General features: G+C 44.5%; 1 protein-coding gene across 2 annotated transcripts; it reads right to left on the bottom strand.

Annotated features, from left to right (window-relative positions):
• Window positions 1-41,873: 41,873 nt before the first annotated feature.
• On the bottom strand, window positions 41,874-45,520 carry LOC100284839 (uncharacterized). 2 transcript variants are annotated; one of them, XM_008663808.4, is made up of 9 exons: window positions 44,958-45,520; window positions 44,709-44,862; window positions 44,546-44,628; window positions 44,378-44,437; window positions 43,786-43,894; window positions 43,176-43,228; window positions 42,715-42,795; window positions 42,512-42,624; window positions 41,874-42,196 (listed from the first exon to the last, which is right to left on the bottom strand). In XM_008663808.4, the coding sequence occupies exons 2-9, from the start codon at window positions 44,821-44,823 to the stop codon at window positions 42,139-42,141; spliced, it is 672 nt and encodes a 223-aa protein (XP_008662030.1). In that variant the 5' UTR covers window positions 44,824-44,862; window positions 44,958-45,520; the 3' UTR covers window positions 41,874-42,138.
• Between the last annotated feature and the right edge of the window lie 26,569 nt (window positions 45,521-72,089).

Consider the following 72,089-nt stretch of genomic DNA (forward strand, 5'->3'; position numbering starts at 1 on the left):
ATCGGCGGGGGACTGCAGTCGGGCTGCATGATGAAAATCCTTGAAGCCAAATGGTGGTGGAAGGATGCCAACTCCCATGGGGTTGCACCCCTCCAACAGCAGTGGAAAGAAGACAAGATCGGCGACACCACCACGAGTGCACGCTCTCCGACGGTGAAGTCGTCGGAAGAGACGGCCTTGACGCGGATCCCTCCAGAGAACATCGGCGCACCCCATCTGGAGGCCCAGAAGGCGAAAGGGCGCGGTGGTCGCAAGAGGAACGAGGCATGACTACTGCCTGGGAGATCGACCCCTTTTTAAAGGCATATCTCCCCGCTCGCGCCCCTGAAGCGTCACAGGTGAAGTCTCCCCCAACGTGCGCCAAGAATCCCACCTTATGACATGGGGGCCAGGCCCCACATGTCATGCAAACTAACCCTAAGAGGGAGCGTGCGACTGCCCTGCAGTTACACGCCCCTTCATTTTCGGGGCAACCAGCGGTCAGGAAGGCGGACCGCCGTGCAAGGGGCATGCAACCGCCCCATGATTAGGTGCCCCTTCATCTTCACCGTATCCAGCGGTCAAAGAGACGAACCGCCATGCAAGAAGCGTACAACCGTCCCACGGTTGTGCGCTCTCTCAGCTCCGCCACAACTGGCGGTCCAATTCAGGGGCCCATGCCCACACGTCATGTAACCGGCGCGTCGGTTACCGTGTGCAAAGAAGCCGCACCGCCGCCTGCGCCAATGCCTTGTCTTCTTGGGACTGTCACAGTTCTGAAAAGGTAAATTTTTCAGAACAAGTGCAGCGAATAGAGGCAGCCCCGCGCATAGCCCAACAGTGCCGTTAAGTACGACGGTCACGGGTCAGTCAGCCGTGGGAATAGGCACGGCAGTTGGCATGGCCATAGGCGGGCCGACAGTTATTGCAGCAACAGACGCGCGGAAGCAGCGGTCCAATCGCCAATCAGACTCTGGTCCCACCTGCAGGCTCGCATCCTCCCCTGAGGCGGGACCGGGGGCCACTGTCGGTACCCTAAATCAGGGGTACCCTCTCCTACAACATAAAGGCATCGCACCCATGCGATGACTCCTGGCCGCACGGAGGACCACGCCTAACTCCACTGGATGGGCGGGCCAAAGGGCGCCACGTGGCGAGGAAAGGCACCATGCCTCAATAAGACCGGACCCCCACAGAGGGTCACCGGGCCCCTATATACATACAGGTCCGGAGCCCTCGGGTAGGTCCAAACCCCGGCAGGGTTCCGGACTGAAAGTCGCCTAGAGGGGGGGTGAATAGGGCGAAACTGAAATTCACAAAATTAATCACAACTACAAACCGGGTTAGCGTTAGAAATATAAACGAGTCCACGAGAGAGGGTGCAAAACAAATCGCAAGCGAATAAGGAGTGTGACACGCGGATTTGTTTTACCGAGGTTCGGTTCTCGCAACCCTACTCCCCGTTGAGGAGGCCACAAAGACCGGGTCTTTTTCAACCCCTTCCCTCTCTCAAACGGTCCCTCGGACCGAGTGAGCTTTCTCTTCTCAACTCAACCGGGAACAAAACTTCCCCGCAAGGACCACCACACAATTGGTGTCTCTTGCCTCGGTTACAAGTGAGTATTGATCTCAAGAAAGAATGAGAAAGAAGAAAGCAATCCAAGCGCAAGAGCTCAAAAGAACACAACAAATCTCTCTCACTTAACACTAAAGCTTTTGTGGAATTGGGAGAGGATTTGATCACTTGGGTGTGTCTTGTATTGAATGCCTAGCTCTTGTAAGTAGTTGGAAGGTGGAAAACTTGGATGACTTGAATGTGGGGTGGTTGGGGGTATTTATAACCCCAACCACCAAACTAGCCGTTTGGTGGAGGCTGCTGTCGTATGGCGCACCGGACAGTCCGGTGCGCCACCGGACACTGTCCGGTGCGCCAGCCACGTCACCAGGCCGTTGGGTTCCGACCGTTGGAGCTCTGACTACTGGGCCCGCCTGGATGTCCAGTGGCACACCGGACATGTACCGTAGAGTGTCCGGTGTGCCACTTCGCGCGTGCCTGACTTCTGCGCGCTCTGGCGCGCATTTATTGCTTCTGCAGGTGACCGTTGGCACGAAGTAGCCGTTGCTCCGCTGGCTCACCTGACAATCCGGTGTGCACCGGACATGTCCGGTGAATTATAGCGGAGCGGATTCCCGAAGCTGGCGAGTTCAGAGTCACTCTCCTCTGGGGCACCGGACACTGTCCGGTGGTACACCGGACAGTCCGGTGAATTATAGCGAAGTGCCTCTGAGAATTCTCGAAGGTGAAGAGTTTGGCTTGGAGTTCCCTGGTGCACCAGACACAGTCCGGTGGCACACCGGACAGTCCGGTGCGCCAGACCAGGGCAGCCTTCGGTTATCCCTTGCTCTCTTTGTTGAACCCATTTCTTGGTCTTTTTATTGGCTCAGTGTGAACCTTTGGCACCTGTATAACTTATAGACTAGAGCAAACTAGTTAGTCCAATTATTTGTGTTGGGCAATTCAACCACCAAAATTAATTAGGAAATAGGTGTAAGCCTAATTCCCTTTCAATCTCCCCCTTTTTGGTGATTGATGCCAACACAAACCAAAGCAAATATAGAAGTGCATAATTGAACTAGTTTGCATAAAGTAAGTGTAAAGGTTACTTGGAATTGAGCCAATATAACTACTCATAAGATATGCATGGATTGTTTCTTTAAATTTTGACATTTTGGACCACGCTTGCACCACATGTTTTGTTTTTGCAAATTCTTTTGTAAATCCTTTTCAAAGTTTTTTTGCAAATAGTCAAAGGTAGACGAATAAGATTTTGCGAAGCATTTTCAAGATTTGAAATTTTCTCCCCCTGTTTCAAATGCTTTTCCTTTGACTAAACAAAACTCCCCCTAAATAAAATCCTTCCTCTTAGTGTTCAAGAGGGTTTTAAGATATCAGTTTTGAAAATACTACTACTTCCCTTTTTGAACACAATGAGGTACCAATTTGAAATTTACCAATTGAAAAGCCTTAGTTTTAAAATTAGGTGGTGGTGCGGTCCTTTTGCTTTGGGCTCATGCTCTCTCCCCCTTTGGCATAAATCGCCAAAAACGGAATCATTAGAGCCCTTTGAATTACTTTCTCCTCCTTTGGTCATAAATAAATGAGTGAAGATTATACCAAAGTCGGAGAGATGCTCGGAGCGACGGCGAAGGATGATGTAACACCCGGCTTTAAGGAACAAAGCCAGGTGCATCTCATACATGCGCCAAGAAGACAACATATATAATAACAGAGTGTATAGAGATAAATGTCATGAAACATCAGAGTATTTATTACATAGCGGAAGACTTATTACAAAATAAAGTAATAAAGATAAAACGAACTAAGGATCGTTGGCGCCAATGTCGACTGGGAAACGCCACCTAGATCAGATCGAACTCCTCAGTGCTAGGCGGCTCCTCCTGAACCACCTGATCTTCTCCTGTGGGAGGGGGGGGTGTGAGACAGCAAGAGTGAGCTCACACATGATCATAGCTCAACAAGTTGTGGGGAACCAGTGGACATAAACTCACAAAGGTGTGAGTTCATGTGATGTGTAAGGCTTAATCAATGACAGGGGTTAAAGCTGAGCATTGCTTTTAAGTAGTTGGTCAAAATTTTATTAGCAATTACTAAGTGTAAGTAAATACCAAACCATAAGTAAAGTAATAGAACAAAATTAATAACAAACCCATGCAATGCAAATGACAAAATTGAATTTAAGTTCCATAATTTAAACATCAGAGAGTCCTGAGCTGCTCATGACCGCGAGCACGGCTAGTATACCAGTTTTACACTCTGCAGAGGTTGTACCCTTTACCCACAAGTCGTGTATCCCATGTCGCCAGGGTTTGCAAGGCCCTTAGACACTACCGAGGTGAATGGCTATGGATCCACTACGAGGCCTTTACAAAGTTCCACTAGCTTCCGAAAACCCGCTACAGTTTATAGGAAGTTCCAATGCAGGGTTCCTGGCTGACTGCCATCCCAGCAAAATCAACCAGGGACCTCCCTACACTGACCACTCCCCTACTGCCCTTGCCCCTTTTGGGTAAGGTAGTCTTCCACTAGCTTTCCTAGTTAATCAGCCAAGGGCGTCCCATTAAACCCTTGTGGTGGCACGTGTTACTCAAGTTAAGCTCTATGTTCCAATTAACATTAATGAACTTGACATGAACATAAACAGAATAACAAGAATAATTGGAACATAGATATAATCAATGATTATCCCAAAACCATGTAAAGCAATAGCAAACTACCTAGTGATTCAGGGGTAAACAAGGTAATGAGATAAACAAATCTAGGGTGACCTATTGGGTCCCATCAAAATTAACCTATGCATGGATAAGTGATATTAAAGAGCATTATTAGGTAAAAAGTGGTCAAGGGCACAACTTGCCTTCAATGAGCTCCTGCTCAGCTACTTCAACCTGCTGCTCACCAGGATCCTCAGCAACGGGTTCTTCTACTCGCCACAATACAAACAAGCACAGTGCATATAGAGAAATTAACATTACACCAAACATATAAATAAAATACACATTAATAATCTACATATTAAAATAAAAACCTAGGAACTGGAATTATAATTTTCTGAGTTATAGATTTTAAGTTATGCATTTTCAAAGGTTTTATGTGTTTAAAGTAGGATTAAATGTGAAATAAATTTCCTTACTGTTTTCATGACATAACAGAGGCTCTAGGTGATAGAGAATTAAATTACAAAAATTTAGAAAGTGGAATGGCTCAATTTGGGGTTAGTATGAATTTTCTATGAATTTATAAAGTTCTAGCAATTATTTTTCTATTAAAAATCTATTTAATAATCATTTTCTCTGGTTTTATTATGTTCTGGACTGGGCCTCAATTTTGTAAAAGGGCAGGGACTCTGGCGCAAATAACTTCCAGACACAGACAACCCTGCCATAGGACTGCGGGTTTTATTTCTAATAAAGCTAGGGTCCCATGTATAAAAAGGCCAGCGAAAGGGTATCGGTGGAGATGAGCCGTTGGATTAGAAACTAGTGGGTGCGATTAGATCTTGCCAGCCATGAAGAGGTATGAGATCTGGTCCGTCGGATCAGCAATCTGGGGTCCCGATTTAATTATCGCGAATCTAACCCACGCCCGCCCGATCACGATCGAACAGGACACCCGCGCCCACGTCGACCCGGTATCAGGATCTAATCCTAAGCGTTGGCAACAGATCCAATGGCCAGAAACCCTTTCCCCCAATCCCGATCAATCCACGGCGGCGCCCAGGCCTCCAGCGGCGGTGTCATTGCCGGCGCACCGCCCACTTCGTGAACAGGTGCACAACTTCGACATATTCTCGGTGCGAAACAATGTGGGGGCAACGAAGAACACGATCGGGGTTTACTTCGCGGGGATTATGGTGACTACCGTGCCCACCGCGACGCGAAGCGGAACTTCGGCGAACCAAAGCTCCGGTGAGAAATTACTGGGCACATGGGCATTATCCTTGGTTCGGGTCGATGCTACACGATGAGCGTATGGAACTAATGCGAGGAGTGTGGTATTTACCGAGGATTCCGCAGTGATGAGCCTCGTCCACGGTGAGTCGATTCCCCGGCGGCCGCAGCTTCTTTGGTAAGGAATTCCCGGCGCGACGTATGCCAATCGAGCTCGGCGAGACCACGAGTATCGTCCCGGGGACGAGCTGGAGCTCCCAGACCCGACTCCGGAACCCCGCCGATGGTGTACGCACGTGACCACCGCGGCGGCGCTCTTACTCTCTCTCTCTTCACGCGCGTAGATGCACATGGCGACGCTACACGGCCACAGGCTTATAGCCTCAACTCGGTGAGCACGAGCCGTAACGGCACCCCGAATCCGCGGGTTAGTTGAGTTCCGGTGCGGATTTGGGGGAGAAGATGAAGACGGAGTCGCGCGCGTCCCAGCCGCTCCGTTCGGGGATGAAGACAGAGACGCCCGCCTCCCTGATGTGTGGGGGCCGCGGTCCAGTGAAGAGATGAGAACGAGCGCGAGGAGAGACTGCCCCGAGGGTCCCACGGGTCAGTGAGAGCGCCCAAAGGTGCAGGCGCGGCAACAGGGAGCAGCTGGTAAGCGGAGCCGACATGTCATACACACGGAGAGGTGCGCAGGCGCGTGGGAGGCCGACGGGCAGGGCCCACATGTCGGCACCACAACCTAGTTGGGCTGTGCGGAAGTTGATCATATGGGCCGATTTGGTGGTTTGAGGCCCACTTCGGTTTCCTTCTCTTTTTCTTTTGTTTTTACTATTTTCTTGTTTTCTTTTCTTTTTCAAATCCAAACTTCAATCCAAATTCAAACTTTGTGGCACTTTATATACTGGCCAATCCTATCAACTGTGATGAAGTAATTTTAATGATAATTTTATTTGTATTGAATAATATTCCTTTCTCTTCTCTATTTTCAAGGATTTCTTTTAGGTTTTAATTTTCCCTTTTTGGTCTTTAATATTTTCTTGTTACAAAATGCACACAAAAATAAAATATTCAACATGATGCATGGATTTAGTAGCATATCTTTTTATTAATTGTTCTCGGACATGGTGTTCACATATGATGATGCATAAAGACCAAACTCACATAAAGAGAAACTGTTTCTCTATTGGTATTATTTCTAGCAATTACAAAGTGGGTGTTACAAATCCTACCCCCCTTAAAAATAATCTCGTCCTCGAGATTAAGAAGATCTAGGGAAAAGGTGGGGAAAATCTATTCGAAGCTCTTCTTCTCTTTCCCAAGTTGCTTCATCTTCACCGTGGTGACTCCATTGGACTTTGCACATCTTTATCACCTTATTTCTCGTAACCCGAGTCAAAGTGTCCAAAATCTTGATCGGGTACTCCGTGTAAGTCAAATCACCTTGAACACTGAGCTCTTCCATTGGTAACTGCTCCTCAGGAACACGGACACACTTCTTTAGTTGAGATACGTGGAACACATTATGCACATCCGATAAACTATCCGGTAACTCAAGTTGATATGCCATCTCTCCAACTCTCCTAAAGATCAAGAATGGTCCAATATAGCGAGGGGACAATTTGCCCTTAACTTTGAATCTCCTCATTCCACGCAGTGGTGACACCTTGAGATACACATAATCTCCTTCTTCGAATTCCAGTGGCCTTCTTCTATTATCAGCATAACTCTTTTGCCTGGTTTGAGCCACCCTCAAATTCTCTCGAATTATACGAACTTGTTCTTCTGCTTCTTGAATCAATTCAGGCCCAAAGAACTGTCTCTCTCCAGTCTGATCCCAATACAAAGGAGTTCTGCACTTCCTTCCATATAAAGCTTCAAAAGGTGACATCTTCAGACTGGCCTGATAACTATTGTTGTATGAGAATTCAGCATAAGGTAGACTTTTATCCCAACTTCCTCCATGCTGAAGGGCACATGCTCTCAACATATCCTCCAATACTTGATTAGTCCTTTCAGTATGTCCATCAGTCTGAGGGTGATAAGCCGTACTAAAATTCAGCTTTGTACTCATGTTCTCATGAAAGCTTCTCCAAAATCTTGAGGTAAACTGCGAACCTCGATCAGACACGATCTTCTTTGGTACTCCATGTAAACACACAATCCGAGCCATATATAACTCTGCTAGCTGAGAACCTTTATAAGTAGTCTTCACAGGAATAAAGTGAGCCACTTTAGTCAATCTATCCACAATCACCCATATAGCATCATATCCTTTCTGGGTGCGAGGCAATCCAGTAATAAAATCCATACCGATCTCTTCCCACTTCCACTCGGGTATCTTCAGTGGGTGCAATAGTCCAGCTGACCTCTGATGTTCAGCCTTAACTCTTTGACATACATCACACATAGCCACATGTGCAGCCACATCTCTTTTCAATCCATACCACCAATACTTCCGTTTCAAATCCTGATACATCTTAGTACTACCAGGATGAATAGAATAATCCGAATCATGGGCCTCTTTCAATATAGTCTCTCGAAGGCTTTTAATATCAGGAACACACATTCTATCCTTGAACCATACAGTGCCTTGCTCATCTTCCGTAAATTCCGGTACTCGACCTTCAGTAATCAGATCCTTAATCTCTTTTATTTTAGCATCACCAATTTGTCCTTTGCGGATCTCTTGCTCCAAAGTAGGTTCCACATCAATAGTAACTCCTTCAGTATGAGCAACTATCCCCAGGTTAAGTCTCCTGAAATCCTCAACAATCTCATCGGGTAGCTGGGCAACAATAGCTGAATGAACATGCTCCTTGCGACTCAAGGCATCTGCAACCAAATTTGCCTTGCCTGGGTGATAGTGAATCTCCAAATCATAATCCTTAATAAGCTCCAACCAACGGCGTTGCCTAAGGTTGAGATCCTTTTGAGTGAATATATAATTCAAACTCTTATGATCCGTATATACTTGGCACTTGGTCCCCATAATGTAATGTCTCCAAATCTTAAGAGCATGCACAACTGCTGCTAGTTCCAAGTCATGAGTGGGGTAGTTCAATTCATGCTTCCGCAACTGACGAGATGCATAGGCAATCACATGTCCTTCTTGCATAAGCACACATCCAAGTCCTTGGCCACATGCATCACAATAAATGTCAAATCCCTTCTGTAGGTCTGGCATAACCAATACCGGTGGCGACATCAACCTCTTCTTCAATAGATCAAAGTTGTCTTGACACTTCTCGTCCCACTTAAATTCTTTTCCCTTCTCCAAAAGCGAGGTCATAGGCTTAGCAATCTTAGAAAATCCTTCAATAAATCTCCGATAATATCCTGCTAATCCCAAGAAACTCCGAATCTCAGTAACTGTAGTGGGTACTCTCCACTCCATTATCTCCTTAACCTTAGCAGGATCCACTGAAATTCCTCCATTAGAAATAATATGACCAAGAAATGGCACCTCGCCAATCCAAAACTCGCACTTGCTGAACTTGGCATAGAGTTGATTATCTCGTAGCTTCTGTAGCACCATCCTTAGATGTTCCTCGTGATCACTATCACTCTTAGAATAGATAAGAATATCGTCGATGAATACCACGACGAATCTGTCCAAATACTCCATAAACACCTTGTTCATTAAGTTCATAAAATAAGCTGGTGCATTGGTTAATCCAAACGACATAACAGTAAACTCATATAATCCATATCGAGTCGAGAAAGCCGTCTTGGGAATATCCGATGGTCTAATCCTCATCTGATGGTATCCCGATCGGAGATCAATCTTCGAAAATACTCTTGCACCTCTCATCTGATCAAATAAATCCTCAATACGGGGCAACGGATACTTGTTCTTCACTGTAACATCATTAAGAGATCTATAATCCACACACATCCGTTGCGATCCATCCTTCTTCTGTACAAACAAGACCGGTGCTCCCCAAGGTGAGGAACTCGGACGAATGTACCCAGCCTCTTGTAACTCAGTTAACTGCTTCTTAAGTTCCTTTAGTTCTTCTACGGACATCCTATATGGTCGTTTAGAAATAGGGGCGGTTCCAGGTAAGAGGTCAATAACAAACTCAACTTCTCTCTCAGGTGGCATCCCTGGTAACTCCTCTGGAAAGACATCCGGAAAATCTCTAACCACCCGGATGTTGTCACCAACAAACTCCTCCGGTATAAAGAACATTGCACGCATGGGTGAGGAGGTTACTGCGACATTAACTTGAAACCTTTCTCCCTTAGTAGTAGTGAGTTCTACGGTACCTCTACCACATGCTATAACGGCCTTTGCCTTCCTTAACCATGACATACCAAGGATCAAATCTATACTGCTTGACTCCAATATTATAGCAGTGGCTCCAAATTCTCTACCCATAATGGTCAATGTCAATCTACGTGTCATTTGATTCGCCTCAACAGGCCCTTTAGGTGTGATTACTATCATTGGTTTTCTCATATTTAGCAGGGGTATCTCATTAGTGTTGGCATATCGAGCAGACATGAATGAATGTGTAGCACCAGAATCAAATAATATTGTTGCAGGAATTGCATTAACATAAAACATACCAATTACGAGGTCCCCTCCATCAGGAGTAGCATCAACGCTGACTTGATTAACCTTGGCAATAGAATATCCCTTGCCAGAACTTGGTGTTTGCTGCCTGTTTTGAAATGGAGTAGTAGCCATCCTCTGTGGGCAGACATTTGCATAATGACCAGTCTTCCCACACTTGAAACAAGTAGTGCCTGGACTCTGTCCTGAAAACTTCGTCGGGGTGCCAGTGGGGGTAGCCTGTCGAGGAGGTGGAGTCCTCAGTGGTGATTGCTGAACTGGGCGTGGTCCTCCTGGTCGAGTCGGTGTACCCTGTGGTGAACTGTAGCGAGGACGAACACTGCTGCTTCCTTGTCCTTGAGATATTGCCTTTCTCTTCAAATCACCCAGCTGAACACGCTTGTGTTCAATAGCAAGAGCCTTATCCAACAGTCTCTGAAATGATGGGAATGTGTGTGCCACTAGAGCATACTGCAGTGGTCCATTAAGTCCTTCAATGAAATGCTCCTGCTTCCTCTCGTCTTCAGCAACTTCTTCAGGGGCATATCTAGATAACTGAATAAACTTGTCGCGGTACTCGCTGACTGACATACTTCCTTGCTTCAGCGACAGAAATTCCTTCTTCTTGATCTTTATCATACCAGCTGGAATATGGTAGTTCCTGAATTGTGTACTGAACTCTGCCCAAGTAATAGTATCCGCAGCATCATGGGCAGCAGTATAAGAATCCCACCAATCAGCAGCAGGACCAGTCAGACGTCCTGAAGCGTATAAAACCTTCTCCCGATCAGTGCATTGTGCAATATTCAGCATCTTCTCAACGGACTTCAGCCAATCATCCGCGTCCAGTGGATCCGGTGAGCTTGCAAATGTAGGTGGCTTATGACTCATGAACTCTCTATGCTTGTCCCGGGGTGGAACTGGTGGTGGTGGTGGAGGCAGTGGCACTTGTTGTTGCTGTTGCTGTTGTTGTTGCTGTTGTTGTGCCCTCCTTTCCTGGCGTATCTCATCCCGCTCCTGGCGCAACTCCTGTCGTATATCTTCTCTTTCCTGACGCACCTCCTGGCGTTCTTGCTGCATCTGGGCACGCATATCAGCCATAGTATCTGCCATTTGCTGCATCACCGCCATCTGAGCAGCAACCAGTGGGTCAACTCCGCCTGGTGGAGGATGAGGAGGATCCATCTCTGCAGGTTGTGGCTGGGGTTGTCTGTATATTCTCCGAGTGTGTCGATTGGGAGGCAAATCAATTCCACCACCCCGCCTGGTATTGACCATCTGAGTTAGATACATATGGTAAGAAAATAGTAGACAAGGCAGGTATTTACAAGCAAGTTACTTTGGGGAATTTTATTAGCTAAGCAGATTAATATTTTACCTACTAAAGCTAATTCAACACCTTATGTTGGTACATGCTAAGATGTCCATCTATAATTCAATCAATCAAAGAAGCAAATCAGGCATTTAGCATCAGCACAATCAAACAACATTTTTAAAGAAAATAGTTTTAAACTTTTGTCTTAGGTTCCCTATCTCTCAAAAGGTCATAGTGGTAGGATTCCAAGGTGTGAAATCCATCTTGTCTTAGAGTAGAAAAGATAAGATTAATCAGAGCAGAGTAGCAAAAGGTGAGACAAGATCAAGATGAGATAAGTATAGAATGAGTCAGAGTAAGGTAAGTAGGAAAGGGGTTTGTCCATTTCTATCTAGGTTTCGTCCTACGGTCAACATTTGCTCTGATACCACTTCTGTAACACCCGGCTTTAAGGAACAAAGCCAGGTGCATCTCATACATGCGCCAAGAAGACAACATATATAATAACAGAGTGTATAGAGATAAATGTCATGAAACATCAGAGTATTTATTACATAGCGGAAGACTTATTACAAAATAAAGTAATAAAGATAAAACGAACTAAGGATCGTTGGCGCCAATGTCGACTGGGAAACGCCACCTAGATCAGATCGAACTCCTCAGTGCTAGGCGGCTCCTCCTGAACCACCTGATCTTCTCCTGTGGGGGGGGTGTGAGACAGCAAGAGTGAGCTCACACATGATCATAGCTCAACAAGTTGTGGGGAACCAGTGGACATAAACTCACAAAGGTGTGAGTTCATGTGATGTGTAAGGCTTAATCAATGACAGGGGTTAAAGCTGAGCATTGCTTTTAAGTAGTTGGTCAAAATTTTATTAGCAATTACTAAGTGTAAGTAAATACCAAACCATAAGTAAAGTAATAGAACAAAATTAATAACAAACCCATGCAATGCAAATGACAAAATTGAATTTAAGTTCCATAATTTAAACATCAGGGAGTCCTGAGCTGCTCATGACCGCGAGCACGGCTAGTATACCAGTTTTACACTCTGCAGAGGTTGTACCCTTTACCCACAAGTCGTGTATCCCATGTCGCCAGGGTTTGCAAGGCCCTTAGACACTACCGAGGTGAATGGCTAGGGATCCACTACGAGGCCTTTACAAAGTTCCACTAGCTTCCGAAAACCCGCTACAGTTTATAGGAAGTTCCAATGCAGGGTTCCTGGCTGACTGCCATCCCAGCAAAATCAACCAGGGACCTCCCTACACTGACCACTCCCCTACTGCCCTTGCCCCTTTCGGGTAAGGTAGTCTTCCACTAGCTTTCCTAGTTAATCAGCCAAGGGCGTCCCATTAAACCCTTGTGGTGGCACGTGTTACTCAAGTTAAGCTCTATGTTCCAATTAACATTAATGAACTTGACATGAACATAAACAGAATAACAAGAATAATTGGAACATAGATATAATCAATGATTATCCCAAAACCATGTAAAGCAATAGCAAACTACCTAGTGATTCAGGGGTAAACAAGGTAATGAGATAAACAAATCTAGGGTGACCTATTGGGTCCCATCAAAATTAACCTATGCATGGATAAGTGATATTAAAGAGCATTATTAGGTAAAAAGTGGTCAAGGGCACAACTTGCCTTCAATGAGCTCCTGCTCAGCTACATCAACCTGCTGCTCACCAGGATCCTCAGCAACGGGTTCTTCTACTCGCCACAATACAAACAAGCACAGTGCATATAGAGAAATTAACATTACACCAAACATATAAATAAAATACACAGTAATAATCTACATATTAAAATAAAAACCTAGGAACTGGAATCATAATTTTCTGAGTTATAGATTTTAAGTTATGCATTTTCAAAGGTTTTATGTGTTTAAAGTAGGATTAAATGTGAAATAAATTTCCTTACTGTTTTCATGACATAACAGAGGCTCTAGGTGATAGAGAATTAAATTACAAAAATTTAGAAAGTGGAATGGCTCAATTTGGGGTTAGTATGAATTTTCTATGAATTTATAAAGTTCTAGCAATTATTTTTCTATTAAAAATCTATTTAATAATCATTTTCTCTGGTTTTATTATGTTCTGGACTGGGCCTCAATTTCGTGAAAGGGCAGGGACTCTGGCGCAAATAACTTCCAGACACAGACAACCCTGCCATAGGACTGCGGGTTTTATTTCTAATAAAGCTAGGGTCCCATGTATAAAAAGGCCAGCGAAAGGGTATCGGTGGAGATGAGCCGTTGGATTAGAAACTAGTGGGTGCGATTAGATCTTGCCAGCCATGAAGAGGTATGAGATCTGGTCCGTCGGATCAGCAATCTGGGGTCCCGATTTAATTATCGCGAATCTAACCCACGCCCGCCCGATCACGATCGAACGGCACACCCGCGCCCACGTCGACCCGGTATCAGGATCTAATCCTAAGCGTTGGCAACAGATCCAATGGCCAGAAACCCTTTCCCCCAATCCCGATCAATCCACGGCGGCGCCCAGGCCTCCAGCGGCGGTGTCATTGCCGGCGCACCGCCCACTTCGTGAACAGGTGCACAACTTCGACATATTCTCGGTGCGAAACAATGTGGGGGCAACGAAGAACACGATCGGGGTTTACTTCGCGGGGATTATGGTGACTACCGTGCCCACCGCGACGCGAAGCGGAACTTCGGCGAACCAAAGCTCCGGTGAGAAATTACTGGGCACATGGGCATTATCCTTGGTTCGGGTCGATGCTACACGATGAGCGTATGGAACTAATGCGAGGAGTGTGGTATTTACCGAGGATTCCGCAGTGATGAGCCTCGTCCACGGTGAGTCGATTCCCCGGCGGCCGCAGCTTCTTTGGTAAGGAATTCCCGGCGCGACGTATGCCAATCGAGCTCGGCGAGACCACGAGTATCGTCCCGGGGACGAGCTGGAGCTCCCAGACCCGACTCCGGAACCCCGCCGATGGTGTACGCACGTGACCACCGCGGCGGCGCTCTTACTCTCTCTCTCTCTTCACGCGGCGTAGATGCACATGGCGACGCTACACGGCCACAGGCTTATAGCCTCAACTCGGTGAGCACTAGCCGTAACGGCACCCCGAATCCGCGGGTTAGTTGAGTTCCGGTGCGGATTTGGGGGAGAAGATGAAGACGGAGTCGCGCGCGTCCCAGCCGCTCCGTTCGGGGATGAAGACAGAGACGCCCGCCTCCCTGATGTGTGGGGGCCGCGGTCCAGTGAAGAGATGAGAACGAGCGCGAGGAGAGACTGCCCCGAGGGTCCCACGGGTCAGTGAGAGTGCCCAAAGGTGCAGGCGCGGCAACAGGGAGCAGCTGGTAAGCGGAGCCGACATGTCATACACACGGAGAGGTGCGCAGGCGCGTGGGAGGCCGACGGGCAGGGCCCACATGTCGGCACCACAACCTAGTTGGGCTGCGCGGAAGTTGATCATATGGGCCGATTTGGTGGTTTGAGGCCCACTTCGGTTTCCTTCTCTTTTTCTTTTGTTTTTACTATTTTCTTGTTTTCTTTTCTTTTTCAAATCCAAACTTCAATCCAAATTCAAACTTTGTGGCACTTTATATACTGGCCAATCCTATCAACTGTGATGAAGTAATTTTAATGATAATTTTATTTGTATTGAATAATATTCCTTTCTCTTCTCTATTTTCAAGGATTTCTTTTAGGTTTTAATTTTCCCTTTTTGGTCTTTAATATTTTCTTGTTACAAAATGCACACAAAAATAAAATATTCAACATGATGCATGGATTTAGTAGCATATCTTTTTATTAATTGTTCTCGGACATGGTGTTCACATATGATGATGCACAAAGACCAAACTCACATAAAGAGAAACTGTTTCTCTATTGGTATTATTTCTAGCAATTACAAAGTGGGTGTTACAGATGAGTTACGGAGTGGAAGCCTTTTGTCTTCGCTGAAGACTCCAATTCCCTTTCAATACACCTATGACTTGGTTTGAAATTCACTTGAGCACATATTAGTCGTAGTATATGAAAGAGACATGATCAAAGGTATATGAATGAGCTATGTGTGCAATTCAACAAAAGAAGTTCCTAGAATCAAGAATATTTAGCTCATGCCTAAGTTTGTTAAAGGTTTGTTCATCAAGAGGCTTGGTAAAGATATCGGCTAATTGATCTTTAGTGTTAATGTAAGCAATCTCGATATCTCCCTTTTGTTGGTGATCCCTTAAAAAGTGATACCGAATGGCTATGTGTTTAGTGCGACTATGTTCAACGGGATTATCCGCCATGCGGATTGCACTCTCATTATCACATAGAAGAGGAACTTTGGTTAATTTGTAACCGTAGTCCCTAAGGGTTTGCCTCATCCAAAGTAGTTGCGCGCAACAGTGGCCTGCGGCAATGTACTCGGCTTCGGCGATAGAAAGAGCTACGAAATTTTGCTTCTTTGAAGCCCAAGACACCAAGGATCTTCCCAAGAACTAGCAAGTCCCCGATGTGCTCTTTCTATTAATCTTACACCCCGCCCAATCGGAATCCGAATAACCAATCAAGTCAAAAGTGGATCCCCTAGGATACCAAAGCCCAAACTTAGGAGTATAAACTAAATATCTCAAGATTCGTTTTACGGCCGTAAGGTGAGCTTCCTTAGGGTTTGCTTGGAATCTTGCACACATACATACGGAAAGCATTATATCCGGTCGAGATGCACATAAATATAGCAAAGAGCCAATCATCGACCGGTATACCTTTTGATCCACGGACTTACCTTCCGTGTCGAGGTCGAGATGCCCATTGGTTCCCATGGGTGTCTTGATGGGTTTGGCATCCTTCATCCCAAACTTGCTTAGAATATCTTGAATATACTTCGTTTGGCTTAGGAAGGTGCCCTCTTGGAGTTGCTTCACTTGAAATCCTAAGAAATACTTCAACTCCCCCATCATAGACATCTCGAATTTTTGTGTCATGATCCTACTAAATTCTTCACATGTAGACTCGTTAGTAGACCCAAATATAATATCATCAACATAAATTTGGCATACAAACAAGTCATTTTCAAGAGTTCTAGTGAACAAAGTAGGATCGACCTTTCCGACTTCGAATCCATTAGTGATAAGGAAATCTCTTAGGCATTCATACCATGCTCTTGGGGCTTGCTTGAGCCCATAAAGCGCCTTAGAGAGTTTATACACATGGTTAGGGTACTCACTATCTTCAAAGCCGGGAGGTTGCTCAACATAGACCTCTTTCTTGATTGGTCCATTGAGGAAGGCACACTTCACGTCCATTTGATAAAGCTTGAAGCCATGGTAAGTAGCATAGGCCAATAATATACGAATTGACTCAAGCCTAGCTACGAGCTACGGGTGCTTAGGTTTCACCGAAATCCAAACCTTCGACTTGAGAGTATCCTTTGGCCACAAGTCGAGCTGTGTTCCTTGTCACCACACCATGCTCGTCTTGCTTGTTGCGGAAAACTCACTTGGTTCCTACAACATTTTGGTTAGGACGTGGAACCAAATGCCATACCTCGTTCCTAGTGAAGTTGTTGAGCTCCTCTTGCATCGCCACCACCCAATCCGAATCTTGTAGTGCTTCTTTTACCCTGTGTGGCTCAATAGAGGAAACAAAAGAGTAATGCTCACAAAAATGTGCAACACGAGATCTAGTGGTTACCCCCTTATGTATATCGCCGAGGATGGTGTCAACGGGGTGATCTCGTTGGATTGCTTGGTGGACTGTTGGGTGTGGTGGCCTTGGTTCTTCATCCTCCTTGTCTTGATCATTTGCATCTCCCCCTTGATCATTGTCGTCATCTTGAGGTGGCTCATTTGCTTGATCTTCATCAACTTGAGCCTCATCCTCATTTTGAGTTGGTGGAGATGCTTGCGTGGAGGAGGATGATTGATCTTGTGCATTTGGAAGCTCTTCGGATTCCTTAGGACACACATCCCCTATGGACATGTTCCTTAGCGTGATGCACGGAGCCTCTTCATCACCTATCTCATCAAGATAAACTTGCTCTACTTGAGAGCCGTTAGTCTCATCAAACACAACGTCACAAGAAACTTCAACTTGTCCAGAGGACTTGTTAAAGACTCTATATGCCCTTGTGTTTGAATCATATCCTATTAAAAAGCCTTCTACAGTCTTAGGAGCAAATTTAGATTTTCTACCTCTTTTAACAAGAATAAAGCATTTGCTACCAAAGACTCTAAAATATGAAATATTGGGCTTTTTACCGGTTAGGAGTTCGTATGATGTCTTCTTGAGGATTCGGTGTAGATATAATCGGTTGATGGCGTAGCAGGCGGTGTTGACCGCCTCGGCCCAAAACCGATCTGAAGTCTTGTACTCATCAAGCATGGTTCTTGCCATGTCCAATAGAGTTCTATTCTTCCTCTCCACTACACCATTTTGTTGTGGAGTGTAGGGAGAAGAGAACTCATGCTTGATGCCCTCCTCCTCAAGGAAGCCTTTGATTTGAGAGTTCTTGAACTCCGTCCCGTTGTCGCTTCTAATTTTCTTGATCCTTAAGCCGAACTCGTTTTGAGCCCGTCTCAAGAATCCATTTAATGTCTCTCGGGTATGAGATTTTTCCTACAAAAAGAACACCCAAGTGAAGCGAGAATAATCATCCACAATAACTAGACAGTACTTACTCCCGCCGATGCTTATGTAAGCAATCGGGCCGAATAGATCCATGTGTAGGAGCTTCAGTGGCCTGTCGGTCGTCATGATGTTCTTGTGTGGATGATGGGCACCAACTTGCTTCCCTGCTTGGCATGCGCTACAAATCCTGTCTTTCTCAAAATGAACATTTGTTAATCCTAAAATGTGCTCTCCCTTTAGAAGCTTATGAAGATTCTTCATCCCAACATGTGCTAGTCGGCGATGCCAGAGCCAGCCCATATTAGTCTTAGCAATTAAGCAAGTGTCGAGCTCAGCTCTATCAAAATCTACCAAGTATAGCTGACCCTCTAACACTCCCTTAAATGCTACTGAATCATCACTTCTTCTAAAGACAGTGACACCTACATCAGTAAATAGACAGTTGTAGCCCATTTTGCATAATTGAGAAATAGAAAGCAAATTGTAATCTAATGAATCTACAAGAAAAACATTGGAAATAGAATGGTCAGGAGATATAGCAATTTTATCCAATCCTTTGACCAAACCTTGATTTCCATCCCCGAATGTGATAGCTCGTTGGGGATCTTAGTTTTTCTCGTAGGAGGAGAACATCTTCTTCTCCCCTGTCATGTGGTTTGTGCACCTGCTGTCGATTACCCAACTTGAGCCCCTGGATGCATAAACCTACAAAACAAGTTTAGTTCTTCACTTTAGGTACCCAAATGGTTTTGGGTCCTTTGGCATTAGATACAAGAACTTTGGGTACCCAAACACAAGTTTTTGATCCCTTGTGTTTGCCCCTAACATACTTGGCAACTACCTTGCCGGATTTGTTAGTTAAAACATAAGATGCATCAAACGTTTTAAATGAAATGTCATGATCATTTGATGCACTAGGAGTTTTCTTCTTAGGCAACTTAGCACGGGTTGGTTGCCTAGAGCTAGATGTCTCACCCTTATACATAAAAGCATGATTAAGGCCAGAGTGAGACTTCCTAGAATGAATTCTCCTAATTTTGCTCTCAGGATAACCGGCAGGGTACAAAATGTAACCCTCGTTATCTTGAGGCATGGGAGCCTTGCCCTTAACAAAGTTGGACAATTTCTTAGGAGGGGCATTAATTTTGACATTGCCTCCCTGATGGAAGCCAATGCCATCCTTAATGCCAGGGCGTCTCCCTTTATAGAGCATGCTTCTAGCAAATTTAATTTTTTCGTTTTCTAAGTCATGCTCGGCAATTTTAGCATCTAATTTTGCTATATGATCATTTTGTTGCTTAATTAATACCATATGATCATGAATAGCATTAATATCAACATCTCTACATCTAGTGCAAATAGAAGTATGTTCAACGGTAGATGTAGAGGGTTTGCAAGATTTTAATTCTACAACTTTAGCATGTAATATATCATTTCTACTTCTAAGGTCAGAAATGGTAGCATTGCAAACATCAAAATTTTTAGCCTTAGCAATTAATTTTTCATTTTCATTCCTAAGACTAGCAAGAGATATGTTCAATTCTTTAATCTTAGCAAGCAAATCATCATTATCATTTCTAAGATTGGGAATTGGAACATCACAAGCATTAGAATCAACCTTAGCTAACAAATTAGCATTCTCATTTCTAAGGTTGTCTATAGTCTCATGGCAAGTGCTTAGCTCACTAGATAATTTTTCACATTTTTCAACTTCTAGAGCATAAGCATTTTTAACCTTAACATGCTTTTTTTTTCCTTGATTAGGAAGTCCTCTTGGGTGTCCAAGAGGTCATCCTTCTCATGGATGGCACTAATTAATTCATTTAGCTTTTCTTTTTGTTGCATGTTTAGGTTGGCAAAAAGGGTACACAAATTATCTTCCTCATCACTAGCATTATCATCACTAGAGGACTCATATCTAGTGGAGGATTTGGATTTAACCTTCTTCTTTTTGCCGTCCTTTGCGATGAGGCACTTGTGGCCGACGTTGGGGAAGAGAAGTCCCTTGGTGACGGCGATGTTGGCGGCGTCCTCGTCGGAGGAGGAGTCGCTAGAGCTTTCGTCGGAGTCCCACTCGCGACATGCATGGGCATCGCCGCCCTTCTTCTTGTAGTATCTCTTCTTCTCCTTTCTTCTCCCCTTCTTGTCGTCGCCCCTGTCACTGTCACTAGATAGTGGTCATTTTGCAATAAAATGACCGGGCTTACCACATTTGTAGCACACTTTCTTGGAGTGGGGTTTGTAGTCCTTCCTCCTCCTTTGTTTGAGGATTTGGCGGAAGCTCTTGATGACGAGCGTCATTTCCTCGTTGTCGAGCTTTGAGGCGTCTATTGGTTGTCTACTCGGTGTAGACTCTGATAGTCGCCTAGAGGGGGGGTGAATAGGGCGAAACTGAAATTCTCAAAAATAATCACAACTACAAGCCGGGTTAGCGTTAGAGATATAATCAAGTCCGCGAGAGAGGGTGCAAAACAAATCGCAAGCGAATAAAGAGTGTGACACACGGATTTATTTTACCGAGGTTCGGTTCTTGCAAACCTACTCCCCGTTGAGGTGGTCACAAAGACCGGGTCTCTTTCAACCCTTTCCCTCTCTCAAACGGTCCTTCGGACCGAGTGAGTTTTCTCTTCTCAATCACTTGGAACACAAAGTTCCTACAAGGACCACCACAAGATTGGTGTCTCTTGCCTCAATTACAAGTGAGTTTGATCGCAAGAAAGAATCAAGAAAGAAGAAAGCAATCCAAGCGCAAGAGCTCGAAAGAACACAAGCAAATCTCTCTCTCTCTAATCACTAGGGCGTTGTGTGGAATTTGGAGAGGATTTGATCTCTTGAGTGTGTCTAGAATTGAATGCCTAGCTCTTGTAAGTGGTTGGAAGTGTGAAAACTTGGATGCAATGAATGGTGGGTGGTTGGGGGTATTTATAGCCCCAACCACCAAACTAGCCGTTTGGTGGGGCTGACTATCGTATGGTGCACCGGACAGTCTGGTGCACACCGGACATGTCCGGTGCGCCAGCCACGTCACCAAAGCCGTTGGGTTCCGACCGTTGGAGCTCTGTCTTCTGGGCCCGCCTGGATGTCCGGTGGCGCACCGGACATGTACTGTAGAGTGTCCGGTGCACCAGTATGGGCGTGCCTGACTTCTGCGCGCGCTGGCGCACATTTAATGCGCTGCAGGTAGCCGTTGGCGCCGAAATATCCGTTGCTTCGATGTCACACCGGACAGTCTGGTGCACACCGGACATGTCCGGTGAATTATAGTGGACTAGCCGTTGCGAATTCCCGAAGCTGGCGAGTTCCTGAGGCGCCGTTCCTTGGAGCACCGGACACTGTCCGGTGTACACCGGACAGTCCGGTGTACACCGGACAGTCCGGTGAATTATAGCGGAGCGCCTTAGGATTTTCCCGAAGGTGACTAGTTTGAGTTGGAGTCCTCTGGTGCACCGGACACTGTCCGGTGGCACACCGGACAGTCCGGTGCGCCAGACCAGAGGTGCCTTCGGTTGTCCCTTTGCTCTTTTGTTGAACCCAATACTTGGTCTTTTTATTGGCTAAGTGTGAACCTTTGGCACCTGTATAACTTATACACTAGAGCAAACTAGTTAGTCCAATTATTTGTGTTGGTCAATTCAACCACCAAAATCAATTAGGAACTAGGTGTAAGCCTAATTCTCTTTCAATCTCCCCCTTTTTGGTGATTGATGCCAACACAAACCAAAGCAAATATAGAAGTGCATAATTGAACTAGCTTGCAGAAGTAAGTGCAAAGGTTGCTTAGAATTGAGCCAATATAACTACTCATAAGATATGCATGGATTGTTTCTTTGTTTTTAACATTTTGGACCATGCTTGCACCACATGTTTTGTTTTTGCAAATTCTTTTGTAAATCTTTTCAAAGTCCTTTTGCAAATAGTCAAAGGTAAATGAATAAGATTTCGAGAAGCATTTTCAAGATTTGAAATTCTCCCCCTGTTTCAAATGCTTTTCCTTTGACTTAAACAAAACTCCCCCTAAATGAAATCCTCCTCTTAGTGTTCAAGAGGGTTTTGAGATATCAATTTTGAAATACTACTTTCTCCCCCTTTTGAACACAATAGGATACCAATTTGAAATTTCCAATTGAAAACAGTTTAAAATTAGGTGGTGGTGCGGTCCTTTTGCTTTGGGCTAATATTCTATCCCCCTTTGGCATGAATCGCCAAAAACGGAGTCATTAGAGCCCTTAGAATTACTCTCTCTCCCTTTGGTCAGAAATAAATGAGTGAAGATTATACCAAGGGCGGAGTCCTTTTGCTTTTGACTCTCCCCCAAAAGATGGAGAGATGCGCGGAGCGACGGCGAATGATGAGTTACGGAGTGGAAGCCTTTGTCTTCGCCGAAGACTCCAATTCCCTTTCAATATACCTATGTCTTGGTTTGAAATTCACTTGAAAACACATTAGTCATAGCACATGAAAGAGATACGATCAAAGGTATATAAAAGAGCTATGTGTGCAAATCAACAAAAGAAGTTCCTAGAATCAAGAATATTTAGCTCATGCCTAAGTTTGTTAAAAGTTTGTTCATCAAGTGGCTTGGTAAAAATATCGGCTAATTGATCTTTAGTATTAATGTATGAAATTTCGATATCTCCCTTTTGTTGGTGATCCCTTAAAAAGTGATACCGAATGGCTATGTGTTTAGTGCGGCTATGCTCAACGGGATTATCCGCCATTTTGATTGCACTCTCATTATCACATAGAAGAGGAACTTTGGTTAATTTGTAACCATAGTCCCTAAGGGTTTGCCTCATCCAAAGTAGTTGCGCGCAACAATGACCTGCGGCAATGTACTCGGCTTCGGCGGTAGAAAGAGCAACCGAATTTTGCTTCTTTGAAGCCCAAGACACCAAGGATCTTCCCAAGAACTGGCAAGTCCCCAATGTGCTCTTTCTATTGATTTTACACCCCGCCCAATTGGCATACGAATAACCAATCAAATCAAATGTGGATCCCCTAGGATACCAAAGCCCAAACTTAGGAGTATAAACTAAATATCTCAAGATTCGTTTTACGGCCGTAAGGTGAGCTTCCTTAGGGTCGGCTTGGAATCTTGCACACATGCATACGGAAAGCATAATATCCGGTCGAGATGCACATAAATATAGCAAAGAACCTATCATCGACCGGTATACCTTTTGATCGACGGATTTACCTCCCTCGTCGAGGTCGAGATGCCCATTGGTTCCTATGGGTGTCTTGATGGGTTTGGCATCCTTCATTCCAAACTTGCTTAGAATATCTTGAGTATACTTCGTTTGGCTTAGGAAGGTGCCCTCTTGGAGTTGCTTTACTTGAAATCCTAAGAAATACTTCAACTCCCCCATCATAGACATCTCGAACTTTTGTGTCATGATCCTACTAAATTCTTCACATGTAGACTCGTTAGTAGACCCAAATATAATATCATCAACATAAATTTAGCATACAAACAAGTCATTTTCAAGAGTTTTAGTGAATAAAGTAGGGTCGGCCTTTCCAACTTTGAAGCTATTGGTGATAAGGAAATCCCTAAGGCATTCATACCATGCTCTTGGGGCTTGCTTGAGCCCATAAAGCGCCTTAGAGAGTTTATAAACATGGTTAGGGTACTCACTATCTTCAAAGCCGGGAGGTTGCTCAACATAGACCTCTTCCTTGATTGGTCCATTGAGGAAGGCACTTTTCACGTCCATTTGATAAAGCTTAAAGCCATGGTAAGTAGCATAGGCCAATAATATACGAATTGACTCAAGCCTAGCTACAGGTGCAAAAGTTTCACCGAAATCCAAACCTTCGACTTGGGAGTATCCCTTGGCCACAAGTCGAGCTTTGTTCCTTGTCACCACACCATGCTCATCTTGCTTGTTGCGGAAGACCCATTTGGTTCCTACAACATTTTGATTAGGACGTGGAACTAAATGCCATACCTCATTCCTAGTGAAGTTGTTGAGCTCCTCTTGCATCGCCATCACCCAATCCGAATCTTGTAGTGCTTCCTCTACCCTGTGTGGCTCAATAGAGGAGACAAAAGAGTAATGCTCACAAAAATGTGCAACACGAGATCTAGTGGTTACCCCCTTATTTATGTCGCCGAGGATGGTGTCGACGGGGTGATCTCGTTGGATTGCTTGGTGGACTCTTGGGTGTGGCGGCCTTTGTTCTTCATCCTCCTTGTCTTGATCATTTGCATCTCCCCCTTGATTATTGTCGTCATCTTGAGGTGGTTCATTTTCTTGACCTTCTCCTTCATCAATTTGAGCCTCATCCTCATTTAGAGTTGGTGGGGATGCTTGCGTGGAGGAGGATGGTTGATCTTGTGCATTTGGAGGCTCTTCGGATTCCTTAGGACACAAATCCCCAATGGACATGTTCCTTAGCGCGATGCACGGAGCCTCTTCAATACCTATCTCATCAAGATCAACTTGCTCTACTTGAGAGCCGTTAGTTTCATCAAACACAACGTCACAAGAAACTTTAACTAGTCCCGAGGACTTGTTAAAGACTCTATATGCCCTTGTGTTTGAATCATATCCTAGTAAAAAGCCTTCTACAGTCTTAGGAGCAAATTTAGATTTTCTACCTCTTTTAACAAGTATAAAGCATTTGCTACCAAAGACTCTAAAATATGAAATATTGGGCTTTTTACCGGTTAGGAGTTCATATGATGTCTTCTTGAGGATTCGGTGTAGATACAACCGGTTGATGGCGTAGCAAGCGGTGTTGACCGCTTCGGCCCAAAACCGATCCAAAGTCTTGTATTCATCAAGCATGGTTCTTGCCATGTCTAATAGAGTTCTATTCTTCCTCTCCACTACACCATTTTGTTGTGGCGTGTAGGGAGAAGAGAACTCATGCTTGATCCCCTCCTCCTCAAGGAAGCCTTCAATTTGAGAGTTCTTGAACTCCGTCCCGTTGTCGCTTCTAATTTTCTTGATCCTTAAGCCGAACTCATTTTGAGCCCGTCTCAACAATCCCTTTAAGGTTTCTTGGGTTTGAGATTTTTCCTGCAAAAAGAATACCCAAGTGAAGCGAGAGTAATCATCCACTATTACAAGACAATACTTACTTCCGCCGATGCTTATGTAAGCAATCGGGCCGAATAGATACATGTGGAGTAGCTCAAGCGGCATGTCGGTCGTCATGATGTTCTTGTGTGGATGATGGGCACCAACTTGCTTTCCTGCTTGGCATGCGCTACAAACCCTGTCTTTCTCCAAATGAACATTGGTTAGTCCTAAAATGTGCTCTCCCTTTAGAAGCTTATGAAGATTCTTCATCCCAACATGGGCTAGTCGGCGGTGCCAGAGCCAACCCATGTTAGTCTTAGCAATTAAGCAAGTGTCGAGTTCAGCTCTATCAAAATCTACCAAGTATAGCTGATCCTCCAACACTCCCTTAAATGCAATTGAATCATCACTTCTTCTAAAGACAGTGACACCAATATCAGTGAATAGACAGTTATAGCCCATTTTGCATAATTGAGATACAGAAAGCAAATTGTAATCTAATGAATCTACAAGAAAAACATTGGAAATAGAATGGTCAGGTGATATGGCAATTTTACCCAATCCTTTGACCAAACTTTGATTTCCATCCCCGAATGTGATCGCTCGTTGGGGATCTTGGTTTTTCTCGTAGGAGGAGAACATCTTCTTCTCCCCTGTCATGTGGTTTGTGCACCCGCTGTCGAGTATCCAACTAGAGCCCCCGGATGCATAAACCTACAAAACAAGTTTAGTTCTTGACTTTAGGTACCCAAACGGTTTTGGGTCCTTTGGCATTAGAAACAAGAACTTTGGGTACCCAAACACAAGTCTTGGAGCCCTTGTGTTTGCCCCCAACAAACTTGGCAACTACCTTGCCGGATTTGTTAGTTAAAACATATGATGCATCAAGAGTTTTGAATGAAATGTCATGATCATTTGATGCATTAGGAGTTCTCTTCTTAGGCAACTTAACACGGGTTGGTTGCCTAGAACTAGATGTCTCACCCTTATACATAAAAGCATGATTTGGGCCAGAGTGAGACTTCCTAGAGTGAATTCTCCTAATCTTGCTCTCGGGATAACCGGCAGGGTACAAAATGTAACCCTCGTTATCCTGAGGCATGGGAGCCTTGCCCTTAACAAAATTAGACAATCTTTTAGAAGGGGCACTAAGTTTGACATTGTCTCCCCTTTGGAAGCCAATGCCATCCTTGATGCCGGGGCGTCTCCCACTATAGAGCATACTTCTAGCAAATTTAAATTTTTCATTTTCTAAGTTATGCTCGGCAATTTTAGCATCTAATTTTGCTATATGATCATTTTGTTGTTTAATTAAAGACATGTGATCATGAATAGCATTAATATCAACATCTCTACATCTAGTACAAATAGATACATGCTCAACGATAGATGTAGAGGGTTTGCAAGATTTTAATTCTACAACCTTAGCATGTAATATATCGTTTTCACTTCTAAGGTTAGAAATAGTAACATTGCAAACATCAAAATCTTTAGCCTTAGCAAGCAATTTCTCATTTTCAATCCTAAGGCTAGCAAGAGAAACATTCAACTCATCAATCCTAGCAAGTAAATCAACATTATCATCTCTAGGATTGGAAGTTGAAACATTACAAACATGAGAATCAACCTTAGCAATTAATTTCGCATTTTCATTTCTAAGGTTGGCAATAGTGTCATGGCATGTGCTTAGCTCACTAGATAATTTCTCACATTTTTCTACCTCTAGAGCATAAGCATTCTTAACCTTAACATGCTTTTTATTTTCCTTGATTAGGAAGTCCTCTTGGGAGTCCAAGAGATCATCCTTTTCATGGATGGCACTAATTAGCTCATTTAGTTTTTCCTTTTGTTCTATGTTAAGGTTGGCAAAAAGGGTACGCAAATTATCTTCCTCATCACTAGCATTATCATCACTAGAAGATTCATATTTAGTGGAGGATTTTGATTTAACCTTCTTCCTTTTGTCGTCCTTTGCCATGAGGCACTTGTGGCCGATGTTGGGGAAGAGAAGGCCCTTGGTGACGACGATGTTGGCGGTGTCCTCGTCGTCAGAGGAGTCGCTAGAGCTTTCGTCGGAGTCCCATTCCCGACAAACATGGGCATCACCCCCCTCTTCTTGTAGTATTTCTTCTTCTCCTTTCTTCTCCCCTTCTTGTCGTCACCCCTGTCACTGTCACTAGAAATAGGACATTTAGCTATAAAGTGACCGGGCTTACCACACTTGTAGCAAACCTTCTTGGAGCGGGGCTTGTAATCTCTCCCCCTCCTTTGTTTGAGGATTTGGCGGAAGCTCTTGATGACGAGCGCCATTTCCTCATTGTCGAGCTTGGAGGCGTCGATTGGTTGTCTACTTGATGTAGACTCCTCCTTCTTCTCCTCCGTCGCCTTGAATGCGACCGGTTGTGCTTCGGGTGTGGAGGAGGTGCCTTGCTCGATGATTTTCTTTGAGCCTTTAATCATTAGCTCAAAGCTCACAAATTTTCCTATGACTTCCTCGGGAGACATTAGCTTATATCTAGGATCACCTCGAATTAATTGAACTTGTGTAGGGTTAAGAAATACGAGGGATCTAAGAATAACCTTGACCATCTCATGGTCATCCCATTTTTCGCTCCCGAGGTTGCGCACTTGGTTCACCAAGGTCTTCAAGCGGTTGTACATAGCTTGTGGATCCTCCCCTTGGTGAAGCATGAAGCGACCGAGCTCCCCCTCGATCGTTTCCCGCTTGGTGATCTTTGTCACCTCGTCTCCCTCATGCGCGGTCTTGAGTACGTCCCAAATTTCCTTCGCACTTTTTAACCCTTGCACCTTATTATACTCTTCTCGACTTAGAGAGGCGAGGAGTATAGTAGTGGCTTGGGAGTTAAAGTGGTGGATTTGGACCACCTCGTCCGAGTCATAGTCTTCATCCCCTACGGATGGTACCTGTACACCAAACTCAACAACATTCCATATACTTTTGTGGAGTGAGGTTAGATGAAATTTCATTAAATCACTCCACCTAGCATAATCTTCACCGTCAAAGGTTGGCGGTTTGCCTAATGGAACGGAAAGTAATGGAGTATATCTAGAGGTACGAGGATAATGTAAGTGGATCTTACTAAACTTCTTACGCTCATGGCGCTTCGAAGTTATGGAGGGCGCGTCGGAGCCGGAGGTAGAAGGTGATGAAGTGTCGGTCTCGTAGTAGACCACCTTCCTCATCTTCTTAATTTTGTCGCCACTCCGATGCGACTTGTGGGAAGAAGTCTTCTTTTCCTTCTTCTTCTCCTTCTGCTTCTCCTTGTTGTGGGACTCTCCCGATAGAGCTTTCTCGTTGCTTGTAGTGGGCTTTTCGCCGGTCTCCATCTCCTTCTTGGCGTGATCTCCCGACATCACTTCGAGCGGTTAGGCTCTAATGAAGCACCGGGTTCTGATACCAATTGATAGTCGCCTAGAGGGGGGGTGAATAGGACAAAACTGAAATTCTCAAAAATAATCACAACTACAAGCCGGGTTAGCGTTAGAGATATAATCAAGTCCGCGAGAGAGGGTGCAAAACAAATCGCAAGCGAATAAAGAGTGTGACACACGGATTTGTTTTACCGAGGTTCGGTTCTTGCAAACCTACTCCCCGTTGAGGTGGTCACAAAGACCGGGTCTCTTTCAACCCTTTCCCTCTCTCAAACGGTCCTTCGGACCGAGTGAGTTTTCTCTTCTCAATCACTTGGAACACGAAGTTCTTACAAGGACCACCACAAGATTGGTGTCTCTTGCCTCAATTACAAGTGAGTTTGATCGCAAGAAAGAATCAAGAAAGAAGAAAGCAATCCAAGCGCAAGAGCTCGAAAGAACACAAGCAAATCTCTCTCTCTAATCACTAGGGCGTTGTGTGGAATTTGGAGAGGATTTCATCTCTTGAGTGTGTCTAGAATTGAATGCCTAGCTCTTGTAAGTGGTTGGAAGTGTGAAAACTTGGATGCAATGAATGGTGGGTGGTTGGGGGTATTTATAGCCCAAACCACCAAACTAGCCGTTTGGTGGGGCTGACTGTCGTATGGTGCACCGGACAGTCCGGTGCACACCGGACATGTCCGGTGCGCCAGCCACGTCACCAAAGCCGTTGGGTTCCGACCGTTGGAGCTCTGTCTTCTAGGCCCACCTTGATGTCCGGTGGCGCACCGGACATGTACTGTAGAGTGTCCGGTGCGCCAGTATGGGCGTGCCTAACTTCTGCGTGCGCTGGCGCGCATTTAATGCGCTGCAGGTAGCCGTTGGCGCCGAAATATCCGTTGCTTCGATGTCACACCGGACAGTTCGGTGCACACCGGACATGTCCGGTGAATTATAGTGGACTAGCCGTTGCGAATTCCCGAAGCTGGCGAGTTCCTGAGGCGCCGTTCCTTGGAGCACCGGACACTGTCCGGTGTACACCGGACAGTCCGGTGAATTATAGCGGAGCGCCTTAGGATTTTCCCGAAGGTGACTAGTTTGAGTTGGAGTCCTCTGGTGCACCGAACACTGTCCGGTGGCACACCGGACAGTCCGGTGCGCCAGACCAAAGGTGCCTTCGGTTGTCCCTTTGCTCTTTTGTTGAACCCAATACTTGGTCTTTTTATTGGCTAAGTGTGAACCTTTGGCACCTGTATAACTTATACACTAGAGCAAACTAGTTAGTCCAATTATTTGTGTTGGTCAATTCAACCACCAAAATCAATTAGGAACTAGGTGTAAGCCTAATTCCCTTTCAGACTCCTCCTTCTTCTCCTCCGTCGCCTTAAATGCGACCGGTTGTGCTTCGGATGTGGAGGGGTCATGTAGCTCATTGATTTTCTTTGAGCCCTTGATCATGTACTCAAAGCTCACAAAATTCCCGATTACTTCCTCGGGGGTCATTAGTGTATATCTAGGATTACCACGAATTAATTGAACTTGAGTAGGGTTAAGGAAAATGAGTGATCTAAGGATAACCTTAACCATCTCGTGGTCATCCCACTTTTTGCTCCCGAGGTTGCGCACTTGGTTCACCAAGGTTTTGAGCCAGTTATACATGTCTTGTGGCTCTTCCCATTTGCGAAGCCGGAAGCAACCGAGCTCCCCCTCTTGGTGATCTTGGTTAGCTCATCTCCTTCGTGCGCGGTCTTGAGCACGTCTCAAACTTCCTTGGCGCTCTTTAATCCTTGCACCTTGTTATACTCCTCTCAACTTAGAGAGGCGAGGAGTATAGTTGTGGCTTGGGAGTTGTAGTGCTCGATTTGGGCCACCTCGTCCTCATCATAATCCTCATCCCCTACGGATGGTACCTGTGCTCCAAACTCAACAACATTCCATATACTTTTGTGGAGTGAGGTTAGATTAAATTTCATTAAATCACTCCACCTAGCATAATCTTCATCGTCAAAGGTTGGTGGTTTGCCTAATGGAACGGAAAGTAATGGAGTATGTCTAGAAGTGCGAGGGTAGTGTAAGGGCATCTTACTAAACTTCTTGCGCTCATGGCGTTTAGAAGTTACGGAGAGCGCGTCGGAGCCGGAGGTGGAAGGTGATGAAGTATCGGTCTCGTAGTAGACCACCTTCCTCATCTTCTTTTTCTTGTCCCCACTCCGATGCGACTTGTGGGAAGAGGGCTTCTTCTCCTTCCCCTTCCCTTTGTTGCGGGACTCTCCCGATGAAGCCTTCCCATGGCTTGTAGTGGGCTTGTCGCCGGTCTCCATCTCCTTCTTGGCGTGTTCTCCCGACATCACTTCGAGCGGTTAGGCTCTAATGAAGTACCGGCTCCGATACCAATTGAAAGTCGCCTAGAGGGGGGTGAATAGGGCGAAACTGAAATTCACAAAATTAATCACAACTACAAACCGGGTTAGCGTTAGAAATATAAACGAGTCCACGAGAGAGGGTGCAAAACAAATCGCAAGCGAATAAGGAGTGTGACACGCGGATTTGTTTTACCGAGGTTCGGTTCTCGCAAACCTACTCCCCGTTGAGGAGGCCACAAAGGCCGGGTCTTTTTCAACCCCTTCCCTCTCTCAAACGGTCCCTTGGACCGAGTGAGCTTTCTCTTCTCAACTCAACCGGGAACAAAACTTCCCCGCAAGGACCACCACACAATTGGTGTCTCTTGCCTCGGTTACAAGTGAGTATTGATCTCAAGAAAGAATGAGAAAGAAGAAAGCAATCCAAGCGCAAGAGCTCAAAAGAACACAACAAATCTCTCTCACTTAACACTAAAGCTTTTGTGGAATTGGGAGAGGATTTGATCACTTGGGTGTGTCTTGTATTGAATGCCTAGCTCTTGTAAGTAGTTGGAAGGTGGAAAACTTGGATGACTTGAATGTGGGGTGGTTGGGGGTATTTATAACCCCAACCACCAAACTAGCCGTTTGGTGGAGGCTGCTGTCGCATGGCGCACCGGACAGTCTGGTGCGCCAGCCACGTCACCAGGCCGTTGGGTTCCGACCGTTGGAGCTCTGACTTCTGGGCCCGCCTGGATGTCCGGTGGCACACCGGACATGTACTGTAGAGTGTCCGGTGTGCCACTTCGCGCGTGCCTGACTTCTGCGCGCTCTGGCGCGCATTTATTGCTTCTGCAGGTGACCGTTGGCGCGAAGTAGCCGTTGCTCCGCTGGCTCACCGGACAGTCCGGTGAATTATAGCGGAGCGGATTCCCGAAGCTGGCGAGTTCAGAGTCGCTCTCCTCTGGGGCACCGGACACTGTCTGGTGGTACACCGGACAGTCCGATGAATTATAGCGAAGTGCCTCTGAGAATTCCCGAAGGTGAAGAGTTTGGCTTGGAGTTCCCTGGTGCACCGGACACTGTCCGGTGGCACACCGGACAGTCTGGTGCCCCAGACCAGGGCAGCCTTCGGTTATCCCTTGCTCTCTTTATTGAACCCATTTCTTGGTCTTTTTATTGGCTCAGTGTGAACCTTTGGCACCTGTATAACTTATAGACTAGAGCAAACTAGTTAGTCCAATTATTTGTGTTGGGCAATTCAACCACCAAAATTAATTAGGAAATAGGTGTAAGCCTAATTCCCTTTCACGGACCAAGAAGGACCTTGGGGTATGCAGGGGTCCGGTGCTGACACGTGTACAGGCCTTGCTCTCCGCTCCCCGCGCAGGCGAAGGCCCGCTACTTGTGGCCCATGACATAAGCCATCGGGTCGAGCCTGACGTAAGGCCGTGTAGCCCCTGCATTTATTAAGGAGAGGACGTGCCACCTGCCACTGCGCTGACGGGCGACGGGCGATGTGCCCTCTCAGCATTTAATGTGTCCCGTCCCATCCGCTGGCAGGCGGCGTCAAGGTCATCCAGCAGGCAGCGCGCCTGCTGGGTCTGCTGGCGAACAGTGCGCCCGTGCCAAGCAGCGCACTGTGTTATCCCTTCTACAAGAAGCTTCCCCTGTACGCCAAAGATACACAGATCTCGGACGACAGGACACAAGAGGATTGCCCCGGCAGCAAATATTTATAGTCCCAAGTGTTATATTCTCTATGTCCCTGGGCCCACGTGTCGGGGCTCAGTACCTTTGTGCATGCCCCCCTTCAGCTATAAAAGGGGAGGCATGCGACGTTACCGGACTCAGACCCAACTCTAGGCAGACACTCTCAAGTTCATACAAGCTCCCAAGCAATACATCACACAGTGGAGTAGGGTATTACGCTCCGGCGGCCCGAACCACTCTAAACCCTCGCGTGCTCTCGTGTGTCAATCCACTAGTCTCGTAGCAAGCAAAACGCTTAGGCCCCTCCTCTCTTTAGGATTTAGGGCGAGTGCAATCCGCCACCCGAGCAGGGAGATTTCCTCCCCGACAGCGCCCGAGCCACCCGACTGGGCAGCTCCGATTTGTGGGGCCGAGTGCCAAGCTCGGCCCTCGGCGGCTCTGGCGCATTTATCGGCCAGAGCGAAGAGCGTGGGGACAGTCTCCACGTCATGTGTGGCCAACTTCTCCAGCATTTTTTCATCACGTACTTCCTGTCGGATGGCCGTGATGATGGAAGCGTCAGAAATGCGAGGTATAGTACCTCGCACCTTGCTGAAGCGGGAGATGAACTTCCAGAGAGTTTCCCCGGGCTCCTACCTCACCGCATGGAGGTGGGCCTCCACACCGTGCTGCTGGTAAGCACTGGCGAAGTTCGCAACGAACCGCACGCAGAGCTCTTCCCAGGAGTAGACTAACCCTGGAGTGAGGTTCATGAGCCAGGTCCGGGCAGGTCTAGACAAGGCACCATGGAAATATGTCGCCATCACAGCGGTGTTTCCACCTGCTGCCGTGATGGCGGTGACGTACACCTGCAGGAACTCCGACGGGTTCGAAGTTCCGTCGTACTTTTCCGGTAGGTGCGGCCGGAACTTGGGTGGCCATGACGCCGCGTGGAGATGATCCGCAAGAGCGGCGCAGCCCACACCGGCCAAGGGGACACCCGTTTGGGACCGGGTGCCCATTGGTGTCTGCGGTGCAACCGCAGCGAAGTCTTGATCGAGGTTGCGACCACCGATGTTTTGGCGGCGCTCACGCGCCCTTTCCAAAGAGACTCGGGCATCCTCTCCCGCACGCCTGCAGTCAAGTTCTGCCCGGAGGTTGTTGGTCTGTGCGCCCTTACTGAGGGCGAGCGCACAGACGCCGACGCCTCGTGTTGGCGCCGGGATGACCGTGTCCTCGACCTGGTCGAGGTAGAATGTGTCATACCGAGTAGTCGGTCGACGTCGTCCCATCATTGCTTCATGGCCCCTGGTGAGGCCGTGGAGCTTGGAGGGTGTCGCAACAACTCCCTGGCTGCTGACAATGCTCCCGGAGTCTCCCTCGATGGAGTCCGGGACGTTTGTGTAGCGGTGTGCTGTCGTCCGACGTGCACAGCAGCAGTGCCTGGCACAGGGCGGTTGGGAACCTGCGGTGTGGAGGAAGCAGCTTCCCCCTCCACCGCGAAATCTACTGAAGTCTTGGCATGGTGCTCAACGATTTGCACCATCATGCTTGAGCAAGGGGACAAACAAAAACCTAAAGCCTAGCCCCTACCTGGCGCGCCAAATGTCAAAGAGCAAATCTCCGGCCGGGTGGCGGAGTGCACCCGCCCTAAATCCTAAGATGAGGAGAGGCCTAAGCGTTTTGCTTGTTAGTTGGAAAAACAAGAAGAACACAAGAACACATAAGGATTTAGAGTGGTTCGGGCCGCTGGAGCGTAACACCCTACTCCACTATGTGATGTATTGCTTTGAGAGCTTGTATGAACTTGCGAGTGTCTGAGTGAGCCTAAGATTGGGTCTGTCCTGTAAAGTCGCATGCCTCCCCTTTTATAGTTGAAGGGGGGCATGCACAAAGGTACTGAGCCCCGACATGTGGGCCCAGGGACATAATGAATATAGCACTTGGAGCCACAAATGTTTGCTACTGGGGCTATCTTCTTGTGCCCTGACGCCCGAGATCTGCGTATCCTAGGGATGAAAACGGTCGGAAACGGTATTTATTCGGTAATTAGTTTTTTAGTCGTTTTTCTTTGATTGTGATATAGAATATACAATACAAATTTATATTCTTATTTTTAACATCTAGCTTGTTAAGATTCATAAAAGGTAAACCTCAAATTCATCCTATATTTTCTCAAATAACAGATATAAACTTCGGTATGGATTCAGAAATAAATTCGGTAATTTTTTCAACTTTTTGTGTTGTAGGGAGCAAATAATACATAAAACAATTTATGTAATATTTTATTCATATTTGTACTAATGTGTTTGATAACATAAGAAAAGATCAACATCAAATTTTATACATATCTATTTTAAAATATTAAATTTGTTTTAACAGTTCGAATTACCACTTTCATCCCTGCCGTATCCTCGGCGTGCATGGAAAGCTTCTTGCAGAAGGGATGATGAGCACAGTGCGCCACATGGCACGGGCGCACTGTTTGATGATAGATTGGACAGGCGCGTCGTCTAACGCCGTCCAGCGGAGAGGACTGGACGCATTAAATGCCAAGAGGGCACATCGTTCGTCAGCTTGGTGGTAGGCGGCGCGTCCTCTCTGCAATAAATGCAGAGACTGCGTGGCTCTAGGGGCCCGACGTCAGGCTCCGCTCGTTGGCTTATGTCACAGGCCACAAGCCACGCGGCAGCAGTGGGTCTCCGCCTGAGTGAGGAGCGCAATGCAAGGCCTGGACACGTGCCAGTACCGGACCCTCACTCATGTCGGGGTTCCCCCCGACCCGGGACCTAGCTACGACCTGGACCTTACTTGGAGGGACCCAGTGCCCATCTGAGGGACCCGGTATGCCTTCTTGGGAGTCCCAGACTTGCATGTACAGGGGTCCGGACCTAATAATGCATCCTGGGGTGTATTGTCTTTCCTTGCCACACGGTGCCTTTAGACCTGCCCACGTGGTGGGGTCGGGTGTCATTCTCCGTGTGGCCTAGAGACGTTGTACGTGTACAGCGTCTTCGTACTGTAGAAGAGGGTACCCCTGATTTAGGGTACCGACACCTTCCTACTAGCTTTGGAGCTCCCTGGTTATCTCTTCTCCCCTCACCAAATCTGCGATGGCAGCGACCGGCTCGATGGCTGATGGTAGGAGGATTTGGTCCCCATTTATCTACTGGCACGAGGGAATTTCGGCCGGTGGTTGGAACGGCCAGCGACATGGGTGCGGATCCTTGGAGTCAGCTGAACACGCGAGCGCGAAGGGGAGAGACCAGCCTGACCGCTAGGGCCCACGTGCCATCCAGATGGGACCGCGCGCAAGTGACCGACGCCAGGGCCCCATGAGGCAGTGTCGGGCGCGCCATGGTGGGGAAGTGGTCGCGTTTGGTCTGTGGGCGCGGACGCAAGCAAATGCTTGGTGGGCCGAAAGCTCAAGAAGCGACCCAACCAGTTTCCCCCTTTTTTCTTTTCTATTCTCTATTTTCTATCTCAATTTCGAGTTCAAATTCGATTCTGGTTTTGAATTTTCAACTTTAAGTAAAATGCGCATTAAAAACCCCAATAATGCAAGAGGTATATTCATATTAATTACTTTACTCATTTTCTTACACACTTGTTGTAACTATGCAAAACACTCTTATTACTTGTTTTTAGTAAAACATTATTTTGAATGCGCAGTTACATTATTAGTATATTCACAAGTTCATATCCGTTTGTTTTGATAGAAAACATTCTCTAATGCCCAATCTTTATTAGGATATGATTTAGTTAATATTATTCTATTATGTTTATTAACTTTAGAAAGGCGAATTCTAAAGTTCAATTATTCATCAAGGGTGCTTACTTTGATTATTATTATTATTATCATTTTTTCTCTAAAGGATTTCCTTAAATCACAAGTTAAGATTTTTGGGTGTTACACCGGACGTGCCCAGGTGCCAAATATGGTGCTCAACACATGCCCCTGCATTTTGGTGGAGCTTGGTGAACCAAAAGCACCTAGTACTACCAACAATAGATTCTAGAACTTGCCTTGTTCCCGAAATATGAACATTAGCCCGATGTGATTCACTGGCTCTTATTATCAGATATTATAACTCTTTGATAGAACTATAATGCACAGAGACCGTTTTGTATTGCATCCTCTTCGGCCATATTCACCGGCTCTTTGTTTTGCTGGAGAGCCCCGAGTGGTGTGCTTTACCCTTAGGTTCTTCCTATTATTTTGCCAATTCTCTTGAAAGGGTATTCTCCTACTCAGATGTTTTATTATTTGTAGTACTTAGTGATCATTGACATTTTTGTTGTGCCAGGTGAAAGCATTTAGGCCCCTAGTTGGTTTTAGTGATTAATGACAACATAATATTATATGTGACTAACGTGTGTTTTGTAGAGCAAATGGTAAGTTAGGTCGCATTACAGGAAGTTGTGCTACAATGGTGAAAACAATCCTTGAGATGAGAACTTGAAGCGACAGCTGAAAAGACGAATCAAAAGAGGAAGGTCTTCATATTCCGAGTGTCGAAGGAGTTGCGGACACATGGTATAGAATTAGGTCTTCTATTTTTATTTTAGCCATACTACAAAGAGGGTTGTGGATGAGTAGTTTGACCAAGAGATTTCTAGTGTAGTGTTGGTGCATATTCACACTCACATCTAGTGCTAGGTGTCACTCTATAACACATTCACGAGTTAGAACGAAAACGATTTCGAAAAACCAAAGGAAAAGAAGTTAGGGTTTCTGTCTTAGGGCACCAGACTATCCGGTGTGCACCGGACTGTCCGGTGCACCCCCTGATAGTGGGGCCAGCCAGCCCCAGGGGCATTGCCTCTGCCCCCAAGAAAACCCGAGAGCAACGAGTTGGGAAAATGAATTTTAGCCGCCACACCGGACCGTCCGGTGTGCACCGGACAGGTACTGTTCACTGCCCGGTGTGCCATCAGCCCAATGGCTAGCTGTTAGAACTAGCCGTTGGAGTCGACCGTTGGCGCACCGGACTATCCGGTGCGCCCATGGGCAGAACTGCCAGGTAATGACTAGTTTGGTGGGTGGGGCTATTTATACCCCCTCCACCTACCTTATTGAGTGTCTTGCTGCCACATTGATGACCACACATTGCTAGAGCATTGCAAGCACCACAAAGCCTAGTGAGGTGATTAGAAAATCTTAATCCTGTGTTAGGACCTCATTAGTGCAAGTGAGAGCCACCTAGAGCACACACCCCATGCATTAGGCTTCTCTTGGTCAAGTGAAAGTCTATGGCTTGTTACTCTTGGTGATCGGCATCACCTAGACGGCTTGGTGGTGTTTGGAGCACGGTTAACACCCCGGAGGATTTGTTGGTGACCTGGCTCAAGATTGTAAGCGGTCGTGAGGGATCCACCGCGCCGGAGTGGCAAAGGATCACCTCATAGTGAGCACTTGGTTCTTGTGAGGACCAAGGGGGAGTGATACCCTTGCACGGGTGCTCCAACGAGGACTAGGGAAGAGTGCCGACTCTTTAATACCTCGACAAAAAATTGGAGGAGTCTTCTCAACCTTGCTTTACATTTCGCATTTAATTCAAGCATTTTACTTTGTTCAATTGTTTAGAAAATAGTTGAAGTAATGTCTTACGATTGTTGTCTTTTTAGTAGTATTCTCTTATTGCTAGTAGTTGGGTGAAGTTGGGCTCTAGCTTAGGGTTTAATTTTTAGAAAAGCCCAATTCACCCCCCCTCTTGGGCATCGTGATCCTTTCACCAGGTAATGCTATATGTGGATATGGAGGTCAATGGTGTACATTTGAAGGTATTAAATTGTTTCATGCATATATTGCATGTAATCAGTTGGGTGTCACTATTCTTAGAACATTGTTTTTTATGAGATTCTAATTATAGGAAAACTAGCATATACTTTGATGTAATGGTGGTTTTGTCTATCTTTGTTGATCCCATTTCTGCTCTTCATTAAGCACTAGGAGAACAATAAGTTACGGTCGTTCGACTTCTTCAGTTGAGCAGCAATCTTGGAGTATGCCCTCGTGGAATGTAAGATGTCTATCATATTCCTATCATCATAGTATGATCAAACTGCTTTTGTTTAGATGCACAGCTTTGAATCTCTGAGAACCATCACCTTTTGTCTATCATTATGGCATTACTATTTGTCTTAGTGATAGATGGAAGCAATTTTCTTAATAAGGCAGTTCATTGAGCGATATAAGGAGCAGAAGGACTTGCACATGGTTTTTATCGACTTGGAAAAGGCCTATGATAAAATACCTAGGAATCTCATGTGGTGGGCATTCGATAAGCATAAAGTCCCAACAAAGTATGTTACGCTCATGAAGGACATGTATGAGTATGACAAGGTTGTGACTAGCGTCCGAACAACTGATGATGATACAAATGTTTTTCCGATTAACATAGGACTACATCAAGGTTCAGCTTTGAGCCCTTATCTATTTGTCTTAATGATAGATGAGGTCACAAGGGATATACAAGGAGATGTCCCTGGGTGTATGCTTTTTGCTGATGATGTAGTTCTAGTAGATGAAAGCCGGGAAGGAGTAAATAGAAAGCTAGAGTTATGGCGTCAGACTCTAGAGTCAAAAGGATTTAGAATTAGCAGGACCAAAACAGAGTATATAAGATGTGACTTTGGTACTACAATTAGTGAGGATGGAGATGTAAGTTTGGGAGGCCAAGTAGTACCAAAGAAGGACACCTTCCGTTATTTGGGATCGATGCTACAGAGAGATGGTGATATTGATGAAGATGTTAGCCATAGAATCAAAGCGGGGTGGATGAAATGGCGTCAAGCATCGGGAGTCATATGCGATAAGAGAGTGTCACAGAAGTTGAAAGGCAAGTTCTACAGGACAGCGATTAGACCTGCTATGTTATATGGGGCCGAGTGTTGGCCTACTAAGAGACGACATATCCAACAACTAAGTATCGCAGAGATGCGTATGTTGCGTTGGATATGTGGGCACACAAGATTGGACCGAGTGAGAAACAATGACATACGCGATCGGCTAGGAGTAGCGCCAATTGAAGAAAAACTTATTCAACACCGGTTGAGATGGTTTGGGCATGTCCACCGGAGGCCCCCAGAGGCACCGGTGCATAAAGGCATCATAAGACGGGACAGTAATGTGAAGAGAGGTAGAGGTTGGGAGGAGGCAATCAAAAGGGACTTGAAGGAATGGAATATCCCAATGGAGTTGTGTTTGGATAGAAATGCTTGGAAAGAAGCTATCCACGTGCCCGAACCGTGATTAGGCATTTTTCCTTTTAGTGCTCTCAAAAGCTTTTCCCCTCCCCTTTCTCTCACTTTCTCCTTTTGGTGACATCTTGTTGGGTTTCAACTCTAGCTTATGTTTTGGTCGTCGATGAGGCTTCGTCAATGGATCAGCAATATTTATATCCATGTGTACTTTGCAAATCTTTATATCACCTCTATTAATGATTTTGTAAGTATGTTTTTAGGTTTTTGCTTTTTGGTGTAGTATAGGTTCCTTGGCCTATAAAATAGCACCATTATTATCATAACAAAGGTCCAAAGAATTTGGAGCGCTCGAAACCATGCCTAGCTCAAAAACTAACTTATGATCCAAACAGCCTCCTTAGCAGCTTCTAACGCCACTATAAACACAACCTCTATTGTAGAATCAACCACCATATCTTACTTGTAATTTTTCCAACTTATTGCTCCACTATTGAGAAAGAACACAAATCTGGATTACGATTGGCCATCATCTCTATTGGTTTGGAAGCTAGCATAGTGTAACCATTTATGATGAGCTAGGAATATATTCTCCATATAGTAGGAATATATTCTTAGTTCTTCACAAGTATTTCAGGATTTTTTTTACAGCCACGTAGTGAGCCTCACCATGGTTAATTTGGTATCTACTTGTACATAGCATGACATACATGATGGATCCAAGCGAAGAGACATATGAAATCACATTCATCCTTTTCGCTCATTAGGTGTCAAAGCACACTAAGTATCACTTAGGGTAATGTCATATGACATTGGCGAGAAATCTTTCTTGGTATCTTGCAGATTGAACTATTTTAATACATACCTTGTCAATCTACGTACTTTGGCTTAATTTAGTTAACCTTTTTATCTGTTCTTATAAGTTTTAATGTCCAAAATGTAAGTTACCACTCCGAGATCTTTCAAAGAGAAACTATTTTTTAATAAAACTTGAGAACTTGTAACATAAAAATATCATCTCTGATCTACAATATGGCATCTACAAATAGGGCCAAAAATACATGTGTGCTCCCGCTAACGATCTTGTAAACACAAGGCTCTTCTTCATTTTGAATGAAGCAAAACCTTTTGACTTCATCAAAACAAAGATTCCAACTCCGAAATGATTGCTTCGATCCATAGATAGACTACTGATGTTTGCATAATTTTCTGATACTTTTAAAATCGATAAAACCTTCAGACTATGTCACGTACACATCCTCACTTAGGTTTCCCTTCGGGAATGCCATTTTAACATCCATCTACCAAATCTCATAATCAAAATGGGCAGCAATTGCTACATTAATCTAAATAGACTTTAACATAACGATCGACAAAAAGGTTTCATCATCAACAACACTTTAAACTTGTTTAAAACATTTGCCATCAATAATGCCTTATGGTTATGGATGTAAGCATTTCCATCCATCTTTACCCTTTTCTTAAAAATCCATTTGCCAATGGTTTGAACATCATCGGGTGGACCAAAACAGACTACACAATGTACACAATGACGGTAAAGTCGAACCGGCAAGCTTTATTGCTTAGGCTATAAATATGTGAGGGTGGCTAGTCGTGGGGAGCCTTTTTACACGCTTGGAAACAATTCTCAAAACATTAGAGCTCTTGCTAAGACCCCACTCTCATACACTTCCATTTTGATAGCATTTGGAAAAGCTAGAGACTGATTCTAATGGAATTGGAAGATTGATCAAGTGGCACTAGAAGATCATCATGCAAGCTAGCTTTCTTATTACTTTTGGAGGTGGTGGTCACCTATACAACTTGTAGTTGTGAACTCCGTTTAGATAGTGTTTAGTACCAGAGTCTAGTTAGACGGAGCAGCTCTGTTCCATATTCGAAGGATAGAACGGTTTCGTTCTGTGTTTGGTAATTAGAACGGAGCCTCTGTTTCTTGTTTGGTTCAGAGTGAAGCGGAACAGATCGGCTCCATTCTTTCAAAGTGAAGCAGAACAAAAGAGAAGACAACTAACAAAATCGAGTTAGAGAGATCAGAGATACATCATATTAGAATATTAGAAGAATATTTCACTTTTAGAGCAGCTCAATTCTATCTGGAATCAAATCAAACATGCTATATGCTGAAACAGAGCGGCTCGGTCTATCTAACTCCACAACCAAACACTACCTACCAAACACAACAAATAAGGTTGTGTTTATGCTCCGACAAAGGTTTGGCTATTGAACTCATCCCGCCAAAGGAGGCAAAGAGCATCTCCATCTTTTGTGGCATCACATGTACTCAATTCAATTCTTACTTTGAGTAGTTTTGTACTCAATTTGATTCTTACTTTGAGTAGTTTTTTATGAGCAATATGTTTGAAGAATATTTTATAAACAGCGACAAGAAACGCTTCATGCCCCAATTCTGTGCACAATAGCAATACTCACTATACAGGAGGACATGCCACCACATAAAATTTACATTTTCAAGGAAACAAAAACAACTAAGTGCCCCCACAGAACCTGATCTGCTGTGCCCCAGGGGCTTCAATGGTGCCGTAGACGCTGGGACCTCACGCATCCTCTACTTGAGAGTTGAACACAAAGCTTGGAAATGTTGTGGTGATATCCCTGTTGAAAAATTAATCCACGATAAGAACAATGTTTCAATAAAAGATGTTACTCCATCAAACCTACACAGATTCATAATATGAAACTTAAAGCACCATAGTTTTCACCCATTGAGGATCAATGACAGCATATTCCGAGACCATGGACAAATATAGAGAAATACAGGGAGCAGATGGCATACGTTTTGTGTGTTTAACAAATATAGAGTCCACAATACTGAGCTAGTGAGCTTTACATAGGATTATAGGAACCCAAGTATTCAGGAAGAAAACTCAAATTGTTAAGAAAACGGCAAACTCATCAAAGAGTACTGACCGGAGATATGGGAGGGTCATATTTTTTAACAGAGATGGATGCCTCAAGACAAGGCTGCGCCATTCCTCCTTATCAATTTTGCCGTCGTGCTTTGTATCTGCTTCCTCAAATGTCTAGTAAGATCAAAAAAATATGAGCAACTAAGCATACGTTTAATAGATATTAGTATATTACCCTGCAGAACTACAAGTACTCAGATATACTTTATCAATAATGCCTTCAATAATATCATCTGAAAGATTCATTCCTGATTCAGCAAGTGTTGCGACCACCATTTGCTTGACCTGACAATCAAGAAGGAACAAAATAACATTTTCATTGCTGATGGCTGCATTTACTGTCAAATGGGATATACTTTGTCCAAGAAAGTATAAGAACATTCCACAAAAAGGGTTGTGTATGAGGGCCTCAGTTTAGATTCATAGATGTTCAACATCATCAGCTTAGTTCAATTTAACTAGAGAAATAAATTTCCACTGAATAAAAACTTATGCTAAATTAGAACATGACTTGAGAGGGTGAATAATTGTACTCACGTACAAGCTAGTGTAACACATGTAGAAAAAATTGAAGCAACATGGATCATGCAAACGAATCAAATGCAATAACAAATAATGGCGCGGAAGAAGTGATTTACTTAAGAATATAAGCAAGTGCAAGGTACCTCCTGCTTTTCAATGAAACCTTGTTGCTTGAGATCATACAATTTGAAAGCAACTGCAAGTTAATAGGAAACAAGATCATGGAAGTGAATGATTAGTACGACACGAGCATAATTTCCCAAAATAGGATAAACTGAATTGGTTAACTACATACTCGTTCTAAATAGTTCATCATAGAAAACTTCCCGACCTAAAGATTTTGTATGTGCATGGTAAAGATGCAGGTTGCAGGCCTCGCACTAATATACTCTCTACAAAGCTTATCCCTCCCTACAGAGCCTTAGAAAGAAACAAAATCAAAAGAAACTATTTCTAGTCACAACAAAATGGAGTAAGTGGCAGTCCATTTAACCCATGTACCACAGCAGGAAATGTATATTTCAATTTTTACAATGTTCATTATTTAGTCTTCGAAAGGCCATAACATGCATTGCAACCCCAGCTGCCTATCATGTCCAGAAGTGTTTTCATGATATGTATTAAGCACTGACTCATCGTCTTATCTTGAATTAGTATTATCACAAATTAAACCCATAACTCGATATTCGGTCACTTATGTAGCGTAATCAAGAATAAATGAATGAATGAATAAAGTTAAGAAAGAAGGCTCACAATCAATTTTGTCATCGATTGGTGCACTCGGATGGAACACAGAAAGGGCTCGAGCAAATTCCTCAAACTCGAGAATTCCATTGTGTTTCGTGTCAAACAAGTCAAATACCTAAGTCAATGAAATGAAAACAAGATACCTTAGTGTTTATTTGAGGTCACTCCAAAAGAAATAGCGAATTTGTAACAAAAAGACAGTTCACATTGAGCATCCCCCTTCCAATGATTGCAGGTGGGTAACTACTAATCGGACATGCAGAAACATTGAAATGTGTTAACAGCTTAACTCATGCCCACAGAAACATATGTGTAAGCATATGATTGAAGCTTAAAAGGCTCAGGGTCTATGATGTCCTATCACTGTTCTAGACAGCTTGGCATAATGTGATTAATGTGAATGTTCATAAAACAAATACTATACTGTTGATCCTTTCATAAAACACAACTAGAAAAATAATGTGACACAAATAGCAAAAAAACACAATATATTTGGCAAGAACAGACTGAATTCCATGAAGTTTTCAGCAGTGAGCTTTGGTTTCATGACAACAAAATTTTCACTGACAAAATATATATAAGGATCCAGTGGGCATACCCGGTCAGCAAACATGCTATCCTTTCTGTTGGTCTTAAACAAGGCTAATTGGAATTCATCCTGCAGATAATACATCAAAGCTCCAAGGAGAGATCAGACACAATGACTTCATGGAAACAAAGTTGTCATTCACTGCCACTTCACACTAAGAGCTTAGAACCTACAAACCTTGTTAATCAAGCCATCATCAACCACAGCACTGCTAATCTTCTTGAACAGCTCATACAGAGCCTCGATTTCATTCACATTAACTGCAGAATAATGAAAATCCACTGCTGAATAAACGGCAACAGATATGAAAACAAGCATAGCGAGAGTAAAAAGAGCATACAAACAGTTTCTCTAGCCAGGCGTTCGGGGTCCTCGAGGCCCTTTGGCCGATTGGGTATGTCAAGGTCGCAGCACTTGAGCAGGGCAGAGGCGAGCCGTCGAACAAAGTCCACCATTGCACACTCCACGAATATCCAAATCAACACTTCTCCTAGCTGCAAATGACCAAGAAGTGGGTCAGGCCTCAGGGCCTACCACCGCAGCGCACGAGCAATTTCCACGACCGGATGACACCACCCACAATACCCACCCAGTTCCCCCTTCCGATTGGAGCAAAATCCCATAAAAACAGGGAACCAATCACTTCCCCGCTCAGGATCACCGGATCACAGCACAGCTGGAGGCACGCAAATCGTAATCCCGACCGACGACCCGATACCTCGGACACGGACACGAAACCAAGCTAGAAACGGATCCCGCAGCCGCCGAAACGCCGTCGCAAGCACGCACCACCGCTGGTCCGCATTCTCTCCGCGGCTCCCGGCTTCCACGCGCGAAAGGCACGGCCACGGGATCCCGCCGCATCGGAGTCCCCGGCCAGGGGAGGGGGGCGAGATGGGATTCGTGCACGAAAAGAGATCGGTAGCAGGCCTCACCTCATCGGGGATCCTGGTGGATGGAGGCGGGCTGTTTGCGCGTGGAGGGTCGGAGGGCGGGGACCGGCGGTGAGAGGTTGCGGAGGCGGGGGAGTGCGTGGCCGCGAGAGGAGGGAGTGGTGAAACTCGAGGGAGGGAGCGAATCGTCGGAGGAGGAGCGCCACGTCAACGGTTCCTGAGGATGTCGTTGGTATGTTCTCCTCGTGAAACCCCGTCCCACATCCCGGGCACATTCCTGGGCCGATAGGTAGATGGGCTTCCGTGACAGGATGGTGGCAACCTCCGTGACCCGTGGACCCAGCGAGAGTAGGCCATGGTTTCTCCATTGGGTATCAAGATTTGAGCTGGGTCAGATCTAGAGATGGCAACGAGTACTTATCCATCGGGTATTGCATACTCATATTTATACCCATAAAAACAAAATCTACCCGCCATAATATCCATACCCGGCCACGGGTAGAAAGTATAGCCACACCCGTACCCGAGTGGATATTGACACCCGATGGGTAACCCATACCAGATTAGCACCCGACAAAGAGTAACAAATTACACATTTAAATAGTCACATATAGACAAGATATAAGCTCAAATCGCTCACAAGCCATAATCTAACATATTCACATGAGTTCAAAAGTTACATGTTTAGTTACAGCCTACATGGCCACATCAGCCTTGGGGATATTGCTATCGTTTGGCTAACCATGTTGTTCAGCCATATTTTTCGATCAAACAGGATGCCCGATGAGTGGAGCAGTACATTAGTATCAATCTTCAAGAAGAAGGGAGATATTCAAAGTTGTACCAACTATCAAGTGATTAAGCTCATGAGCCACACTATGAAACTATGGGAGAGAGTTATTGAGCATCGCCTGAGAGGAATGACGCATATCATCATGAACAAATTTAGATTCACGTGTGGAAGGTCAACCATGGAAGCAATTTTCTTAATAAGGCAGGTCATGGAGCCACATAAGGAGCAGAAGAAGGACTTGCACATGGTTTTTATCGACTTGGAAAAGGCCTATGATAAAATACCTAGGAATCTAATGAGGCGGACATTGGATAAGCATAAAGTCCCTATTGTAGTTTTAGAGAAATAAGTGACATGTTTCCAAAATATTTAAATAAATTAAATATTCTAATTTCGAATAAGACAAGCATATAACTCAGATAAATAACATGTGTAATTATAACAGCAATGAACAGTAGCATTTCTAGGACATGAAAACATGTAACATAGCTACTCAAGTTCATTTGAATATTAAACATGGCAAGTAGATGAAGAAGGCAGATTAAACACATAAACATGATTGTTTATATTAAAATATTGCTCTCAAAATAGCGGGTTGCTGCACTAAACAGCCCTCCAACGCTAAGTGGTGATCAGAGATCCTTGACTAACGTGACAGTCCTACCTTATCAAATTAGGGTTTTAGAACAAATATAATGAGCCTAGAATTCAAGCATGAATTCCAAAGTAAAGAACTGAGCAGTAAATAAAATAACAGAATTTAACACAGGTAATCAACCTCAACAAAGAGAGATATAACTAAGCACAAATATATATTTAATGCTGAAAATAACAACACACTAAAACTCAGACTGTCACTTTGTCTCACTACACCGCTATCATCATCGAGCACATAAATCCGCCCACAAATTGTGCAATCACACCCAAGTAAATAATACTAGCAAATTGCACAAAATTACTCAATAAATAAAGAGAGTCAATGGATAACTCACAACACATAGATTGTCTACGTGGGAAGACCAGCTCAGCGAACACAAGGTTCTATCCCAGAAAACCAATTCTGTCGTCCACGTCCGGACCTGCACGGTGGGAGGTTGACAGAGATACTAGAGCCGCTGTCGGAGCCGAGGGAGACATCCACGACACCAGTCCGAGAAGAGGAACACCGCACAGCAGGGAGCTCAAGCACCAGGCCACGATGGACAGAGACTAAAGAAGAACTGTAGCACCACACAGGTGCACGATACCGGCAACAGAGCACAGGTATGCCAAACTCGACGAGCATAGAGGCAACTCTTCCCTCTTCCGCTTGCTCACCAGTGAGACGCACACCAGAGAACGATCGAACTGGTAGAGTTCGTCATCGGGTCAGCAAGCCACGAGAGAGGAGGAAGAATAGCAGTATGCCGAGTGAAGCAGAGGAAGAGCCAGGGACCCCCAGCCAGGGGATAGCCCGCCCATCTTAAGGAGCCGACCTCGAGGAGGTTGCGCAGGGGCGGCGTGGAAATCGGTCGAGCGCCAAGCAGTTGAGCGCCGCCACCCGAGCAGCGGCTGAGCTGCTCGCTCTCCCGTGCCGTCTGCGGCATCAGCCTGCCCTAGGGACGTGCTGGCCGGTGGGCTGCTCGGCCACCAGGCCTTGTAGCGGCCCACCCGGCTGGCCTCCCTTCTCTTTTTTTGAATTCATTTCTCATATTTTCATTATTGAAAATAAAGGGAAAACCCCAAAATGAACAGCAATCCCCACCATTTTCACTCTTATTTTCTGATCAATGTCATTGAGCTCCCGTACTGTTTATATACTACTTTTCGGCAGAGGTACTTGTTAGGTTTCAACCAAAACCTATCCCAGTGTACTCCAACCTTGCACGAGTAAGCGGAGGACTACGCCTTGATCCACAAACCCTAGTGTGAGAATCTTCGCACAAAAGGCACATAGTACTAGGCAGATTATCTGCTTCTCTTACGAGGCGGGGCGTTACGGTCATGCCCTTTGATATCTATTCATGAGCTCACTAGAGAGAAAACTCCATTCTCTCCCGGACTGCGACCCCACAGTCAGCTCATACAGGTGAAATCATTAAAGAAATTCTGTAGGACAATTTCCCTGCTTATAGCATTGACTTCATTAAGAGCATATCGCTCAACCTGCCATACAGATAGAGCACAACAGCTCATGAGACTCTTTGTCTTTTGTGCTCTTGGTTCCACAGTGCTTCGTTTCCTAGAGCCTAGATCTCGGAACCTTCGGTCGCATAAGACAGTTATCTGCACTTGAAACCGCTAACAGGGTACGAGTCCCATTCCCATGCACGCTACTTGGATTGGCTTTTAAGCCAGTCCTTTGGTGAAAGGATCAGCAAGGTTCCTTTCAGACTTAATGTAATCTGCGGTTATTACACCCGTCTCTCTAGCATGCCGACATGAATCAAGTTGTCTTTTGATATGCCTCGAGGATTTTTGGTTGTCCTTTCTATTGTTCACTTTCAGCAACACAGAAGTGTTGTCACAGTATACTAGGACAACCGGTATCGGCTTTGCTAACATTGGAAGGTCTGACAACAGGTCTCTCAACCATTCAGCCTCCAATGCTGCTGAATCAAGCGCAACTAATTCAGCCTCCTTGGTGGAACGTGTCGACACTGTTTATTTAGACAATCTCCACGACATGGCCCCACCAGCTAAAGTGAACACATAGCCACTTGTAGACTTCATTTGATTCGAGTCAAAGATCCAGTTTGCATCACTGAATCCTTCAAGTACTGATGGATATCCGGTATATTTAATACCAAGGTTCATCGCTCCCTTCAAATACCAAAGCAATCTGTACAAGGCTACCCAGTGTCTATCTCCTGGACTAGCCTAGTAACGAGCCAGTCTGCATACTGCATATGAGATATCTGGTCTAGTTGCACTGCTCAGGTACATGAGAGATCCTATGATCTGCGAATATAGTAGCTGGTTCACAGGCTTGCCTTCATATTTACAGAGCATGTATGATGGATCATAGGGCGTGGCGATTGGTTTACAGTCCATATGTCCAAAGCGAGTCAGGACTTTTTACACATAATGTGATTGTGACAAAGTAATCCCATCCTCACCCTTTATCAGCTTGATGTTCAATATAACATCAGCTTCACCCAAGTCCTTCATATCAAAGTTCTTGGAGAAGAATACTTTTGTCTCCATGATAGCCTCCAACTCGGTCCCAAATATCAATATGTCATCAACGTATAAACACATGATGACACCTTTGCCCCCAGAGAAGCGATAATACACACACTTGTCGGCTTCATTTACACAAACCCTGACAGTGGTCAGAGTGTTATTAAACTTCTCATGCCATTATTTGGGAGCTTATTTAAGACTGTATAAGGATTTAATCAAGCGACACATTTTGCTCTCTTGTCCTTTAACCACAAATCCTTCTGGTTGCTGCATATAAATTTCCTCTGCCATCTCTCCATTTAGGAATGTTGTCTTTACGTCCATTTGATGAACAAGAAGTTTGTAAGCAGCAGCCAGCGCCAAAAGCACACGGATTGTGGGCAATCGAGCCACTGGAGAATAAGTATCAAAATAATCCTCCTCTTTCTTTTGAGTAAAACCCTTAGCCACAAGACGGGTCTTGTACTTTTCGATAGTACCATCGGGTCTCCTCTTCTTCCTAAAGATTCATTTGCAACCGACAGGCTTGCAACCAACCGGGAGATCAGTTATCTCCCGGGTTCCGTTCGAGATGATTGAATCCATCTCGCTACGGACAGCCTCCCTCCAGTACTCTGCATCCGGAGATGTATATGCCTCTGTGAGGGAGCGTGGTTCTTCATCCACTAGATAAATAATATAATCATCTCCCAGAGACTTTTTAGTCCTTTGTCTCTTACTCCTCCTTAACTCCAAATCTGGAGTTTGGTCAAGGACACTCGAGGGCAGAGAATACGTCCGAGATGGACCATCTGGGGCTACTACTTCCTTATCCCGCATAGGGAAGATGCTCTCAAAGAATGTCACATCCCGAGATTCCATTATGACATTTACAGCGACTTTGCTCGTCTCGGAATGGACCACTAGAAATCTATAAGCTGCACTGTTATGTGCATAACCCAAGAAGACACAGTCTACATTCTTAGGGCCTAGCTTTCTCTTCTTCGGCAACGGGACATTCACCTTTGCAAGGCAGCCCCAAGTCCGAAGATGCGAATGATCTGGCTTCCTTCCTTTAAATTCTTCATAGGGCGTGGCCTCACAGTTGTGAGGTGGCACCCTGTTCAGGACATAGCACACCGTGAGTACTGCCTCACCCCACCAGATGTCAAGCATCCCCGAAATTTGCAACAAAGCATTAGCTAGGTCACACACTGTTCGGTTCTTCCTTTCAGCTACCTCATTTGACTGAGGTGAATATGGGGCGGTGGTTTCATGAATGATTCCACACTCTTTGCATTACTCATCAAAAAGGTTGGAAAGGTATTCACCTCCTCTATCAGAATGCAGCCTTTTAGTTTTCTTGTCTAACTGGTTTTCAACTTCAGTCTTATAGATCTTAAAGTGTTCTAGTGCCTCATCTTTGGTTCTGAGTAAGTAAATATAACAGAATCTGGTAGCATCATCTATCAAGGTAAGAAAGTTTCTTTTACCGTCTTTTGTGATTATACCATTCATCTCACAGACATCTGATTGAATTAGTTCTAAAGGAGTGGTACTTCTGCCTTCAACTGTATGAAATGGTTTCCTGGGCTGCTTAACTTGCACACAAATACCACACTTTGCACCCTTAGCATGTTTATATTCAGGAATTAAAGACATGTCACTTAATCTCTTAACGGCCTCAAAATTCATATGACACAAACGAGAATGCCATATATCATTAATGGAATCGTTATTATAGACCACATTAACATGGTGTTGGGGGCCTTCTCCATCCGAAGGTCCTCAAAAACATAATTAACCATTTGTTCTTAGCATAAGCTACTACATGAAGCTTCATCTTCAGGAAGATATGCATCTTTGCTAAGACGAAGGACACATAGGATGAAGATAGATCCAAAGAAGATAAGAACAAATGCTGAAGCTATCACCAGACGGGAAAGCTTCGGCTCGCAATGAAGCGGAAGAATGCTGATAATGGCCGAAGGAGAAAAAGACTACTTAGTCCTTTATGATTTGTATTACTATCATGTGTAAACATTAAGGACATAAATATAATTTTACCCGGGCTGCGTCCCGTGCCTATAAATAGATGAATAGTAACATTGTATTGCTCACGCTGATTTGTATTCGCTCTCTCACATCCTCGCCTTCGAGCAAGCCGAAGGTATCAATGTAGTATTAACATTGTTGATATTCATATATGTTTTATGGAATGCAAGAATAAATGAATTATTAAGATATAATTACCATATTTATTCCTTCGCATTCCTATTCTTGCATTAATATAATGAAGGTATGTCTTTCTTGACCTTCGTCTGAGAAGCATTATACCCGTAAGGAAATAATGCTTCGAAGGACGAAGGTCCTTAATGATTATCAATTGTGTTGTCTTGTTCTTGACTCATAGCGTTTGAGAACAAGTGACCAACATTGGCACCCACCTCCGGTGAACTCACTTCCACAACCTTCGGCAAAGCGTCAACCTTCAGCATGCCATCGAAGAAGGCAACGGTGCCAGGGGCTGCCCTACAGCCACTAGACACGAATCAGGACGCACTCTCCTTGTGAGAGGCTCGAAGCCAAAAGAGGAAGGCCACTAGCCCAACTCTTCAGGAGGATCAGCTTGGCCAGGAGATTAGGGATTTGGAAGCAATCCATCAGTAAGTACAAAAAAAAGGAGAAAATGCTCCGGCTGGCTGATCTTCAGAAGAAGATTGACGACGCAGCTGAGGAGATGTGTCATCTTACTCAAGATGACCAGGATCGAAGGCCTCAGCACAGGGAGCTTCGTCGGGAGAGCTCATTCAACGAAGACGAATGGTACGATGACTTTCATCACGGTAACTTTACTTTTGATGATGCTTCTCCTCTAGCAGCAGAACTACAGGCTACCTCGTGGCCACAATCCTACAAGCCACCGCAGTTGCCCATGTATGATGGGCACTCAGATCCAAAGCAATTTCTGATGAGTTACGAGGCAACAATATCCTCATATGGGGGCAACGCTGCTGTCATGCAAAGTCCTTCGTCATGGCAGTCAGAAGCGTGGCCCAGACATGGTACTCCTCCCTTCGACTAGGGACAATCACATCATGGCAGAAACTCAAGGATATGCTAGTCACTAGCTTCCAAGGTTTTCAGTCAAAGCCAGTCACTGCTTAGGCTTTATTTCAATGCACACATGATCATGAGGAGTACCTTCAGGCACATGTTCGAAGGTTCTTGCGTTTGAGAGCACAAGCGCCTACAATGCCCAATGAAATTGTCATTGAGGCCATGATCAAGGGGCTTCGGCCAGGACCTACAGCCCAATATTTTGCTAGAAAGCCCCCACAAACCCTGGAGAAGCTCCTTCAGAAAATGGATGAGTACATCTAATACCCAAATTTCAAATAAAGAGAATGGAGTAATCTCCCTATTTTTGTGACCACCATTTATTGGCACATGTTAAACAAACATATCCAAAAGAAAACAATTAATAAATGACACACTACTAAATTGTGCATCATGCTGGCTTTTGCTTGTTTGTGCATTTATTGAAAAGAGTAACCTCATTAATAGAAATAAATTAGTGTCAAATTTAAGGATTAATACCTAATTTGAGAATCTGAAAAAGAGAAAGTATATAAATTATAAAGGAAATTTATAAATTTCCAAAATTAGTACTTTTAAGTTTACAATATAATTTGAGCATAAAAAAATTGCACAAGGTTTGAATTTGAATTTGAATTCAAATTGAATTTGGAAAGATAGAAAAGAAAAAGGTTATACAATATATATATATACATATAAAAAAATAAAAATAAATATATATAATATAGTTAAACCATCCATATTATTGGGTTAAGTTTGTACATTCAAAATGAATATGAGTTCACATTTAAAGTTTGATTCAAATTTGAATTTGAAATTCAAAAAGGAGAAAGGAAAAATAAAAAGAATAAAGAAGGGGGGTCGTGTGGGCTCAATCTACTGAATTCGGCCCATTTCCAAGCTTCACCCCGCGCAGCCCACTTCCTCTTCCTCGCGCGCGCGCGTCTCCTGCGGCAAACCCTAGCCGCCAGCCTCACTGCTAACGCGCGCCGTTGCTTTCACGCTGGCAGACCGGGCCCGCGCTACATCTTACCAATTCCATCGCCTGGCTACTGTTGTTCCGGTCGCCAGTCACTGCCATGTGGGCCAATGTGTCAGTTGTCTTCCTCGCTGCGTTGGTCGCGGTCTGTTCCGTGAAGCTAGGATCGACCGGTGTTCGTGGGATCGTATGTTGTGGGCTTTTCCCCTCCCTATCCGAGCTCCACAGATCAACTACCAGCGCGGGTCCGCCGCTGCGCCACCTGCGCAACTGACCTCCGTGAACTACGCAGCAGCAGCTAATCCACTGGACTTCGCGCGGTTCGGTGGGAGCACGTCTGTGCTCGGGCGGGATTCGCGGCCCATGCAACTACCTATCCTCCCTGCGCCTATAGCTATAAGTTCGAGCCCCGTGACCGCCCCGCTCCCTTGCCTGACCTAGTGACCGAACGCCGAGGGAGCTCCGTGCCCTGCACCACCGTACCCGATTCGCCTGCAACACCTCGGGCCACCACCGGAATTTCTCGCGCCGTGAACGCACTGCCTGCGGCGTTTGGACCAGGAACCTTGTCTCTTTGCGGGGAGTGCCTGTGTGGTGTCGTAGCGACTGGGGAGCCGTCTGGGCGCTCGTAATCGCTCGTCGGCGTCCTTCTTCCGCCGCATCCCGTGGACAGCTGCCCTCGCGCCACCAATCACCAGCGGGTAACTAACTCACTTGCCAATCTTTTCCGTCGCTATGCGTGCCCCGGTTCGAATTGAAGCCTGGGCGTGGGATCGGGTGTTAGCGTATTCCATCCATGGCGGGCCGCCGCGGTGCTTGGCAGGGGTCGCCGGGATTTCACCAGAGGTAGGAGACGAATCCTAGTGCGTCGATTTGTTGATGAACGACACAGATTAAAGGTTGGAAATCGATTCGGGTTAGGGAGATGTGAGCCGTCCGATTTAGATCGGACAGATGCAAATGTATTGAGGGATAATTGAATCTGTACCGTACATCTTAGATCGGGCGGACCACGATGCGTAACGCTTCGCGGGCAGCTAGATTTAATCTGGCACGTTCGCATCTGATCCAACGGCTAGTGTTAGACGATACCCCTTCGCAGGGACTTTTTGCTTAAGAGTCCCTGGGGAAAACACTAATGAACCCGCGGTCCGCGGCACTGTTGGCCTGAGTCTTAGAAATTATTTCATGAAGACCCCTGCGCTTCGCAGATTTTAGGGCCCGATCCTGAGACTTTGGAAAATAGGAAATAATCACAGAAATTGATTTTTAATGCATAAATAAATATTAGAACTTGTTTAATTTGTAGAAAATCCATATGAACTCCAATTTGGTCCATTCCAGGTCCTAAATTTTTGTAATATTATTGCCTATCATTTAGTGTCTCTGTTTTGACATAAAAACAGTAAGAACATTAATTTAACATTTAATCCTATTTCAAGCACATTAAATCTTAGGAAATCCATAACTTGAAATCTACAACTCCAAATTTAATGATTCCAGTTCCTGTGATCTTAGTTTAATGTCTAGATTATTACTGTGTATTTTATTTACATGTTCGGTGTAATGTTAATCTTTGCTATACTATGTATGCATTGTGTTGATGCGAGTAGACGAGCAAGCCACTGTGGAATCTGAGGTTCAACAAGTAGAAGTAGCTGAGCAGGCGCTCATTGAAGGCAAGTTGTGCCCTTGATCACTTCTTTTACCCATTCATGTTCTTATTATTCATAATGATCTGCATAGGATAATTTTGCTGGGACCCAATAGGATGCCCTAGATTTTGACTATCTTTATACCTTGTTTCACCACTGGTTTTACTACTAAATTTTTGGGTAGTACATGCTATTGCTTTATGTGGCTTTGGGTATAAAGATATTCATCACTCATTGTTATTCTTTTTATTATCTGTTTATTATTATTATTCATGATAAGATCATTATGTTAATGGGAACATGGAGAACCACCCGGGAAAACAGTGCTACCACAAGGGTATAATGGGACGCCCTTGGCTGATTAACTAGGAAAGCTAGTGGAGGGCTACCTTACCCGAAAGGGGCAAGGGCAGTAGGGGAGTGGTCAGTGTAGGGAGGTCCTTGGGTTGATTTTGCTGCGATGGTGGTCAGGCAAGAACCCTGCACTGGAGCTTCCTATAAACTGTAGCGGGTAGTCTGAAGCTAGTGGAACTTTGTAAAGGCCTCGTAGTGGTACCCTGTCTCGCTTCCTCGGTAGAGGTGTATGGAGTCTGATCAACTCCGTGGCAAATGGGTAACACGACTTGTGGGTAAAGATGCGCAACCTCTGCAGAGTGTAAAACTGGTATACTAGCCGTGCTCACGGTCATGAGCGGCTCGGACACTCACATGATTAAATTATGGAACTTAAACTTAATTTGTCATTTCATTGCATCTGGGATTATTTCACTATTACTTTTATTTATTATTTCTAAGGGTTGGTATTTACTTATACTTAGTAATTGCTAATAAAATTTTGACCAACTTATAAAAGCAATGCTTAGCTTCAGCCTTATATCATTGATCAGCCTTACACTTCATGAACTCCCACCTTTGGTGAGTTCATGCCACATTATTCCCCACAACTTGTTGAGCGATGAACGTATGTGAGCTCACTCTTGCTGTCTCACACCCCCCCACAGGAGAAGAATAGGTGGTTCAGGAGGAGCCACAAGGCGAGGAGTATGATCTGATCTAGGTGGCGTTTCTCAGTTGACATTTGCGCCGACGATCCTTAGTTCGTTTTATGTTTATTCTTTTATTTTGTATTAAGTCTTCCGCTATGTAATAAATACTCTGATGTTTTATGACATTTATCTCTATACACTCTGTTATTATATATGTTGTCTTCTTTGGCGCATGTATGAGATGCACCCGGCTTTGTCCCTTAAATCCGGGTGTGACAGAAGTGGTATCAGAGGAAATGTTGACTGTAGGACGAAACCTAGATAGAAATGGACAAAACCCTTACCTACTTATCTTATTCTGATTCATTCTATACTTACCTTACTCTGATTCTTTCTATACTTATCTCATCTTGATCCTATCTCACCTTTTGTTGTTTCACTCTGATTATTCTTACCTTTTCTACTCTGAGACAAGATGGATTTCACACCTTGGAATCCTATCCCTATGACATTTTTAAGAGATAGGAGACAAAAAAAGAAATTAAAAAAAATACTTTCTCTATTAAAAATGTTGGTTGATTGTTCTGATGATCAATGCTTGATTTGCATCTTTGATTGATTGAAACATTATAGTTGGGCATCTTAGCATGTACCACCATAAGGTAACGTATTAGCTTTAGAGGATAACACACTAATCCACTTAGCTAATAAATCCCCCGTAGTAACATTTCTCGTAATTACTCGCCTTGTCTACAATTCTTCCTTTCTTACCCTGTGTTTCTAACCCAAATGGGCTACCCCTATAGTGTTAGAAGAGAGCACTATAGACGTGATCCTTGGTATATCGTGGTTAAGAAAGGCAAAGACAGTTTATAGACTGTGCTAAGGGAACCGTAGAACTCACCAGTTCCAAAGGACAAAGATTTGAAGTTGAAGTTGCAGTAACTACCACCATCAGACTAGCGGCATTCTTAGTAGATGAGAAGTTTGTGGGTGACAACATCCGTGCAGTTAGAGATTTTTCGGATGTCTTTCCAGAGGAATTATTAGGGATGCCACCAGATAGGGAAGTTGAGTTTGTGATTGATCTGTTACCTGGAACTGCCCCTATTTCTAAGCGACCATACAGGATGGCTGTAGAAGAACTGAAGGAGCTTAAGAAGCAGTTAACTGAGTTACAAGAAGCGGGGTACATTCGTCCGAGTTCCTCACCTTGGGGAGCACCGGTTCTATTTGTACAGAAGAAGGATGGATCACAACGAATGTGTGTGGATTATAGGTCCCTTAATGATGTCATTGTGAAGAACAAGTATTCGTTACCCCGCATTGAAGATTTATTTGATCAGATGAGAGGAGCCAGGGTATTCTCGAAGATTGATCTCCGATCGGGATACCATCAGATGAAGATTAGACCCTCAGATATTCCTAAGACGGCTTTCTCGACCCGATATGGATTATATGAGTTCACTGTTATGTCGTTTGGATTAACTAATGCACCAGCCTATTTTATGAATCTGATGAATAAGATGCTTATGGAGTATTTGGACAGATTCGTCGTAGTATTCATAGACGATACTCTTATTTATCCCAAGAGTGATAGTGATCATGAAGAACATGTGAGATTGGTGCTACAGAAACTACGAGATAATCAACTCTACGCCAAGTTCAGTAAGTGCGAGTTTTGGATTGGCGAGGTGCCATTTCTTGGTCATATTATTTCTAATGGAGGAATAGCAGTGGATCCTGCTAAGGTTAAGGAGATAATGGAGTGGAGAGTACCCACTACAGTTACTGAGATTCGGAGTTTCTTGGGTCTAGCAGGATATTATCGGAGATTTATTGAAGGATTTTCTAAGATTGCTAAACCTATGACTGCACTTTTGGAGAAAGGAAGAGAGTTTAAGTGGGACGAGAAGTGTCAAGACAACTTTGATCTATTGAAGAAGAGGTTGATGTCGCCACCAGTATTGGTTATGCCAGACCTACAGAAAGGATTTGATATTTATTGTGATGCATGTGGCCAAGGCTTAGGATGTGTGCTCATGCAAGAAGGACATGTGATTGCCTATGCTTCTCGTCGGTTACGCAAACATGAATTGAATTACCCCACTCATGACTTGGAATTGGCTGCCGTTGTGCATGCACTTAAGATTTGGAGACACTACATTATGAGAACTAAGTGCCAAGTATACACGGATCATAAGAGTTTGAAGTATATATTCACTCAGAAGGATCTCAACCTTAGGCAACGCCGTTGGTTGGAGCTCATCAAGGATTATGATTTGGAGATTCACTATCACCCGGGCAAGGCAAATTTGGTTGCAGATGCCTTGAGTCGGAAGGAGCATGTTAACTCCGCTTTCGTTGTCCAGCTACCTGATGAATTAGCAAAAGACTTTGAGAGACTCAACCTAGGAATTGTTACTCACACTGAAGGAGTTACCATTGAGTTGAAACCTACCTTGGAGCAAGAGATTCGTAAAGGTCAGATTGGTGATGCTAAAATTCAAGAGATTAAGGATCTAATCACGGATGGTCGAGTTCCGGAATTCATGGAGGATGAGCAAGGTACTATATGGTTCAAAGATCGGATATGTGTTCCAGAGATTGGTAGCCTCCGTGAGACTATATTGAAGGAAGCCCATGATTCTGATTATTCTATCCACCCTGGTAGCACTAAGATGTATCAGGATTTGAAGTAAAAGTATTGGTGGTATGGACTGAAAAGAGATGTTGCTGCTCATGTGGCTAAGTGTGATGTGTGTCAAAGAGTTAAGGCCGAACATCAAAGACCAGTTGGACTATTGCACCCGTTGAAGATACCCAAGTGGAAATGGGAAGAGATTGGTATGGATTTTATTGTTGGACTACCCCGCACCCCTGCTGGGTATGACTCTATTTGGGTGATTGTAGACAGATTGACAAAAGTGGCTCATTTTATACCTGTGAGGACTAATTATACGGGAGCCAAGCTAGCAGAATTGTATATGACTCGGATAGTTTGCCTACATGGAGTACCTAAGAAGATCGTGTCTGATCGAGGATCACAGTTTACTTCTCGATTTTGGAAGAAGTTGCATGAGAGCTTGGATACAAAGTTGAATTTTAGTTCGGCCTACCATCCTCGGACTGATGGATAGACTAAAAGGACTAATCAAGTACTGGAGGATATGTTAAGAGCTTGTGCTCTTAAGCATGGTGGCAGTTGGGAGAAGAGCTTACCCTATGCTGAGTTTTCTTATAATAATAGCTACCAGGCCAGTTTGAAGATGTCACCATTCGAGGCTTTATATGGCAGGAAGTGTAGGACTCCACTGTATTGGGATCAGACTGGAGAAAGACAGTTCTTTGGGCCTGAACTTATACAAGAGGCAGAAGAACAAGTTCGAATGATAAGAGAAAATTTGAGAATTGCACAATCCAGGCAAAAGAGCTATGCTGATAATAGGAGAAGACTACTGGAGTTTAAGGAGGGTGATCATGTCTATTTGAAGGTGTCACCACTCCGGGGCATGAGGAGATTTAAAGTTAAAGGAAAGTTGTCCCCTCGCTTTATTGGACCCTTCTTGATCTTAAAGCGAGTGGGTGAAGTTGCATATCAACTGGAGTTACCCGATCATCTGTCAGATGTACATGATGTATTCCATGTGTCTCAGCTAAAGAAGTGCCTCAGGGTACCTGAGGAGCAGTTACCAATGGAGGACCTTAGTGTTCAAGATGACCTGACTTATGCTGAGTACCCCATCAAGATTCTGGACACTTTGACTCGAGTTACAAGAAATAAGGTGATCAAGATGTGCAAAGTACAATGGAGTCACCATGGTGAAGATGAAGCCACCTGGGAAAGAGAAGAAGAGCTTCGTATAGATTTTCCCCACCTTTTCCCTAGATCTTCCTAAATCTCGGGGACGAGATTATTTTTAAGGGGGGTAGGATTTGTAATACCCAAATTTCAAATAAAGAGAATGGAGTAATCTCCCTATTTTTGTGACCACCATTTATTGGCACATGTTAAACAAACATATCCAAAAGAAAACAATTAATAAATGACACACTACTAAATTGTGCATCATGCTGGCTTTTGCTTGTTTGTGCATTTATTGAAAAGAGTAACCTCATTAATAGAAATAAATTAGTGTCAAATTTAAGGATTAATACCTAATTTGAGAATCTGAAAAAGAGAAAGTATATAAATTATAAAGGAAATTTATAAATTTCCAAAATTAGTACTTTTAAGTTTACAATATAATTTGAGCATAAAAAAAATTGCACAAGGTTTGAATTTGAATTTGAATTCAAATTGAATTTGGAAAGATAGAAAAGAAAAAGGTTATACAATATATATATATATATACATATAAAAAAAAATAAAAATAAATATATATAATATAGTTAAACCATCCATATTATTGGGTTAAGTTTGTACATTCAAAATGAATATGAGTTCACATTTAAAGTTTGATTCAAATTTGAATTTGAAATTCAAAAAGGAGAAAGGAAAAATAAAAAGAATAAAGAAGGGGGGGGTCGTGTGGGCTCAATCTACTGAATTCGGCCCATTTCCAAGCTTCACCCCGCGCAGCCCACTTCCTCTTCCTCGCGCGCGCGTCTCCTGCGGCAAACCCTAGCCGCCAGCCTCACTGCTAACGCGTGCCGTTGCTTTCACGCTGGCAGACCGGGCCCACGCTACATCTTACCAATTCCATCGCCTGGCTACTGTTGTTCCGGTCGCCAGTCACTGCCATGTGGGCCAATGTGTCAGTCGTCTTCCTCGCTGCGTTGGTCGCGGTCTGTTCCGTGAAGCTAGGATCGACCAGTGTTCGTGGGATCGTATGTTGTGGGCTTTTCTCCTCCCTATCCGAGCTCCACAGATCAACTACCAGCGCGGGTCCGCCGCTGCGCCACCTGCGCAACTGACCTCCGTGAACTACGCAGCAGCAGCTAATCCACTGGACTTCGCGCGGTTCGGTGGGAGCACGTCTGTGCTCGGGCGGGATTCGCGGCCCATGCAACTACCTATCCTCCCTGCGCCTATAGCTATAAGTTCGAGCCCCGTGACCGCCCCGCTCCCTTGCCTGACCTAGTGACCGAACGCCGAGGGAGCTCCGTGCCCTGCACCACCGTACCCGATTCGCCTGCAACACCTCGGGCCACCACCGGAATTTCTCGCGCCGTGAACGCACTGCCTGCGGCGTTTGGACCAGGAACCTTGTCTCTTTGCGGGGAGTGCCTGTGTGGTGTCGTAGCGACTGGGGAGCCGTCTGGGCGCTCGTAATCGCTCGTCGGCGTCCTTCTTCCGCCGCATCCCGTGGACAGCTGCCCTCGCGCCACCAATCACCAGCGGGTAACTAACTCACTTGCCAATCTTTTCCGTCGCTATGCGTGCCCCGGTTCGAATTGAAGCCTGGGCGTGGGATCGGGTGTTAGCGTATTCCATCCATGGCGGGCCGCCGCGGTGCTCGGCAGGGGTCGCCGGGATTTCACCAGAGGTAGGAGACGAATCCTAGTGCGTCGATTTGTTGATGAACGACACAGATTAAAGGTTGGAAATCGATTCGGGTTAGGGAGATGTGAGCCGTCCGATTTAGATCGGACAGATGCAAATGTATTGAGGGATAATTGAATCTGTACCGTACATCTTAGATCGGGCGGACCACGCTGCGTAACGCTTCGCGGGCAGCTAGATTTAATCTGGCACGTTCGCATCTGATCCAACGGCTAGTGTTAGACGATACCCCTTCGCAGGGACTTTTTGCTTAAGAGTCCCTGGGGAAAACACTAATGAACCCGCGGTCCGCGGCACTGTTGGCCTGAGTCTTAGAAATTATTTCATGAAGACCCCTGCGCTTCGCAGATTTTAGGGCCCGATCCTGAGACTTTGGAAAATAGGAAATAATCACAGAAATTGATTTTTAATGCATAAATAAATATTAGAACTTGTTTAATTTGTAGAAAATCCATATGAACTCCAATTTGGTCCATTCCAGGTCCTAAATTTTTGTAATATTATTGCCTATCATTTAGTGTCTCTGTTTTGACATAAAAACAGTAAGAACATTAATTTAACATTTAATCCTATTTCAAGCACATTAAATCTTAGGAAATCCATAACTTGAAATCTACAACTCCAAATTTAATGATTCCAGTTCCTGTGATCTTAGTTTAATGTCTAGATTATTACTGTGTATTTTATTTACATGTTCGGTGTAATGTTAATCTTTGCTATACTATGTATGCATTGTGTTGATGCGAGTAGACGAGCAAGCCACTGTGGAATCTGAGGTTCAACAAGTAGAAGTAGCTGAGCAGGCGCTCATTGAAGGCAAGTTGTGCCCTTGATCACTTCTTTTACCCATTCATGTTCTTATTATTCATAATGATCTGCATAGGATAATTTTGCTGGGACCCAATAGGATGCCCTAGATTTTGACTATCTTTATACCTTGTTTCACCACTGGTTTTACTACTAAATTTTTGGGTAGTACATGCTATTGCTTTATGTGGCTTTGGGTATAAAGATATTCATCACTCATTGTTATTCTTTTTATTATCTGTTTATTATTATTATTCATGATAAGATCATTATGTTAATGGGAACATGGAGAACCACCCGGGAAAACAGTGCTACCACAAGGGTATAATGGGACGCCCTTGGCTGATTAACTAGGAAAGCTAGTGGAGGGCTACCTTACCCGAAAGGGGCAAGGGCAGTAGGGGAGTGGTCAGTGTAGGGAGGTCCTTGGGTTGATTTTGCTGCGATGGCGGTCAGGCAAGAACCCTGCACTGGAGCTTCCTATAAACTGTAGCGGGTAGTCTGAAGCTAGTGGAACTTTGTAAAGGCCTCGTAGTGGTACCCTGCCTCGCTTCCTCGGTAGAGGTGTATGGAGTCTGATCAACTCCGTGGCAAATGGGTAACACGACTTGTGGGTAAAGATGCGCAACCTCTGCAGAGTGTAAAACTGGTATACTAGCCGTGCTCACGTTCATGAGCGGCTCGGACACTCACATGATTAAATTATGGAACTTAAACTCAATTTGTCATTTCATTGCATCTGGGATTATTTACTATTACTTTTATTTATTATTTCTAAGGGTTGGTATTTACTTATACTTAGTAATTGCTAATAAAATTTTGACCAACTTATAAAAGCAATGCTCAGCTTCAGCCTTATATCATTGATCAGCCTTACACTTCATGAACTCCCACCTTTGGTGAGTTCATGCCACATTATTCCCCACAACTTGTTGAGCGATGAACGTATGTGAGCTCACTCTTGCTGTCTCACACCCCCCCACAGGAGAAGAACAGGTGGTTCAGGAGGAGCCACAAGGCGAGGAGTATGATCTGATCTAGGTGGCGTTTCTCAGTTGACATTTGCGCCGACGATCCTTAGTTCGTTTTATGTTTATTCTTTTATTTTGTATTAAGTCTTCCGCTATGTAATAAATACTCTGATGTTTTATGACATTTATCTCTATACACTCTGTTATTATATATGTTGTCTTCTTTGGCGCATGTATGAGATGCACCCGGCTTTGTCCGTTAAATCCGGGTGTGACAGTACATCCGGGCTGATAATGATTTCCGCCAAAGAAGGGAGGAAGCATACATGTTTTCTGAAATGACTAGGGGCTTCGGAGGAAGACTTCATCCCAAGCATGTCAGGTCAATCCATAACTCTAATGCCAACGATGAAAGGGCCAATAGTGCTCAGACCAGCCATCATAGCTCACAGTCTTTGAGCATGCAACAGACTTCTTACAGACCACCAGCTCCGAGAGGCAGAGGAGGAAGAAGCTTCAGTGGAGGAAGGTTTAGTAATCAACTCAGAAAGTTGTACTGCCTTTTCTGTGGCGAGGACAAGGGCCACACGACAAGAACATGCCAGGTCACAATCCAAAAATAAAAGGAAATTGCTGAAGCTGAGGCGCGGCAGAATCAGCCGAAGCAAGTCCTCTATACTGCTTCGTGCTACTCTCCATACATCCCAGAATATGTAGGCAACCAACAGCCTATGGCTTCTTGAAAGTCGCCTAGAGGGGGGTGGATAGGCGGAAACTGAAATTTACAACTTTAAACACAACTACAAGCCGGGGTTAGCGTTAGAAATAAAACCGAGTCCGGAAGAGAGGGGAAAACAAATCAACCAAAGAAATAGAGCAGATGACAGGTGATTTGTTTTACCGAGGTTCGGTTCTAATGAACCTAATCCCCGTTGAGGTGGTCACAAAGACCGGGTCTCTTTCAACCCTTTCCCTCTCTCAAACGGTCACCTAGACCGAGTGAGCTTTCTCCTTAATCAATTGGGTCACTTAGAACCCACAAGGACCACCACACAATTGGTGTCTCTTGCTTTGATTACAAGTGCTTTGAAGAACAAGAATGGGGAAGAAGAAAGCGATCCAAGCACAAGAGCTCAAAGAACATGAGAAAAACACTCTCTCTAGTCACTATTTGTTTGGAGTGGATTTGGGACTTGGAGAGGCTTTGATTCTATTGAATTGTGTCTTGTATTGATTGCACTAGCTCTTGTATTGAATGAGATGTCTGGAAAACTTTGATTCTTGGAGTGGTGGTGGTTGGGGGTATTTATAGCTCCAACCACCAAACCAACCGTTGGGGAGGCTGTCTGTCGATGGGCGCACCAGACAGTCCGGTGCGCCACCGGACACTGTCCGGTGCGCCAGCCACATCACCCAACCATTAGGGTTCTGACGGTTTCGACCGTTGGAGCTCTGACATCTTGGGGCACCGGACAGTCCGGTGCCGCACCGGATAGGCACTGTTCACTGTCTGGTGCGCCTTCTGGCGCTGCTCTGACTCTGCGCGAACTGTCCGCGCACTATTCACGTTGCAGGCGACCATTGGAGTTGACCGTTGCGCTCGATAGTCGTTGCTCCGCTGGCACACCAGACAGTCCGGTGAACTATAGCAGAGCGGCTCTCCAAAAACCCGAAGGTGGCAAGTTCGAAGGAGGACGAGCCTGGTCACCGGACACTGTCCGGTGTGCCAGACCAGGGTTCTCTTCGGTTTCTTTTGCTACTTTGTTTTGAACCCTAACTTGGATCTTTTTATTGGTTTGTGTTGAACCTTTAGCACATGTAGATTATATAATCTAGAGCAAACTAGTTAGTCCAATTATTTGTGTTGGGCATTTCAACCACCAAAATCATTTAGGAAAAGGTTTGACCCTATTTCCCTTTCAATCTCCCCCTTTTTGGTGATTGATACCAACACAAACCAAAGCAAATATATAAGTGCAGAATTGAACTAGTTTGCATGAGGCAAGTGCAAAGGTTGCTTGGAATTAAACCAATTTATACTTTCACTAGATATGTGTGGATTGGTTTCTTTCTTTTAACATTTTGGACCACATTTGCACCACTTGTTTTGTTTTTTGCAAAATCTTTTCAATGTTTTTTTGCAAATAGTCAAAAGGTACATGAATAAGATTTCGAGAAGCATTTTCAAGATTTGAAATTTTTCTCCCCCTGTTTCAAATGCATTTCCTTTGACTTAAACAAAACTCCCCCTGGATGAAATTCTCCTCTTAGTGTTCAAGAGGGTTTTACCAATATGAAAAAGATTTAGATACCAATTGAAAACTTCTTTTAAAAACTTTAAAATTGGTGGTGGTGAGGTCCTTTTGCTTTGGGCTAATATTCTCTCCCCCTTTAGCATTAATCGCAAAAAACGGAGTCTTTTTGGGAGCCCTTTTATTTTCTCCCCATTGGTATGAGTAATAAGAGTGAAGATTATACCAAAGTGGAGAGTGGTTTGGAGTGACGGCGAAGGGTAAATAATACCGATAGAGTGGAGTGGAAGCCTTGTCTTCGACGAAGACTCCATTTCCCTTTCAATCTATGACCTAGTATAGGAGTAAACTTGAAAACACATTAGTCATAGACATAAAGGAGATATGATCAAAGGTATACAAATGAGCTATGTGTGCAAAGTGTCAATCAAAGTTCCGAGAATCAAGTATATTTAGCTCATTTCTAAGTTTGGTAAGGGTTTTCTCATCTAATGGTTTGGTAAAGATATCGGCTAGTTGTTCTTTGGTGCTAACATAAGCAATCTCGATATCCCCCCTTTGTTGATGATCCCTCAAAAAGTGATACTGAATGGTTATGTGCTTAGTGCAGCTGTGTTCAACGGGATTATCTGCCATGCGGATTGCACTCTCATTGTCGCATAGGAGAGGGACTTTGCTCAATTTGTAGCCATAGTCCCTGAGGGTTTGCTTTATCCAAAGCAATTGCGCGCAACAATGGCCTGCGGCAATATACTCGGGTTCGGCGGTAGAAAGAGCTACTGAATTCTGTTTCTTTGAAGCCCAAGACACCAGGGATCTCCCTAGAAAGTGACAAGTCCCTGATGTGCTCTTCCTATCAATTTTACACCCTGCCCAATCAACATCTGAATATCCTATTAAATCAAAAGTGGATCCCTTAGAGTACCAAAGACCAAACTTAGGTGTGTATACTAAATATCTGATGATTCTTTTCACGGCCCTAAGGTGAACTTCCTTAGGATCAGCTTGGAACCTTGCACACATGCATACGGAAAGCATAATATCCGGTCGAGATGCACATAAATAGAGTAGAGAGCCTATTATCGACCGGTATACCTTTTGATCTACGGATTTACCTCCCTTGTCGAGATCGAGATGCCCATTGGTTCCCATGGGTGTCTTGATGGGCTTGTCATCCTTCATTCCAAACTTCTTAAGTATGTCTTGAATGTACTTCGTTTGGCTGATGAAGGTGCCCTCTTGGAGTTGCTTCACTTGAAATCCTAGAAAATACTGCAACTCCCCCATCATAGACATCTCGAATTTTTGAATCATAATCCTACTGAACTCTTCACATGTAGATTTGTTAGTAGACCCAAATATGATATCATCAACATAAATTTGGCATACAAACAAATCATTTGCAATAGTTTTAGTAAAGAGAGTAGGATCAGCTTTTCCAACTTTGAAGCCATTAGTGATAAGGAAATCTCTTAGGCATTCATACCATGCTCTTGGCGCTTGCTTGAGCCCATAAAGCACCTTAGAGAGTTTATACACATGATTAGGGTACTCACTATCTTCAAAGCCGGGAGGTTGCTCAACACAGACCTCTTCCTTGATTGGTCCATTGAGAAAGGCACTCTTCACGTCCATTTGACAAAGCTTGAAGCCATGGTAAGTAGCATAGGCAAGTAATATACGAATTGACTCAAGCCTAGCTACGGGTGCATAGGTTTCACCGAAATCCAAACCTTTGACTTGTGAATAGCCCTTGGCTACAAGTCAGGCTTTGTTCCTTGTCACCACACCATGCTCATCTTGCTTGTTGTGGAATACCCACTTGGTACCTACAACATTTTGATTAGGACATGGAACAAGATGCCATACCTCATTCCTCCGGAAGTTGTTGAGCTCCTCTTGCATTGCCAGCACCCAATCCGAGTCTCTTAGTGCATCCTCTACCTTGTATAGCTCAATAGAGGAAACAAAAGAGTAATGTTCACAAAAATAAGCAACACAAGATCTAGTGGTTACCCCCTTATGAATGTCACCGAGAATGGAGTTCACGGGGTGATCTTGTTGTATTGCTTGGTGGACTCTTGGGTGTAGCGGTCTTTGACCCTGTACTTTTTGATCATCTTCCTTGTCTTGATGATTGTCATCTCCCCCTTGATCATTGTCCTCCTCTTGAGGTGGCTCATCCTCTTGATCTTAATTTTCATCATCTTGAGCTTGATCCTCATCTTGGGTTGGTGGAGATGCTTGCATGGAAGATGACGGTTGATCTTGTGCTTGTGGAGGCTCTTCGGATTACTTAGGACACACATCCCCAATGGACATGTTCCTTAGCATGATGCATGGGGCCTCTTCATCATCTAGCTCATCAAGATCAACTTGCTCCACTTGGGAGCCATTAGTCTTATCAAACACAATGTCACAAGAAACCTCAACTAATCCAGTGGATTTGTTGAAGACTCTATATGCCCTTGTGTTTGAGTCATAACCCAGTAAAAAGCCTTCTACAGCCTTAGGAGCAAATTTAGATTTTCTACCTCTTTTAACAAGAATAAAACATTTGCTACCAAAGACTCTAAAATATGAAACATTAGGCTTTTTATCGGTTAGGAGTTCATATGATGTCTTCTTGAGGATTTGGTAAAGGTAGAGCCGGTTGATGGAGTAGCAGGCGGTGTTAATTGCCTCAGCCCAAAACCGGTCTGGAGTCTTGTACTCATCAAGCATGGTCCTTGCCATGTCCAATAGAGTTCTATTCTTCCTCTCTACTACACCATTTTGTTGCGGTGTGTAGGGAGAAGAGAACTCATGCTTGATGCCCTCCTCCTCAAGAAAGCCTTCAATTTGAGAGTTCTTGAACTCCGTCTTGTTGTTGTTTCTTATTTTCTTGATCCTTAATCCGAACTCATTTTGAGCCCGTCTCAAGAATCCTTTTAAAGTCTCTTGGATTTGTGAATTTTCCTGCAAAAAGAACACCCAAGTGAAGCGAGAATAATCATCCATAATAACTAGACAGTACTTACTTCCGTCGATGCTTATGTAAGCTATCGGGTCGAAAAGATCCATGTGGAGTAGCTCAAGCGGCCTGTCGGTCGTCATGATGTTCTTGTGTGGATGATGGGAGTCAACTTGCTTTTCTTCTTGACATGCGCTACAGACCCTATCTTTCTCAAAATGAACATTTGTAGTCCCAAAATGTGTTCTCCCTTTAGAAGCTTGTGAAGATTCTTCATCCCAACATGGGCTAGTCGGCGATGGCAGAGCCAACCCATATTAGTCTTAGCAATTAAGCAAGTATCGAGTTCAGCTCTATTAAAATCAACTAAGTATATCTGACCTCCAATACTCCCTTAAATGCTACTGAATCATCACTTCTTCTAAAGACAGTAACACCTATATCCGTAAAAAGACAGTTGTAACCCATTTTGCATAATTGAGAAACTGAAAGCAAGTTATAATCTAAAGAATCTACAAGAAAAACATTGGAAATAGAATGGTCAGGAGATATAGCAATTTTACCAAGTCCTTTGACCAAACCTTGATTTACATCCCCGAATGAGATAGCTCTTTGGGGATCATCGTGTTTCTCATAGGAGGAGAACATCCTTTTCTCCCCTATCATGTGGTTTGTACACCCGCTATCAATTATCCAACTTGAGCCCCCGGATGCATAAACCTACAAAACAAGTTTAAGCCTTGTTCTTAGGTACCCAAACAGTCTTTGGTCCTTTGATGTTAGAAATAAGCACCTTGGGCACCCAAACACAAGTCTTTGATCCCTTGTGTTTGGCCCCAACATATTTGGAAACTACTTTGCCTGATTTGTTAGTGAGCACATAAGAAGCATCAAAAGTCTTAAATGAAACATTAGGCTCATTTGATGCAGTAGGAGATTTCTTTTTAGGCATTTTAACATGGGTAGAATGCTTAGAGCTAGATGCCTCATTCTTGTACATAAAAGCATGATGGGAAACAGAATGAGACTTCCTAGCATGAATTCTCCTAATCTTGTGCTCAGGATAACCAGCAGGATATAAAATGTAACCCTCGTTATCCTGAGCCATGGGAGCTTTGTCCTTAACAAAATTAGACAATCTTTTAGGGGCATTAAGTTTGACATTGCTTCCATGTTGGAAACCAATGCTATCCTTGAGGCCAGGGCGTCTCCCATTTATAGAGCATGCTTCTAGCAAATTTAAAATTTTCATTCTCTATCTCATGCTCATTAATTTTACTAGTTAGTTGTGCTATGTGATCATTTTGTTGTTTAACTAAAGCTAGGTGATCATGAATAGCATCAACATTTATATCTCTACATCTAGTGCAAATAGAGACATGATCAACAGTAGATGTAGATGGTTTGCAAGCATTTAATTCTTCAATCTTAGCATGTAAAATAGCATTCTCATCTTTAAGATTGCAAACAACATCATTGCACACATTTAAGTCCTTAGCCTTAGCAATTAATTTATCATTTTCAATCTTAAGGCTAGAAATTGATTCATTTAATTTGTCAATCTTAGCAATTAAACTAGCATTATCATTTTTAAGATTGGCAATTGAAGCATCACAGACATTTCTCTTTTCAACCTTAGCAATCAAATTAGCATTTTCAATTCTAAGGTTGGAGATAGTGTCATGGCAAATGCTAAGCTCACTAGTCAAATTTTCACATTTCTCTATTCCCTGAGCATAAGCATTTTTCAGTTTAACATGCTTTTTGTTTTCCTTAATGAGAAATTCCTCTTGGCTATCCAAGAGTTCATCCTTCTCATCAATGGCACCTATAAATTCATTCAATTTTTCTTTTTGTTGCATGTTTAAGTTGGTAAAAAGAGCAAGTAAATTATCTTCATCATCACTAGAGCTACCATCATCACTAGATGTCGTATATTTAGTGGAGGCTCTAGATTTTACCTTCTTCTTTTTGCCGTCCTTTTCCATGAGGCACTTGTGGTCGACGTTTGGGAAGAGGAGGCCCTTGTTGACGGCGATGTTGGCGGTATCCTCGTTGGAGGAGGAGTCGGTGGTGCTCTCGTCGGAGTCCCATTCCCGACACACGTGGGCATCGCCGCCCTTCTTCTTGTAGTATCTTTTCTTTTCCTTCCCCTTTCCCTTCTTGTCGTCGCCCCTGTCACTATCACTAGATAATGGACATTTAGCAATAAAATGATCGGGCTTACCACATTTGTAGCACACTTTCTTGGAGCGGGGCTTGTAATCTTTCCCTCTCCTTTGCTTGAGGATTTGGCGGAAGCTCTTGATGATGAGCGCCATTTCCTCGTTGTCGAGCTTGGAGGCGTCAATGGGGAGCCTACTTGATGTAGACTCTTATTTCTTTTCTTCCGTCACTTTGAATGCGACGGGTTGCACCTCGGGTGTGGAGGTGCCGCCTTGCTCGATAATTTGTTTGGAGCTTTTGATCATCAACTCAAAGCTCACAATCTTTCCTATAACCTCCTCGGGAGACATTAGCTTATATCTAGGATCACCACGAATTAATTGAACTTGTGTAGGATTATGAAAAACAAGTGATCTTAGAATAACCTTGACCATTTCATGGTCATCCCATTTTGTGCTCCCGAGGTTGTGCACTTGGTTGACCAAGGTCTTGAGCCGGTTGTACATTGCTTGTGGCTCCTCTCCTTGGTTGAGGACAAATTGACTGAGCTCCCCTCGATCGTCTCCCGCTTGGTGATCTTGGTCACCTCATCCCCTTCGTGCATGGTCTTTAGCACGTCCCAAATCTCCTTGGCGCTCTTCAACCCTTGCACCTTATTATACTCCTCTCGACATAGAGAGGCGAGGATTATAGTAGTGGCTTGGGAGTTGAAGTGCCGAATTTGGGCGACCTCGTCCGAGTCATAGCCTTCATCCCCCATAGATGGTACATGCGCTCCAAACTCAACAATGTCCCAAATGCTAGCGTGGAGTGAGGTTAGATGATGCTTCATTTTATCACTCCACATACAACAATTTTCACCGTCAAAAACCGGTGGTTTGCCTAATGGGACGGAAAGTAAAGGAGTGCGTTTGGAAATGCGGGGATAGCGTAGGGGAATCTTACTAAACTTCTTGCGCTCATGGCGCTTAGAAGTGACGGACGGAGCCGGAGGTGGATGGCGATGAAGAATCGGTCTCGTAGTAGACCACTTTCTTCATTTTTTTCTTTTTGTCGCCACTCCAGTGCGACTTGACGCGGGGAGGTGAGTCCTCCCTTCCTTTGGCGTCGGACTCCTTTAATGGAGCCTTCCCGTGGATTGTGTCCGTTTCCATCTCCATCTTGGCGGATTCTCCCGACATCACTTTGAGTGGTTAGACTCTAATGAAGTACCGGGCTCTGATACCAATTGAAAGTCACCTAGAGGGGGGTGGATAGGCGGAAACTGAAATTTACAACTTTAAACACAACTACAAGCCGGGGTTAGCGTTAGAAATAAAACCGAGTCCGAAAGAGAGGGAAAAACAAATCAACCAAAGAAATAAAGCGGATGACACGGTGATTTGTTTTACCGAGGTTCGGTTCCAATGAACCTAATCCCCGTTGAGGTGGTCACAAAGACCGGGTCTCTTTCAACCCTTTCCCTCTCTCAAACGGTCACCTAGACCGAGTGAGCTTTCTCCTTAATCAATTGGGTC

This window comes from Zea mays, chromosome 10 (genome assembly GCF_902167145.1).
Source record: "Zea mays cultivar B73 chromosome 10, Zm-B73-REFERENCE-NAM-5.0, whole genome shotgun sequence".
NCBI classification, from domain to species: Eukaryota; Viridiplantae; Streptophyta; class Magnoliopsida; order Poales; family Poaceae; genus Zea; species Zea mays.

Excerpts from the sequence above, each read along its gene's own strand:
- LOC100284839 (XM_008663808.4), bottom strand. The coding sequence starts at position 44,823 with ATGGTGGACTTTGTTCGACGGCTCGCCTCTGCCCTGCTCAAGTGCTGC. Across the intron at positions 44,629-44,708 it reads CCTGGCTAGAGAAACTGTTT|TTAATGTGAATGAAATCGAG; the intron begins GTATGCTCTTTT and ends ATTATTCTGCAG. Across the intron at positions 42,197-42,511 it reads ATGACCCTCCCATATCTCCG|GGATATCACCACAACATTTC; the intron begins GTCAGTACTCTT and ends ATTTTTCAACAG.